The sequence below is a fragment of the Dendropsophus ebraccatus genome, chromosome 4 (assembly GCF_027789765.1).
Source record: "Dendropsophus ebraccatus isolate aDenEbr1 chromosome 4, aDenEbr1.pat, whole genome shotgun sequence".
Lineage (NCBI taxonomy): Eukaryota > Metazoa > Chordata > Amphibia > Anura > Hylidae > Dendropsophus > Dendropsophus ebraccatus.
In genome coordinates, this window is record NC_091457.1 from 117890501 (window position 1) to 117961023 (window position 70523).

General features: G+C 43.8%; 1 protein-coding gene across 2 annotated transcripts; it reads right to left on the reverse strand.

The window, feature by feature from the left end:
• Nucleotides 1-12189: 12189 nt before the first annotated feature.
• Nucleotides 12190-57002, reverse strand: GXYLT2 (glucoside xylosyltransferase 2). Of its 2 annotated transcripts, none has more exons than XM_069966867.1 (7): nucleotides 56603-57002; nucleotides 30508-30691; nucleotides 29100-29231; nucleotides 25048-25299; nucleotides 21471-21594; nucleotides 20352-20512; nucleotides 12190-19324 (listed from the first exon to the last, which is right to left on the reverse strand). In XM_069966867.1, exons 1-7 carry the CDS (start codon nucleotides 56860-56862, stop codon nucleotides 19142-19144), a joined length of 1296 nt encoding a protein of 431 aa, XP_069822968.1. In that variant the 5' UTR covers nucleotides 56863-57002; the 3' UTR covers nucleotides 12190-19141. The 2 variants fall into 2 exon arrangements, with proteins under 2 accessions (XP_069822968.1, XP_069822967.1); XM_069966866.1 differs by having other exon boundaries at nucleotides 20340-20512.
• Nucleotides 57003-70523: the final 13521 nt, after the last annotated feature.

Sequence of the window (70523 nt, forward strand, 5' to 3'; positions counted from 1 at the left end):
CTGGGGGGCTATATACAGGGGGAGAGAGCACAGGGGAGCTATATACTACAGGGGAGAGAGCACAAGGGGAGAAAGCACAGGTGGGGCTATATACAGGCGGAGAGAGCACAGGGGGGCTATATACAGGGGGAGAGAGCACAGGGGGGCTATATACAGGGGGAGAGAGCACAGGGGGGGCTATATACAGGGGGAGAGAGCACAGGGGGCTATATACAGGAAGAGAGAGCACAGGGGGGCTATATACTTGGAGAGAGCACAGGGGGGCTATATACTGTGAGAGAGCACATGGGGGCTATATACTGGGAGAGGGCACAGGGGGGCTATATACTGGGAGAGAGCACAGGGGGGCTATATACTGGGAGAGAGCACATGGGGGGCTATATACTGGGAGAGAGCACATGGGGGCTATATACTGGGAGAGAGCACATGGGGGGCTATATACTGGGAGAGAGCACAGGGGAGCTATATACTACAGGGGAGAGAGCACAGGGGGAGAAAGCACAGGTGGGGCTATATACAGGGGAAGAGAGCACAGGGGGAGAGAGCACAGGGGGGGCTATATACAGGGGGAGAGAGCACAGGGGGGCTATATACAGGGGGAGAGAGAGCACAGGGGGAGAAAGCACAGGTGGGGCTATATACAGGCGGAGAGAGCACAGGGGGGCTATATACAGGGGGAGAGAGCACAGGGGGGGCTATATACAGGAAGAGAGAGCACAGGGGGGCTATATACTGGGAGAGAGTACAGGGGGGCTATATACTAGGAGAGAGCACAGGGGGGCTATATACTGGGAGAGAGCACAGGGGGGCTATATACTGGGAAAAAGCAAAGGGGGGCCATATACAGTGAGAGAGCACAGGGGGGGGCTATATACTGGGAGAGAGCACAGGGGGGGGGCTATATACAGGGGGAGAGAGCACAGGGGGGCTATATACTGGGAGAGAGCACAGGGGGTTATATACTGGGAGAGAGCACATGGGGGCTATATACTGTGAGAGAGCACAGGGGGGGCTATATACTGGGAGAGAGCACATGGGGGCTATATACTGGGAGAGAGCACAGGGGGGGGCTATATACAGGGGGAGAGAGCACAGGGGGGCTATATACAGGGGGAGAGAGCACAGGTGGAGCTATATACAGGGGGAGAGAGCACTGGGGGGCTATATACAGGGGGAGAGAGCACAGGGGAGCTATATACTACAGGGGAGAGAGCACAAGGGGAGAAAGCACAGGTGGGGCTATATACAGGCGGAGAGAGCACAGGGGGGCTATATACAGGGGGAGAGAGCACAGGGGGGCTATATACAGGGGGAGAGAGCACCGGGGGGGCTATATACAGGGGGAGAGAGCACAGGGGGCTATATACAGGAAGAGAGAGCACAGGGGGGCTATATACTTGGAGAGAGCACAGGGGGGCTATATACTGTGAGAGAGCACATGGGGGCTATATACTGGGAGAGGGCACAGGGGGGCTATATACTGGGAGAGAGCACAGGGGGGCTATATACTGGGAGAGAGCACATGGGGGGCTATATACTGGGAGAGAGCACATGGGGGCTATATACTGGGAGAGAGCACATGGGGGGCTATATACTGGGAGAGAGCACAGGGGAGCTATATACTACAGGGGAGAGAGCACAGGGGGAGAAAGCACAGGTGGGGCTATATACAGGGGAAGAGAGCACAGGGGGAGAGAGCACAGGGGGGGCTATATACAGGGGGAGAGAGCACAGGGGGGCTATATACAGGGGGAGAGAGAGCACAGGGGGAGAAAGCACAGGTGGGGCTATATACAGGCGGAGAGAGCACAGGGGGGCTATATACAGGGGGAGAGAGCACAGGGGGGGCTATATACAGGAAGAGAGAGCACAGGGGGGCTATATACTGGGAGAGAGTACAGGGGGGCTATATACTAGGAGAGAGCACAGGGGGGCTATATACTGGGAGAGAGCACAGGGGGGCTATATACTGGGAAAAAGCAAAGGGGGGCCATATACAGTGAGAGAGCACAGGGGGGGCTATATACTGGGAGAGAGCACAGGGGGGGGGGCTATATACAGGGGGAGAGAGCACAGGGGGGCTATATACTGGGAGAGAGCACAGGGGGTTATATACTGGGAGAGAGCACATGGGGGCTATATACTGTGAGAGAGCACATGGGGGGCTATATACTGGGAGAGAGCACATGGGGGCTATATACTGGGAGAGAGCACAGGGGGGGGCTATATACAGGGGGAGAGAGCACAGGGGGGCTATATACAGGGGGAGAGAGCACAGGTGGAGCTATATACAGGGGGAGAGAGCACTGGGGGCTATATACAGGGGGAGAGAGCACAGGGGAGCTATATACTACAGGGGAGAGAGCACAAGGGGAGAAAGCACAGGTGGGGCTATATACAGGCGGAGAGAGCACAGGGGGGCTATATACAGGGGGAGAGAGCACAGGGGGGCTATATACAGGGGGAGAGAGCACAGGGGGGGCTATATACAGGGGGAGAGAGCACAGGGGGCTATATACAGGAAGAGAGAGCACAGGGGGGCTATATACTGGGAGAGAGCACAGGGGGGCTATATACTGTGAGAGAGCACATGGGGGCTATATACTGGGAGAGGGCACAGGGGGGCTATATACTGGGAGAGAGCACAGGGGGGCTATATACTGGGAGAGAGCACATGGGGGGCTATATACTGGGAGAGAGCACATGGGGGCTATATACTGGGAGAGAGCACATGGGGGGCTATATACTGGGAGAGAGCACAGGGGAGCTATATACAGGGGGAGAGAGCACAGGGGAGCTATATATTACAGGGGGAGAGTGCACAGGGGGGCTATATACTACAGGAGGAGAGTGCACAGCGGGGACTATATACTACTGGGGGAAAGCGCACAGGGGCTATATACTACAGGGGGAGAGCGCACAGGGGGCTATATACTACAGGGGAAGAGCGTACAGGGGAGCTATATACTACTGGGGGAGAGCCACAGGGGAGCTATATACTACTGGGGGAAAGCGCACAGGGGGCTATATACTACAGGGGGAGAGCGCACAGGGGGCTATATACTACTGGGGGAAAGCGCACAGGGGGGCTATATACTACAGGGGGAACTATATACTACTAAGGCAGTCACCCCCTGTGTACCTAATTTTAAAGGGCTGTTGAGAGAGAGAAAATGACAGTTTTTCCACCAATAAGCAGCAATTCTGTATGTAAATAGTTCAACAACGTTTGTGAAAAGTAACAAAACACGTTTCCTACTGATGTTCAGCTCGGACCTTCACCTGACAAAAGACCCCGGTAAGTGGAGCTTCACTAAAAGTTGTTGAGTACCCCTGTTCTAAACAATCCCCAATACCACCCTCTGACTAATATACGGATAATCCATCCAGTATAATTTCCCTGTTTTTAACTCATACTTACCTGCTCTGGAAGTCTAAGAGACAACGCTGCTCCCTCTCCACCTCCCACCCCCTTTCAAAGATAGAGTACACGTAATCTCCTCTCTGGGGGCTGACTTCGTAACTTGGCCCCCAGGAGAGTCATATGCATTAAGTGTGTAGACAACCCCCCCCCCTTCCCCAGCCAGCGTCACACTGCCTAGCATCCCTGCCAACCCCTCCCCCGATCAGCCTCAGCACCCAAACCACCTCTCGAACGCTGCTACCGAAGCATACCCCAAAAATGCTAGGCAGTGTGATGGATATAGCAATTTGGGGGTTTTGGTGGGAATGCTAGGCTGTGTGGTGCTAGCCAGTGGGGGTTTTGGTGCGGATGCTGGGCTTTCTGGATAATCCCTTTACTGTGGATTGCCAATTTCTAGAATAGACCATGAATATCAGAACAGTGGGTGATGAACCTTCACTGATCAGCTAATTGAAATCATGACTCTTTTGGCCGAGCCCTGCGGTCTCTTCATTACCAGACTCACATTTTCTATTCACATGAATGAATATGTGCTGCAATCCCAGGAGTCCTTCACCCTCTTTTTTCTGTGCTCACCTTTCACTTTCAGACCCTCAGAGATGCACATGTCTCCAGTGCATTATTGCACTATGGTGCATTATTACACCCAGCCAACAGGTGCACTGTCCCAGAACCCGTATGCCACTGCTGTGTGTGTGTGTGTGTGTGTGTGTGTGTCTGTATGTATGCATGTATATATGTATGTAAGTAAGCATTGATACTGTATATTACAGGGTAATCTTTAGATAGACGTGTTGTACACTGCTCAAAAAAATAAAGGGAACACTCAAATAACACATCCTAGATCTGAATGAAATATTCTCATTGAATACTTTGTTCTGTACAAAGTTGAATGCGCTGACAACAAAATCACACAAAAATCATCATTGGAAATCAAATTTATTAAACAATGGCGGCCTGGATTTGGAGTCACACAAAATTAAAATGACAAAACTCACTACAGGCTGATCCAACTTTGATGTAATGTCCTTAAAACAAGTCAAAATGAGGCTCAGTATTGTGTGTGGCCTCCACGTGCCTGTATGACCTCCCTACAATGCCTGGGCATGCTCCTGATGAGATGGCGGATAGTCTCCTAAGGGATCTCCTCCATGACCTGGACTAAAGCATCCGCCAACTCCTGGACAGTCTGTGGTGCCAGATGACATTGGTGGATGTGCTCAATCGGATTCAAGTCTGGGAAACAGGCAGACCAGTCCATAGTTTCAATGACTTCCTCTTGCAGGAACTTCTGACACACTCCAATCACATGAGGTCTAGCATTATCCTGCATTAGAAGGAACCCAGGACCAACTGCACCAGCATATGGTCTCACAAGGGGTCTGAGGATCTCATCTCAGTACCTAATGGCCCTCATACCATCCTCGATTTCTAACCGTTTGTGCAGACACATGCACGTTTGAGGCCTGCTGGAGGTCATTTTGCAGGGCTCTGGCAATGCTCCTCCTGTTCTTCCTTGCACAAAGGCAGAGGTAGTGGTCCTACTGCTGGGTTGTTGCCCTCCTACGGCCTCCTTCACGTCTCCTGGTAGTGACTCCAGCCTCTGGACACTACGCTGACAGACACAGCAAACCTTCTTGCCACAGCTCGCATTGAAGTGCCATTCTGGATTAGCTGCACTACCTGAGCCACTTGTGTGGGTTGTAGAGTCTGTCTCATGCTACCACGAGTGTGAAAGCACCAACATTCAAAAGTGACCAAAACATCAGCCAGAAAGCATAGGTATCGAGAAGTAAACAGTCTGTAGTGTGTTTTTCCATTTAAATTTTGTGTGGGACTCCAAATCCAGGCCTCCATTGGTTAATACATTTAATTTCCATTGATGATTTTTGTGTGATTTTGTTGTCAGCACATTCAAGTTTGTACAGAACAAAGTATTCAATGAAAATATTTCATTCATTCCTTCAGATCTGTGTTATGAGTGTTCCCTTTATTTTTTTGAGCAGTGTACTGTTTCAGTCACTAGGTGTCACTAACTGTTTTCTTCTATAGTGTGAATATGCTGAAAGGTTAAGTTTACATGTAACATCTGTATGTGCTTGAGAGGGAGTTCCCCAGCCCCCTCCTATCTGAATCTATCACAGTTCTGTAACAGTTTTCCTCCAGTTCTGCCATATCAGGTGCCTAGGTACCTCAGAGCCTACTCCACCTATAGGAAATAAGTCCTGGCCTTAGCCTATAAGTCTAGTGGAGGGGGCCATGTGCTCAATTCTAGCTTAGCTAAAGACTAGTTTTGGTTCCAGTGTAAAGAGCACAGCAGAACAGGGAGTACTGAGGGTGTCATTTCCAGGGCCTGGCCCTGTGGCCAGTGCCTAAAATAACTTAAGCTTATTTCTACAAGTTTCTGAAAGGCAAAGTGGGTTAACTACCACAGATTAGGTGAATACACCTGTCCACGTTGAGGGGCATTGTCGGACTCAAGTTTTCTCAAAATCCTACCAGCCTGAACAAGGACTTATTCAAAGTGGAGAAATTGCTATTCGCTGACATGCCGCGCTGTTCCCTGCTCAGCTTCTGCAGCTAATGTTGAGGGGCAATGTCCGCCTAGACGATTATTCCTGGGGCCCGTGCTACTGGGCTTGCCATTCTGTGTACTTAGCCAGCATTGACGTATCAGTCATAAGCATGAGGACGGCTAACCTTTTAAAGGGAACTTGTTTGCAAATTTACGTCTCAAGCAGTCATTGGAAAATACTGTATCTTAGGAGACTGCCAAGTAAACGCTACTGTTGTCTAAAAGAAACCAATAAGCACAATTGTGCTAATATGGTTCCCTGGAGCACAGTATAGAGCTCTTGGACATCTCACTGGGCATACCCCAACTTCTTTTTCACTTTTAGGGTGAGTTCACACGCACAGGATCCGCAGATTTGATGGCGCAAATATGAAGTCGCAGATTCAAAGCAAATCAAATCTGAACCATCAAATCTGCTGCAGATCCTGTACTGTAAGCACCCCCTTATAAATTTACTGCTGCAGTAGTGGCTGGTATGCTCCGCGAGCTCTATGCTCTGCTCCAGGGAACCATATCAGCACAATCGTGCTGATTGGTCCATTTAAATTATTCTGGAGTCTGTATTTTCCTATATGAACAAATAACACACGCCTCTCTCACTGGCGGGTTAGGGGTTACAAACTGATACAGAACACTAAACCCTCAGGCCAAGGCCCGGGGTACAAAACCCCTTTATACAACACCCCCCAATAAATAAAATTTAACTTTTAATCAATATATATATTAAAATAGTAGGTGAACTATTAAAATCACAAAACACCCAGGATGCTAGCTCAATGTCTATACTATTGGAGATATAATTATCCTCCTATCTATATCACGGACACAGTCTGCAGCACTATGCCACACAATTAGAGCTCATATTGGATGAGTGCTAGTTAAGAGTGTTTTAACTAGCACTCATCCAGTACAAGCTCTAATTGTGTGGCATAGTGCTGCAGACTGTGTCCGTAATATAGATAGTGATATAGAAGTGGTGTATTCTTTCCAGTCTGGAGAGCAGGAGAGGTTTTCTATGGTGATTTGCTACTTTTTTGGACAGTTTCTGACACCACTTCCTGCAGGACATACAGCAGTATGGCATTGGCTGTATCCCAGTATTTTCCAGGCGTTCCTTACGATGTATCCACCCGCTGCACGGAGCCGGCAGACAGCGGGAGTCAGCCGCCGAGATTACTGATTCATACGAACCAGAAATCCGTCTGGTTCGCTCATCTCTAGTCTCAGGGGCGGATGCGGCCCACGGGCCGGAGGTTCCCCAACACGGCATTAGATAGTCTAGATGGATTCTAACATATTTTAAAATCATTTAATTTACCCATAATGAACCCTTTTCCTGAGAAAAGCCCTAAAGACTAGGCAACTAGGTATCCCACTTCCCTTAAAACTGTCTTTTATTAGGGAATGCGTCATCAGAAAATGGCTTATTGTTTAAATAATGTTTTTATGTCAAACATTTGTTAAGAATTTTTGATGTTTTTCTAATATTCCACTTTTCCATCTATATTATAAAATAGTCCTGACATTTTGACAGTTTTCATTCTCACCACTGGGGCTAAAACTAAGCTGATATATCCTGTTGTGTCCGTGGTGATCAGAGGAGGCTGCAGAAAAGTGATCTGTACAGCATTGCAGTGACATGTGACACCAGTAGATAGAGGAGACAATAGCAGCTCCCTGTGGAATGGCATCTTCAAAAAGGGTACAGAGTGCGCTCAGTAATGTTACACATTCATCTCAAGGGGACAGACTTTGGCTATTGTCATCTATGTACATGAGTCTTGCTGTAAAGCATATCACTAAATGCTGTTAAGAACAACTCAAGTAAAAAAAAAAAAGGGAAAATAAAAAAAAATTACAGTCAGAAAATAGGGGTAAGTCTTATTTTCTGAGAAACACAATATGACCCTACAATGTATACATACTGTATGCCCCACTCTTGTTAGCCTCCTACACTAAGTTCTTCTTTAGTTAGGCCTCCATACTGTATACATCCCTCCCCCGTGTAGTCCCCCCCCCATACTGTAAACATCTCCCCCCTGCAATAAGGCCTCCCATACTGTATACACCCCTGTAAATGTTTCCCCATACTGTATACTTCCCTCTCCCCTCTGTAGTTGTTCCCCACAGCAGTGAACAGAAATATACAGAGACCTGATTGCAAGTGAGTGACTTTGCATGTGCACACCATTACACTAGGTGGATGTGTACATTGCTATACATTATAAAAGGCAGGTGGCACCATCCTATGGAAGTTAATGTCATACCTCTTCACTTGATAATTTTTAACACCATGTAAATAGCAAACATTGTTATTAAGGAGCCTCTTTATTGCATTGGGGGGGGGGGGGGGGGGAGAGGGTACTTAGCTGCCAAGTCCACTAATATACCAATAAAAAAAGAAAGTCACATGACAAAAAATAGTTAGTAAGTCACATTATGAATATGTCCTCTTTATTCTGGCTTCATTTCGTAAACATATTTCACTTTTTTAGGGTGTTGCGGGGCTTAGAAATGTATCAGCAAATTATGAAATTTTCATGAAATTTCCAAAACTGATTTTTTTTAGGCACCAGTCCATTTTTAAGTTGATTTAGGAGGCTTGTATATTGTAAACCCCCATAAGTGACCCCACTTTGGAAACTAGACACCTTAAAGAATTAATCTAGGGGTATAAAGAGCATTTTAACCCTACAGGGGCTGGAGGAAAGTATTCACAATTATGCCAGAAAAAAATGGAAAATAGAAATTTTCCAATAATATATTTGTTAAGATTAAAGTATCTCATTTTCATAAGCAACATGAGAGAAAATGCAATGCAAAATTTGTAACGCAGGTTCTCCTGAGTACAATGGTACCCCATATGTGGGCATAAACCACTGTATGGGCACACAGCAGGGCTCAGAAGGGATGGAGCGACAATTAGCATTTCCAGTTCAGATTTTGCTGAAGAATTTTCTGAGCGCCAGGTGCATTTGCAGCTCCCCTGTAGTGTCAGCAGAATAGAACCCCCCCAAAAGTCACCCCATTTTGGAAAGTACACCCCTCAAAGAATACATCTTGGGGTGTGGTGACCATTTTGACCCCATAGGTATTAGAGGAAAGTATTCAAAAGAAGACGGTAAAAATTAAAAAATAGAATTTTTCCAATAATATGTTTGTTTAGTTTGAAATTTCACGAGGAACAGAGGAGAAAACTAACCCCAATATATGTAACGCAGGTTCTTCTGAGTAGAACGGTACCCCATACGTGGGCATAAACCACTATATGGGCACACAGCAGGCCTCAGAATGAAGGGAGCGCCAATTAGCATTTTCAGTGCATGATTTTTCTGAAGAAGTTTCTGAGCGTCAGGTGCATTTGCAGAGCTCCTGTAGTGTCAGCAGAGTAACCCCCCCCCCCCTCCAAAAGTCACCCCATTTAGGAAAGCACACCCCTCAAAGAATTCATCTTGGGGTGTGGTGACCATTTTGACCCCACAGGTATTGGAGGAAAGTATTCAAAACTAAACCGTAAAAATGAAAAAATTAAAATTTTCCAATAACATGTTTGTTTAGTTTGAAATTTCTCAATTTCACGAGGAACAGGGGAGAAAACTCACCCCAATATATGTAACACAGGTTCTCCTGAGTAGAACGGTACCCCATACGTGGGCATAAACCACTGTATGGGCACACAGCAGGGCTCAGAAGGGAAGGAGTGTCATTTTAGTTACAGGCAATATGTGGGTGTTTACTGGCTATCTGGGGTGGTAATGGACAATCTCGGGGTGTTTACTGGCTATCTGAAGTTGCGAAAGGGAATCTGGTGTGGTTATGGGCAATCTGGGGTGGTTACGAGCAGTCTGTGCCAATCTGGGTAGGTTACGGGCAATCTGGGAGTGTTCACTGGCAATCTGGGGTGGTGACGGGCAATCTGGGGTGGCGACGGGCTGTCTGCGATGGTTACGGGCAATCTGTGGGTTACTCCGGGGCGGCTTTTGACTTTGGTGACAGGGGTAAAAAAGTGCCGGCACCATTTGGAACAAGCGATCAGCGGTATATAGTTATATACCGCTGATCGCTTGTACTGGGACCACACCGGGTGGTCCCCGATCATTGCCCCATCCTCTCCGCCACCTCCGGTGGTGGAGAGAATGAAGCTTTGATCATTTTTAGGAATCCATCACTGTGAACAGATTCTGTTCACAGTGATGGCGGCGGCCATCTTGGATCAGATGGCCGCCCAGTGAGGGGAGGGTCAGTGACCAGGTCACTAGGGTTAATTCTGGGGACGGGGGGGGGGGGGGGGGGGGGACATGTTTTCATCTCCTCTCACTGTGGATTCACTGTGAGAAGTGAATGCCCGTTACCGGTGGCCGCCGTTATACTGGTAATAACGGCGATCGCCGGTGAGGGGACTGGCCGGGACTGACCCCACATTCTGCCCCAACCCCTCAGCTACCCCCGATAGCTGAGAGGAGGGGGCTGCGCGCATTACCGGCGCCGCTGCACTATTCTGCGCCATCGCCATAAAGAGCTGATGGCAGTAGAATAGAGCCCATTAGTGATCGCCGTAAAAATCCGTATCGGCGGTCACTAATAACATAATACATGTATTCTCTGGGTCGCTACGGTTACGGTGATACCACATTTGTGTAGGTTTTTTTTAACTATTACCGCTTAGGCGCAATAGAAACTATCTTCCTAGCAAAAACTCACAAAAACTGTCGCCACATTGCAAGATCCATAGCGTTCTTATCTTTTGCGCGACAGAGCTGGTTTTGGGCTTATTTTTTGCGGGAAGATCTTTAGTTTCTATTGATACCAAGTTTTATATGTATATGACTTTTTGATCTCTTTTATAACGTATTTTCTAAATCAGATTGATAAAATACTGCTATTCTGGTACTGTTTTTTTTTTTTTTTTTTTTTTTTACAGCGTGTGTCGTGCGGTGTAGTTATTGATATAGTTTTATAGATTGGGTCGTTACGGACGTAACGATACCAAATATGTATAGGATTTGTATTTTTGATCACTTTTATGTCAACTTTTATTGTGTATGGGGAATGTAATGCATTTTTATTATTGGGGGGGGCTGTGTTGTGTTTGGTGCACACTTTTTTTTTTACTTTTACACTAGTGTACATTACTTTACACTAGTGTAAAATACTTAGATCACTGATACAATACACTGCAGTACCTGATGTACTGCAGTCTATTGTATCATGCCTCATGCTGACAGGCAATAGCCACGGCCATCTCCATCCATCTCCATGGTGACCCCGGGGGCCTTCATTAGGACCCCGGATCACCATGGAGACCACCAGGACACCGGACGGCGCAGCAGGACATCGCAATCGCGTAAGTTACCCGCGACGCCGACCGGTACACACCGGCACCCATTAGATGCCGCTGTCATGGTTTGACAGAGGCATTTAACGGGTTAAACTGCCCGGAGCGGAGAATCCTACGCTCCGGGCAGTGTGACCGCTGAGCACCCGCTCTGCTGCCGCCGTAATATGAGCACCCGCTCTGCTGCCGTAAATATATATGCGGCGGTCACTAAGGGGTTAAAGTGACTCTGACACCCCCCCCCCCCCCCCCCAAACCACTTGTACCTACGGATAGCTGCTTTTAATCCAAGATCTGTCCTGGGGTCCGTTCGGCAGGGGATACAGTTATTGTCATAAAAACAACTTTTAATCCGGCAGCGCTGTGTCTAACGGCCGGGGCTTACATTTGTATATGCATTAGGCTGGCACACCCTCTCCATCCTTCCTCCCCACCCTCCTCATCTTTAGGAATGATCCAGGAACATTTACTGCTGTTTGAGCTATGCACAGGTGTATTAATGATCCAGCCCATGTGCCGTGCTGCCACAGATGGGGAATAGGAAGCAATCTGCCTGGAGCATTGCTAATGATGAGGAGGGTGGGGAGGAACGACAGAGAGGATGTGCCAGCCTAATGCATATACAAATGTAAGCCCCAGCCGTTAGACACAGCGCTGCAAGATTAAAAGTTGTTTTTCTGACAATAACTGCATCCCCTGCTGAACGGACCCCAGGACAGATCTTGGATTAAAAGCAGCTATCCAAAGGTACAAGTGATTTGGGGGGTCATATTGTGGGTAGAGTCGTTTCAAGGACCATCAATCTAGTGATAGATTCCCTTTAAACCAGATAATAAGGAAGCACCAGACAACAGCTTAAGTTTTTTACCACTTTTATTCTCAACCTTATGTTACACGTGAGAAGTTAGAAAAATTAGCAAATAACAAAAGACAAAAATAAAACCAAAAACATTTAAAATATGAATAACTTGCACAAATTGTGAACAGTCATTTTGTGTCCGAATATTATTGTATTGTGCTAAATCCGTCCACAAAATAGCCTCCTCAGTTACATGTAGGAAACTGGTTCATTTACATCAGTGGTCTGCAACCTGGTGGTCGTCGTTATGACATCTCCCAGCATGCACTGTCCACCGGGAGCAGTAATGTCACAACTGCTAAAGATCTGCCAGGCCACAGACCACTGTTTTATATGGACAATCTGAATCGTAACACACCAGCCAGCAATGTGTTGGATCCAGAAGTCCCAGTACCTCTGTAAATGAGGAGAGTACATATTTTCTTCATGGTTGTCTCCTTGGGAGACATAAACAATCAATACAGCGTTACCTCAGGAAGTCACGACAAGGGTTTTACAGTTCCAGTATAATAGAATGGAGATAAATAGAAATGCAAAGCAAACAATAAAAACAGCAACATACTAATGTGTGTGATGCATCAAGCTGAAGTAACATGGAGCTGTGCTGGAGACGTGTACCCACATGGAGATGTACTAGAGACGTGTACCCGCATGGAGGTATGCTGGAGACATGTACCCACATAGAGGTGTACTGGGGATGTGTACCCACATATTTATCTACATAACTGAAGACCATAAAAACCCAAAAGGCACATTGTAACATTGACTCAAGTAGTTGTAGAGTAACAACAAAAGCAGGGTTCGATGGAGCTGAAGGGTATTGGACAAAGCAATAAAGGGTATAAAGCCATCTGTAAGCATAGCTTTATCACAGGGCCCTGAACTCAAATTTGAAACCTGGGAGTTGTTATTGTCCAAATGGTGTAAAAGTGGAAGTATGTATGCATTCTGCAATAAGAAAGGCCTCATTGCTGAATAGTGATGCTGACTGTATATACAGAATATTCCATTATGTTTTAAAGGCACCATAGTGTCCACCTAGTAATAACTGGTTTATAGTATCTATTATATGAAGCATTGAGGAAAGCAACAATGGTTACATACTGTGTTTTTTACCCAGTGAACCAGCCTTACTGTTGAGGTACCTGCTCACATTGGGAACCACTAATGTCTTAAAACCGCTCGCTTCCATGCTAGATATTATTTAGCAATTGCATACAACTGTATGGTTTAACTATCTAAGCACTGTATAGGGGTTTTCACTTAAAGGATTGTCTCATGTAGACAACAACTGTACATTTTACCCTAACACACTGTGTGGTACATACATGATGGGTGTTCTCCAACACGTACCAGGTATCCTCACTGTGCTTAGGGCCTCTGCAGTTGGAACTCAGTAGAAAAAGCTTTTCATTATACACAATGCCCTTGAAAAATTTATTATTGTCAGCCACTAGAGATGAGAGAACCTCAAGCACACTCAGGTTTATCCAAACCCACTGAATTTGATTACCGGTGGCTGAAATTGTTGGATGCAGCCCTAAGGAGTCCTGGAAAACATGGAAACAGCATATGGTTAAGTTCATACAATGTATAATTTCAATTAATCACAGCTTTTGTTGCAAATTGCAACACTGGCTGTGAAATATACATAGTATTTAAGTCTATGGAGTGTACTCCGGCCGGGATTCCTTGTGGCTGCACGAAAAACTGATATGTTAGTTTTGTGCGGCTGCTATTCATTAAATAGCGGCCGCACAAAGCTGACTGTGCAGACAATGCAAAGTGTGGCTCCAGCCGCACTTTACATTGTGTGCTATGTGTAATTGGAATGCGGGCACACCAAAATGCTCACGCATCCTATTTCTATGGAAATTAAGTTCATGAACTGCAGTACCGGCCGGGATGAACTTCACTGACAGCAGCCGTTCTGTGACACGGCTGTGTCACAGAACAGCCGATGTCTTATGTTGTGTAAACTCGGCCTATAGCTGTTTCCATGTTTTCCATGCAGCATCCAACTTCTGCAACTAACAGTAATCAAATGGCGCATGCTCAGGTTCAGATGGACCCGAGTGTGCTCAATATTTGTTTATTTCTAGTATCTATATAATACCATATCCGATATAGTTCCACCATAATGCTACACTCCAACTCCCCAGTAATACCATGATGATACACCGCTAAATCATTTTGCGTGGTTTTAGTTTGCTCTTAGGGAAAGGTAATTGCTCAGTTTGCAGCTCTCCTAAAGAGAACCAATCAGTATCACTGTGCTAATAAAGTTCCAAGCTGCACAGTATAGATTTACTACACGTGTCTGCGGTGGTAGGTTTACCTCAGGGAAAATTTAGTTTTATTCCACTAATGGGTGTCTCTGCCTGTCTATCATCCCCACACTGCGCGCTGACAGATAGAGAGCCGTGACTAGTCACCGGTGGCTTCCCGCCCAGATGCCATGTTCTCACCCCTCTCCGCGCCAAAATAAAACTACTTCTTCCCCAATGGAAAGCTACCACCGCAGACACGGTTGGTAGCCTCAGGGAACTGCACGGTAGATCTATACTGTGCAGCTGAGAACCATATCAGCACAATTGTGCTGTTTGGTTCCCTTTAAATCTTTGCTTAGTGTATACAAACTCTTTACGTATCAGTCAGCTCTATCACTTTATAATGTGCTTGATATAAGCCCCATGTAGGACATTCCTTCTGCACCACCCTAATACTGTCAATACATGGCTCCAGTAGGCATCTCAATGTCTGATGCCAACTCCCCATGAATCAATATCATGCTCCTTACTGCACTCGCACTGAATCATAACCTGTTTGACAACAAACATTTTAATCTACCCTCCTTCCAGCGCAACACAGTTCATCAGCATTACACAAAAGTCGGTTAAGTGCGAATGTATTGGATTTCCTGCTGTAGTCACAGTACTATCAATTACTGCATGCTGTGAAAAAGTGGAGACGATGGGCAGTAATGAAACTGTATGCGTAGAAACTGCCAGACTTCCAGCTTGGGTGATGAAGCCTGAATTACAATCTACTGTTCTTTCTCTTAAATAAATACCACATTTAGGCAAGTTTAAAGGAGTACTCCTGCAAGAAAAAAGGAGCAGCAGAATAGAGCAAAAGAGGACATGCTCATCCGCTGCTCCACTGAAACACTTTCTGGCCACTGTCTTGTAGCTGGGGAGGGCAGGATCAGGGTCTCCTATTCTAGCAATCAGTAGTGGCCTCAGTGGTTGGACTTTCATTAATCTAGCATTATCCAATGGATGCTTTTAGATAGAAAATCCCTTTAAGAATTGAATACAGTTTTAGCTGGACCCAATGCTGATTAAAACAAAACATACTCCAGAATTTTTATTATTTAAGGAAAACCATAGACATGTCCAAAAAACTAAAAAGATCCTCTTTAAAAAGTTTGCAAGGATCAGAAAATTTGTGCAGCTATGTTTTATTCTGGACAACCCTTTTATATTGATTGGGTTATATTTTCCTGTAAAAATCTAGTGGATTCCCCAAAATAATTAGTACCAGAGGTGTCTGGCAGCTGCATATCATACAAACAACATGGGGGAGATTTATCAAACATGGTGTAAAGTGAAACTGGCTCAGTTGCCCCTAGCAACCAATCAGATTCTACCTTTCATTCCACACAGACTCACCCTCCAAGTGTACATCTGGGCCAAGTATGGGGACAGTAGATGAAAGTTGGCAGGTAAAGATATTAACTGATAGCTAAAAATGTGTGGGTGATAAGTTCATTATACCATTATACACAATATCTATTTTTCTTCTTATTTAAAGCTTAAAAACACATTTAAAGCTCTTAAAACACAATGTAAAACCAGCACATTTGTATCCAACCAGAATGTCCCTTACTTTTTGCTAGTCCTAAAAAACAGACATCTGATTGGCTGCATAATAGTTATTACCTTAAAGGAGAAGTCAGGAGAAAACGATAATTTACAAACAGGCAGGGCCGGGGGGAACATAATAAAAAAGCACTACTTACCTCTCCCTGTGTCTCCGCAGCACCGCTTCACAGGCCCCAGGATCCCCACTGGAACTCACTTATAATGTAGTCACCACTCAGGGAAAATGCTTAACCTGGCTGATAGATTGCCCGCTCAGCCAATCAGTGACTGCACAGGTGTCCCGTCCCATCCCAGTCACTGGTTGGCTGAGCGGGCCATCCATCATCAGAGTCATGTCACTGGAGCAGAAGATCCCCGGGCCTGGCAGGAGTCCTAAAGCGGTTAAAAAGGTAAGTAGGGTTTGTTTATTATGTTCCTCCTAGCCCCGTATGCCTAAAAATTTTATTTACTCTGGACTTCTCCTTTAAGTCTATTTTCTCTTTCACCAGCATTTATTACTCCAATCCATAATGAAAAATAAAGCAATCTGGAGAAAGTGTTTATAGCTGTTAAGCAGATCTATCTGTATCTATGGTAACAGACTACAAACAAACCCTACGCAGTCTGATCTTGCAGTCACATTCTGTTCCATTTCACACCAAATTTTATTTATATATATATATATATATATATATATATATATATATATGTATGTATGTATGTGTGTGTGTTTGTGTGTGTGTGTGAGAGAGAGAGATAGGGAACAGATGGAGGCAGTATGACTAGGATTAGTGGGTTTGTTTATAGTCTGTTACTATGGAGACACATACAACCTGTAGAAAAGAAACTGTGGAATATTCTCAATCAAAAAAATTGCTTAATTTACCATTTTAATAACTAACTGGTCCTGGTGACAGCAGGATCATTCTGTGTTCTGGATTATCAGATGGCCACAGAAAATCTTATAAAAAGTTATTTCTGCTTTTATGAGATTCCAGATTATTAAGTAGTTCTGGACTGGAAATGGGTGCTGGATGGAAATAAGTGAACCAGAACGCTCAGCATTTGATTACTGGTGGCTGAAGAAGTTTGATGCAGCCCTAGGGAGTCCTGAAAAACATGGATAAAGCCTATGTTTTGCAGGCAGCCTTAGGGCTGCATTGAACGTGTTCAGCCACCGGTAATCAAATGCCAAGCATTCGGGTTCACTTATCTCTAATGCTGGATTATCAGATTTTTCAATCCCAGTTATAGCCCAGTTTTTAGTTTCCAGTCATTACTGACATTATTGATAAATACTCTTCACTATCAGGGAAATTCCTATAGTGATCACGTACAAAAATAAATGCTGTGGAAATAAGGTGAGAGGGTGTCCATGACAATAAGATGTCATCTGGACAACAAATTATTTGCACTACCTGCTATGCACGACCTATGGGTCTAGCAAATAAACAGTTCCCTTCCTGGGAATACCACAATTGTTCCTCACACAGGAGAATAAAAAAATTGTATAAAACATATATAAAAAATGACACAATTGGGCATAGTGTATGAAAACTGCTGTAGGCAAAATTGGAAATGTTGCCCACACATAAATAATTTTTTTCATTGTCTATAGCAGTGTTCTGCAACCCATGGCTCTCCTGGTAAAATCATAGACAATGGACAACTAAGGGCCCTATTACACAAAGCCCATGTAAGGCTGGGTTCACACTATGTTTTTGCAAAAAAAACGGATGGAAAATGGATGCATTTGTATGCATCCGTTTTGATCCGTTTTTCCATTGACTTCCATTCAAAATGCATCTTTTTGGAAGTCAAAGGAAAAACGGATAAAAACAGATGCACACATATACATTCGTTTTTTCATCCATTTTTTTTTTTTTTTTTTGCAAAGACATAGACGTTATAAAGCATCGGCCACTAACCACGCATCGCTTTGTGTAATAGCAATGTTCGGCTGATGGCTGAGGAATGGGTATAGTAGAATAATAAACTCCACACTGTGTTCTTCTCTCTTCTCCCCGCTCACCTCATCTCTGTGTAAAGAGATACCTATACCTCAGTGTATTGATGGCTTCTCAGCCAAACACTGGCTGCGGCACTACCCCTCTTGGCCAGTGATTGGTTAAGCAGCCTGTGACTTTAGAGATGGCTTCAGCTGTGCCAGCGGTGAGTGGGGAGAAGCTATAAAGACACTGTGGAGTGTAGGGAGGTATATACTTTATTATTTACTATATACAGCAAGGGCTGCACGGACATCGATAACAATGTCTTCTTTCACGATCATCAAGCCATCGAATAGGTTCCATAAGCGATCGCCTTCCATTCATTTTCAGGCCATGTAATATGGCCCTAAGAGTTTTAAGAGGAAGTTTTAGGAAAAGTAAAAATCGCAGCAAGGCGGGGCCAGCGCTGATGAATTGCCCATTCAGCCACTTAGTAACAGCAGTGGTGTCCCACCCCAGTCACTGAATGGCTGAGCGGACAATCCATCAACGGGGCCGTGACATTTCAGCATTTGGAGTTGCTGGAGTGGGACAGTGGGGAGGTAACAAGAAGGCACTACTAGGGGAGCACAGGCACCCCCTGCCTTCTGATGATTTTTACATTTCGGCAGACTACTTTTAATTTTGCAACAATTGGAGACCAACAGGTTTTAGAACACTGTTTAATACTAAAAAATGTACGCTGATCCCCGTTTGGCTATCACTGACAATGTCCATTCTTTAAAATTTATGCCAACCTATGAACACCACCAATTTTTTTCAGCATCAGTTTTTACATAAAGAAGCCCAATGTTTACAATAGTTCGTGTTTTCTTTTTCTGTCATGATATTTCAGTATAATTTATACTTCTCATTGACAGAATTTGTTATATTCTAAGAAATCGATAGTCGTTCCCCTTGAATTGATGATGCACTGAATACCTCGGTGTGTGTCTTTGAAGGGTTTCTCAATCATGTTGTCCAATCTGCTACTTTTGCATAGCTTTAAACTTCACAGATAAAAACTTTATCCATATGAAAAGATGTATTTTAAATAATTTCTTAAAGCAAAAATGCCATCACTGTCATAATCCTCAGCTTCGTACTCGAGATCCGGCATAGAAGATCACTCGCCTCTCATACACCTTCTTCATAGTATTCTCTATCTGCTTGAGAAACACCTGTGGGATCCTACCACATAATGTATGGACACTTTCCAGGAACTTCGACTGAAGGGGGTAATACATGGACTGAAAAAGATTTCCATCAAACGGGTACTGCAAGGAGGAGAAAAAAAAAATGTTATACAAAAATGTTGGCGGTAACTTTGGTAGGGCTGGTATGTTAGAGATCAACCTATACTTTCACTTATATGCAAACGTATAACCATCATTTGCAGGGCCATGATTTGCTTACTAAACCCAACAAACTACAGTAACAGATAATAATGTGGGCGGTTTGGCCAGGCCTGAGGCTCCTGGGGGGCCTATGGTTGTCCAAACTGCCCACTTAAAATAAATTTAAGTGGCATTGCACATGACTTAGGGATACCCGAATCCTCCAGTGGACCCGAGTGATGTGCCGCACTGCAGCGCCATCCTTACTGAGTGCACTATTCAACTGTGTGGGCACCTTTAAGATAAAGACACAATTGATGCTCTATGAATGCGGCCAGGACTTCTGGCGCAGGCAGTATCTGTAGCTTGCCAGTGTCAGAAGTCAAAAGAGCAGAGCTGTGTCCAGAGAGAAGAAACGTAGGGAGAGTGTTGGAAATTAGTTTGTTTTTGTTATTTTATTTTTATCATGGGGGATGGCCACCACAATCATCGGGGGACTACAAGCAGGGTGCCATGGAACTAGGGGGCCCATCTACCAGAAGGCAGCATCTACTAAGAGGCAGCAGCAGCACAGGAGACCATCTACTAAGGGGCAGCAGCACAGGGGACCATCGCGGCCAGTGATTGTCTGAGCAGCCTGTCAGCTCAGAGCCTGTTTTGAAGCTGTAGCGACTGGAAAGCAAGCAGAGGGAAGTAGAAGAATGGAAGTGTGGAGTGGTAATGTATAAGAGCGTAGTGATGCGTGTTCGGGGGCCGATGATTCAGCCGATTATCACTCCGTGTAATAGGGCACTAACTCACTGCTGCTCCACCCCGGGTGCCTGGAAAACTTAGATCCAGTTTTTCCCAGCAAGTCATTGCACTGTGTTTTTACATTTCACAGGATATCCCAACCTTTTTTAGAATTGGGGTTTGCAAATTACACATAAAGATATGGATTATTCATCACACATACATCACGAATTACTTCATAGAAAGCCTTGAACGCTGGTTGCTTGTCATCATGGTAGACGCCCCTGTTGCCATGGAGAATAGATACACCATCATCTTCTGCTGACTTACAGTTACTCCCATACATGCAGTGATCAGGTCGATAATTCCATTGACATGGAAATACAAACAGATTCTCTAAATAGAATAAACGAAAAAAGTTAAAAAATTTTCTTAACAACTTACTAAGTGTTAAACACAATCTCATGAGTGGCATATAAACATAGTGAAATATGTGATGCTAAAAAAACCCTCAAAATATGTAAAATTTGGAATTTAATGCATTTTATTAGTTAACCAGGCACTATTACGCGAAGTGATTATGTGCCAAATCATTTAAGCTGATCAGCTGATCTAAATCATTTAACCTGTCAAAAAAGCATCTCTCTCTCATCTCTGTAAAAGCTAATGCCCGACCAATGGATGAATAAAAGAAGAACTGAACGGACAGGTAATAGGCTCGGTAAGCGAGTGCTGATCTAGCAAGGTCGGCTCTCTAATATGGCCTTTACATTCATATAAACACACTAGTAGTATTTACAGTGAATAAGAAAACAATAATCATCCAGACGTCTTTTTTTCCTCCCGTGCACCCCAAGCACATGAGCCTTCAGCCATGCTATGTGTTCCCGAAGGAAGAGAGGTAAGCCACACTGCTCTTGCAGCAGTTTATCACTCCCAGAACAAGAGCTGAATGCTTAAAATCCATCATGCCCAACCCTTTTCTTCACCCATATCCTCTGTCAGTGGAGTGTTGTGGTGCCCCCATGCCAGTGAAGGCAAGTTCAACCTACTTTAGTATGAGGGTTAAGGGCACACAATTGAAGTATTGCTATATTTGGGTGCAAAGGCTACAATATGAAGCAAAATGTAGTATCTGATAATCTAGCAAATCTAAAAATCCTGTATATAACTAAAGTGAAACATGGATTTTTTTTTTAAATAGGAAAAGCAATTGGAAAATCCCTCTAATTAGGAGGGTTACCAGAATATTTTTACTGTACAAAGGGGCTCAGGCCCATTGATAGCAGATTACAGGAATTTTTAAATCTAAAGATCACTTGAACTTGTCTACACAGGGAGCTGTGACTCTTACCTGGGTTGAAATAAAAAATGATATTTAATAAGTCCTGGTCTCCCCATGTGATGTAGTTTTTGTATTTCTGATACAGCGGATGGAGCATTTCTTCCCATGTTAGACCAGCAGGAATCATGTTATTCTACAGAAGAAAAATCAAATATGATTATTAGACTTTGTTGGTTGCGAGTACAGAGCCAGGTGTGTGGACGTGTGCATATCAGCCGTCTACTGTGGCCTGACGTGGCATGGTTTCTTAGATACAGTGACTACATTTTTAGCCATCCTGTATGATGCTGATAACTTGGCATCAAATGGCATAATTATTAGTAACTTGTATAACACTATACCCATGTGAGACGTTCAGTAGTCCTTGATATTGATAAGCACTAACTCCCTTTGATTGGGAGTTGTCTGTCTATACTGTAAATATATACTGTGTAGAGCAGACAGAGGACAGAGTGGTGCGGCACAAAGCCCATTCTCCATATATTAGAATGGCTGAACAGAATGAAGTAAGTAAAACACTGTTCTGTTCGGCATTTGTCACTAGTTTATGCTGTCCTCATCAGATTCCCTTTAAGGGCTTATGAGTACAGGGAGCAGTCTCACTCAGTGATTGACAACCATTTCCATGATCATAGATGGAATGTTAATTACTCTGCCCCCTGGTCTCATAAGCTTTATATAGTATTTTATAAAGAGGCAAAATTAAGAGATCGCAGGGGGTCCATCTTCCGTACTCTCCGACTTCTTTGTTATGAACGGAGCCGCGGGCACGGCAGGTAACCCACGGCTCTTTTCATTCCTATGGAGGTGCCGGAAAGAACCGAGTAATTTTTCCTGGACAACCTCTTTATATTATATATTGAAACATTCGAAAATAACTCAGGTTTCAGTTTTTAAAGGGGTACTCCAGAGAAAAAAAATGTTTTGAAATCAACATGTGTCAGAAAGTTATACAGATTTGTAAATTACTTCTATTCAACATTTCCAGCACTTATCAGCTGCTGTATGCCCTGCAGAAAGTCCTGTATTCTTTCCAGTCTGACACAGTGCTCTCTGCTGCCACCTCTGTCTGTGACAGGAACTGTCCAGAACAGTTAGCAAATCCCCATAGAAAAGATTGAAACAGAAAACCTCTCCTGCTCTGGACAGTTCCCGTCATGGACAGAGGTGGCAGCAGAGAGCTCTGTGTCACTCTGAAAAGAATACACCACTTCCTGCAGGACACTTCATGTAACTAGCCCAGCACCTTGGATACAATCGGGGAGTTTTCAGCCTGTCAATATAAACAGAAAGGTTTCTTTTCAATGATGGGCAAGCAAAGACCTTTCAAAGAGTTGAGACAACATATATTAAAAACTTGCAAAGCTGTTCATTATATAGTAATTTTTATTAAAGATGCCTTTAATTGCACAGGGATATAAATGGTTATGTATTGTTACATTTAAAGAGGTCATAAATATCTGCAATTAAAAACCCATTAAATTCCATGACGGTTTCGCTGTAATTTCCTGCGCCAGGGTGGCACGGTGTGATTTAGTGATTTATTTACACTGTTATCTTCGCACAGGCCCTGCACATCCACTAAACTATCATCCTGTGCACTGCAGTAAATAACCAGGGCCAGAGTAGAATCGGCGCTGTAGATCTCCCCATTGTTCTCCGCTGACATCCATGTTTCAGATCAGTAAGGACGTGAACATTGCAGTTCACCTTGAGAGAGGACCCCACTGATCCGTAACACGGCTGTCACAATGTAGCACTGAGTGAGTGACTTAGAGCGGAGATTGGTTTGATTTACGGTAGAATGTTGGCAATTTATCAGCCCTCTAGTCTCATCCGCAGCTCCTGTGTACCTGTTTTATTGCGGCAGCACTTACAAAGCTCTTTATTTTGACACTGATGGGAACCAACCTATCAAAGAGCCGTTAGGGGGATGCAGGGTTGAAAATGGCTACTTATGGGATTTATCGTGATTTTTCTGCCTTTAATATGAAGCTCCTAAGCCCATTGCGGAATCTTAACAGGACGGACAACTATAAAGATATAGAGCATTGATCACTGCATATAAGACCGGAGGACCTTGGGGCCCTCCCAGGCTTGGGAGCAATACATATTAGGAGGAATTTACAATGAAGGGACCACAAAACCAGTGGCAGCCTTAGAAGTCTACATCAGATCAGACCTGTATTGATATCTGCCTGCTGGTAGGCATAAGTTGTAGTAAATGTTGTGTGTGAAGCCACACCCCCTCAGCAAGCCCCGCCTACTAGGTGAGCACACTGCAAGTCGGCAAAAATTTGCTACATTTTGGAAAAATCGGTTTGCACAAAAAATTATGACTTTTGGCCATCTTCACCAGGTGAAGACATTCGTATAGTTTACCCTTTGTCTATCCCTCCTTCTCCTTCCACCAGTGCTAGAGTATAAGAAATAGAAGGAGATCAAAGCAAAGATTTTTAATAACGTGCATAGTTTTGTTGTGACATGATAAATTTGTCTCATAGATGTTACTGAGCCCATGAGAGCTTCAGGCATAGGGCTGGACCATTAGCCAGTAGTACACATGCAGGTTCTTCCTTTTCCTTACTTCTCTGCCCATTCACAGCACAGCGCATACTCCTCATCACCATGCTATGACACAGTGCAATACACTGTGCTGGGGGATGGTTTATACAGTACACTGCTCTAGATGGCATGTGAAAAAAGAAGGAGGTTACCAATGCACTGGCTTTGCAGGGGGAGCAGAAAGGAAGGAAACAGCAGCAGCACAACAATGAATGGGTTATACCAAGCACTGACTGCTCCTGACAAGCTAAATGGGGTGGAGATTACTCTATACTGCAGCACTGTTGGCATATAGTAAAAGGTACACAAACATTTACACAAAGGACAGCTCCTCTGAGCTATGTGGGTGGTGAGAGATGAGAATATAATCCTTCCTACCCTGAAGAGGTGGCTTATCTCCCAAAGAACTTAACTGGGCATATTGAACTTAAACATGCCCAATCATTCTCTTCTCCCAAACATCTGCTGTTAGAGTCCATATGCACAAAATGGTTGGCCAACGCTGCCAAAATTGATGGGTTTGACTAAATTTAATGTGTTTGGGCAGCTTTTGGCTGTGGCGCTGCTTTCTGTAATGGAGACCAGGTAAATGACAATACATCTCCTTGGGAAGTCTGTGGCCTGTGTATAAAAAATGTTACTAAACAAATGTTCTGTGCCATACATTATTATTGCAAAAATGGACTATAAATGTATAGGAAGAAAATGTAATAAGTCAATCATGTCCCTTTAAGGCTGTGCTCTGAGGGAGTCAAGGAGACTTTCTAATATTGAGGATATTTTTTTTTTATGAACAGTCCTCGTATGACAAATTTCATTCCATTATCTTAATTCCCTTGAAGAAGCGTCTTCCCCCTCCTGCTGTACAGACTATTAATATGTCACAGATTCTCTTCCCCTCTACGTCGGGCACATTAAGCTCACTCATCCATCCAGATAAATTTTATCCAGCAAATCATCAAGCGATATTGCGGGATCTGATTTATTTTCTCTGTAGTCAGGAGTTATTAACCCCTTTTACCTTGAACTGCTGCTTCCTGATACGTGTCAGATTCATCAGCATGACCCCAGAGTTGACACCTGTCGTGCCGTAGAATGGGTGCCGGGCAAAGCGACTGTACCAGCCAATCTTGGGTACCTCGTGTTCGGGAGCCATTGCTGCCAGCTGGGTGTCATTGAAGTGCTTGAGGAAGGCCCAGATGTCATCCAGAGGCCTCAAGAAAAGAACGTCTGTGTCTACGTACAGCAAGGAGTCCACGTCCTGCAGTATCATCTTTCCACAAAAGCAAAGCAAAAGATTTTAACACCAGTAACCCTAGCTGCAGGGAAATGTCACATCCGTCACCTTATATTGACCCCCCTTACTAAAATTAAGTTCACGCCCATCTGATGCCCAACAGCATTTAATGACATGCTTTACAGCAATCCCCATGGACATAGACACCAATAGACAGGACCTGTCCCCTTTCAGATGATAAACAATACTGTGCCTGCTGTGACCTTTGGAGAGGCATTCCACAGGGAGCTGCTATTGTCTTAAACTAACTGGTGCTACAGTATCTATCTCCTGGTGTCACCTGTCTCTGTATTGTTTGATTTAAACAATAGATAATTTTCTGATTAGATATTACCTTTATGGGGGTTTTCCAATCCCATCCCACACAGCAAGAGACTGCAGGGGTCCACCTGCTGGGGCCATCCACACACGAGTATGGATCAAAGAACCCCAAAATCCCAGCTAAACGGAGCTGCTGGTCACCCCCACCATCCCATTCATTCTCTACAGAACTGCCAATGTGGGCTGAATGCAACTTTCCTCTCTGAATGGAGAAGAAGCATGCATATAGGGCATAGCTACCCTAGTGGAAATACTTATTTAAAAAACAGATAATTTTTTTGATAAAACATTTATTAAATCTCTTCTGGTTTTGTGAAATGTCACATTATTATCACAGGTCAATTAAAGAAATTTTCACTACTGGAAACCAGAAAGCTTGTTCTCTTAGAAGCCATTCTAACAATAAGAGACCATAAGGAGATTAGTCATGCCCCCCCTTCCCCTCAATATTACCTGTAAAGATGTCTCAACATTCACAAAATTACATGCAGAACACAACAAAATAAGTGATAATAGGTAGCGACCATAATCCATCCAAATGATTCCCCATCAATGACCCGAGCAGTGATACAGGCAGCGTACAACTTCACCAAGTAACAATTATCATCAGTAAAGGTGACAATGATAATTAAATACCAGGAGTCCCAAATTAAATTGTTGCCGAAGCGCGTTAGCTCCTTGCTATTTAGCGAGGGGAGAAGTGAGAACTGGTAACACACTTCTGTACCTTACAATGAAGGTAGATAAAAGGGTGCAATATCACTGGGGAAAACACTGTAATTAACCTCCGTGCACTCAACCTAACAGCTGCTGCGCACAGTGAATCACTTCAACGCGCTTGGTAATTATCTGTAACTCGCCACAAGATATAATCTCACCCAGCAATCCCAGGATGAGAGATGAATACTTAACATTTAATACACCCCAAAGCATGGAAGCACTCCCTACATCCTACTCAAGAGGTCATTTAAGGCTAAGCAATTTCATTTGTAATTCGTAGCTGGTACTTTTTTCACCTAAAGCTTTTTAAATTGTATTTTTACAGTGAGATATCAATGGTACTTTGTGCACTTCAAACTAAAAAAATTAAACCTAGATTCAGTGGTACGTAAAGGGATATTTCAGTAAAAGAGTTATCACTTATCCACGGATATTCAAGTGATAACTGCTAGATAAGTAGGGGTCAGACCTCAGAGACCCTCATTTATTGTAATTAGAAATGAGCGAACCTCAAGCACACAAGTTTGAAACCTGAACGCTCTGCATTTGATTACCAGTGGCTGAGGAAGTTGGATGCAGCTCTAAGGCTGCCTGAAAAATTTGGATACATAGGCCATAGTCTGTATTCATGTTTTCCAGGAATCCCTAGGGCTTCATCCAACTCCTTTAGCCACTTGAGGTTCGCTCATGTCTAAACAGTCTCAAAACACAGGACTAGCCAGATAGCCCTCCAGAAAGGGCCCAGCCAAGGGATGGCTCTTGTAGGGAAACTATCAAAACCAGGGAGCAATGCACCTAAGATTTTACTGTATTGAGCGCTTTAGCGGCAGCTGACAGTATTATCTTTGGCTTGTCTCCCTGAGATCAGTGATCTGTTTCCCGTATGTCGCTACTAGGCACTGCTCCCACCTAGCCAGAATCCTGCTCCATGCCGATGAGGGGCAACACCCCAAAACAGCTGTATGTGGATGGATGCCTGGCCTTGGTTTTTCCCTTGTCATTACATTGACTTATAGGGACACTTAGAATGGTGGTTTCCCTACAGGAGCTACCCCATGGTTGAGCCCTTCCCAGAGGGATATCTGGCTAGATTGAAACATATTTAGTACTGGATTTTCTGGTGGGTTCAGAAAGGAGTGACCTCAGGTCCTATAAACATGTTTATAAACATGACCTATATACAAATAGGAGTATGCAGACCTGCCATATCACTGGACACTGGTAACTGGGACTCAAGAGCTTTGGCACTAGTATGTGTGAGCAGTATTTGTATGTGTACACGTGCCTAAAGTCACATCACATCTACAGTGACTATTAGCTCCAGTCTGTTATTGAGGCTTTCATATTTCTTATGGAGATAACTTGGGAATGAGTAAAGCTCAACTAAATGCAATTTTGCCCACAAAGCGTGGACAACATGGTGGTGGTGGTGGCACATACAGTAAAAACGTGGGGTCCTCCCATGCCATAAGAATCCAGTCCTGCCAGTATAAGGTAAAATGCAAGTATGCAATGAAGGAAGACTAAATTGAGCTCATTGCTTAAGAAGTACATTGGATTCCAAATGCCAGGATGTTTTAGTCAAACTAAAAGAACAGGTGCTCCAGCTAACTCCCCACCCCATCCCCCCTAAAGTCACACACAGCTCTGGCGCTACGGGGTCTGGAGTGTTTCCTTCCATCAGGGGATTAAACTGTGAAATAATATACATATAACACTGAATAATGAAATCAAACAGCATTTGTTCCTATGGACACAATCTTACTTAACCAAGACATCTGTAAAAACAAAGAACTGGGAAGTGACATCCCCACTGTAGTTCTGCTAGATCTATGTCTGAACACTGATCTAAAAAAGTTCTAAACACTATGTAGATTACTATCTTAACGTATCCTTATAATGGTCAAAGCTGTGTTTTCTCTAAAACAGTCTCTTGTATAGACATAAAATGTAAAATTGCAGTCACCATTAGGAGGCGCCAAAGAGTTTACTGCATACTATCACAGTCAATTTTTTGACCTATCACAGACATGCCAAAAGTTTTGATCAGTAAGGGTTGGGGAGTTTAGGAAATCATACTCCCTGTCTCACCGCAGGAAACAGGCTCACTGCAATTTGGAAACTAGTAAAAGCCAATTCCCTTTTACTAAGGCCCATCCTTCAGTCAGTCTTAAGCGAATATTCATTACTATAAGTTTATTTTCTAAATTTGAAGACTATCTTGTGGAATAATCACTGTATAAAAGTCTTTGCTTTCTGTTCATCTCATTTTTAGGGTTACTGTCCCTTTAAGCAAAACAACAGTTTCCCATAAAGGCGCCATTGAAATGTAGTGCACCTTTCAAAGGCCAGCCCAACCTTGTTCATTCATCACAACCCTTTAAATGGTCCCATTGTTCCTCCCTTGTCTCTCTCACGGGGACACCCTTTCCTCTTCTAGCAGATTGGCTAATTTTACTAGAGGAAGAATACGGGCATCAGAATCAGTATTCTATGCCGTGGCACACTCTGCTTTCCTGGCAGGATGACTAAACCTGTGACCGGGTCTTCAAAAGAGCAAATCACACAGTGAAAAGATCAGAAGTAGGAAAACATATGCTGGCCAGGAGCGTCTTAAGAAGCCATAAAAAATCCCTGCTGGAGGGAGAAAGTAAAAGTTGCACATAATCCAGCCGAGATGACCAGATGTAGAATGAGGAGATGAATAAATCTGAATCCAATCGTAAAGAACTTACCGGAAGAAAGAGTCTCTGAGCGGCACAGGGCTTGAATAATTTTTTCCATTCCTGAGCATTTCCAACAGAAAAAGTAATTGGGTATATTTTGTAGTCAAACTTTTTGGATAGTTGATGTGGCCATTCTTTAAGCTGTACGAGAAGAGGACAGTTGTTATTACTACTAATCATTATAAATATTATTTCAGCTTTCTTGTAATTGATAGAAATCATGAGAAGGGTTGGCATTGCTAGTTCCCTAATGGTACGTTTACATAGCCAGATTTTTGAAGCCAAAGCCAGGATGAGACTATAAACAGAGAACAGGTCATAAAGGACTTTGGCTTCAAAAATCTGTCAGATAATCTGTCTACGTAAAACACACTATAAAACATGATCAGTCAACTAATAAGCATGGTCTGATCGATGGGCCTTGTGTACATGGGCTAGTAATTGCCCCATATAATGGAAGCCTAAAAGACACAAAATAGACAGGTACTGAGAGGTCAGAATGTGTGCAGGTGGGTGGATAAAGACAGTTCTCTAGAATTCCAAAGCTGCTAACGTGCTGGGAACCACCAATAGCTAGAATGAAGTGGATAGGGCTGAGCTGCAGTACCAGACACAACCACATAGACAAAAGTGGCACTTTCCAACTTGTAGTCTTTGACGGATTTTGAGCTCTGTAGCCCATTTGCATTGTATAGAGGCTTCTACACTTAGGCTATGTTCACACTACGTAAAAGTACATTGGCATTGACGGCCGTACTTTATGCAGTGTGGATATAGCCTTATCTTCTGTGGGATCCCGGCCGGAGCGTATACACTTCGTATACGCTCTGGCCGGGATCCCATAGGGGGCCGCAAATAACTGACATGTCAGTTTTCTGCGGCCACAATTCAATGAATTGCGGCCGTAGGAAACCCTGTCAGATAACACAATGAAGCGAGCGGCTCCGGCCGCTTGCTTCATTGTGTGCTGTGGGAGGTTCTGATGCAGGCGCGCGCTGATGCTCCCACATCAGAACCCTGCGGCCAAAAGATCATCACGTTGTGTGAACATAGCCTTAAAGGGGTTATCCAGTGCTACAACAACATGACCACTTTCTTCCAGAAACAGCACCACTCTTGTCTCCAGTTCAGATGTGGTTTGCAATTAAGCTGTATTCATTTCAAAACTACGCCCGAACTGAAGACAAGAGTGGAGCTGTTTCTGGAAGTTAGTGGTCATGTTCTTGTAGCACTGGATAACCCCTTTAAGCAGGTCAAATATTGAAGGCCTGCGGCTCCCTTACCTGCTGCTCATGTAACTAATATGGGTGTTAGCTCTGTTGGGATGTCTCTCTTACAATACGGTTATGGTATTGCTGGTAGGGTGTATAGTCACAGTGGTTTCACACCACTACTGTACATTGTCCCATTCACTTACCTTTCGATCAAATTCAGGTTTTAATGCGTCCTCGGCAAATATGTGGAAAGTGATTTTTTTCACACTGAAGAGCACGGCAGATTTCACCATAGTCACAGTCTCCTCTACACGATCTCCACAAGCCACCACTGCCAGGTGCATCCGCTCCTCGGGGACCAAGGTTTTTTGCTTTTGTTCTGGTACTCTGTGGAAAGATTGAGGAAACATTATAATTCCAATCTGAATACAAAACCTGGGTCTTGGTGCAATTTCACTACACCCAAAGTGCAACCGTCATGTGGCAGTCTCTTTTTTTAGACATTTATTGCCATACTTATTGGTTATCACATAGTGATCCTATAAAATACAATTTTATAGGGATGCTTTCATCAAGTTACAGCGCCCTACACAGGCTTTATCTGGTATTGCAGCTCTCACCTATTCAACTGTCATACTGAAGTCGCTGTACGGCCGATTCCCGACTCCCCAGCAACACTAAGGAGAAAACAGGATGTCTGTAGACGATCACGAGCAGTGTCCAGCGACAACGAGCAGAGTCCAAGACGCTGTAACCACTTGCAGCGTATCTTAAGCAAATCTGTCTGACCACTTTGAGCAATCATATACACAGTGGCAGAACGTGAGACACATAACTGCTCCCAGCATAATTTAAAGGGGTTGGCAACTTTCTAGTAGAATTGCTCAGTGTATAGTATCAGTCAGTGTACTCACAGCCCTTACTGACAGCAGCTCCCTGTGTACCCCATAGAGCTAAGATCAGACTCTCTCCTCCAGGCTGGGCTGCCCTGCTCTGTGGTGTTTCTGTCAATAAGATGTCCGACATGGAGAAGCATGTGACCAGGCCCTGCCCCCCAGTGTCCACCATAGGCATATACAAGCCCAGTGGAGGACACTGGGGGGTGGGGCATGGTCACATGGTCCCTCATGTCAGCCATATTATGGACAGGACCTCCACAGAGCAGGACAGTACAGCCTGGTGGAGGGAGTCTGATTTTAGCTCTATGAGGTACACAGGTACACTGACATACTGTACACTGAGCAATTTTACTATAAAGTGGCCAACCCCTTTAATGAAACTCGGCCTGTCACTTTGGATGGACATACAAACAGCGGTAGAACGGGAGATATTGCCACCACTGCATTGTGGACCGATTCACAAATCGTTATATAATTCATTTCCTATGTGTGAAGTAAAGACTTTTTACTATCGAAAACTTTCACTACTCCTTTACAATTGATACAGGCAAGGATTGAACCCTTTAAGACTACAACATATTAGGCTCATGCTGCCATAAGTACATATCTACTGAGGAGTTAACTTATGAGATGTGAACAATCTATATATTGATACTAATTTTAAGTGTTACCTTTTAGTAATTTATCACAAGTGCCCCATTTGCTCATTTTAGCCATACAGCTAAAGTTGCTTAATACAAGTAACCATCCTGGTGTAACCTTAAGGTCCCCATACAGCTTAGACTTCAGTTGGCCGTACCTACCTCTTGCATCACTTTCGGCCATCAACCTAAGGGCCCAACCCCGCACTGTAAGCGTGCGCCAATCTCCCTTACTGAGCCTATTACACGGCAGGGCTGCACAGACATAGTTAGTGATGGCCGTGCAGCCCTGGCTGTAATCAGTCGTCGGCCACGCATCTGCTATTACATGGGGAGATGTATGGGAGGGAGGATGATTTTAAAACATGTTTATGATGGTTGGCTCCTTTGCTGATTGCTGTCTCTATTACACGGGACAATATCTGATTTGTCAGATAATTGCTCTGTATAATAGGGCCCTTAGATGTATAGAGCTCTTCCAACAGTCTACCAACAGACCATCACCTGACCCCTTTGTCCTGGAACAGATAAGCCACAACCACAGCTCTTATGCAGTTTGTTGGCTCAGCAACGCTGAACGTTCCAGTGTACAGAGGATGGGCAGCGGCTGGGAGAGGTGACTGTTATTAAAGTGACTGTACCACCAGGCCCAGGCTGAAGCACTGGAGGCGGTCCAACCCACCCCCAGTGGGAAGAAACCCCAGCCCCTCCATGACGTGACTCTATTACAATCAATGTAACCCTATCATAGAGGGGCTAGGGTTTCCTCCCACTAAGGGTAGATCGGCCCGCCTCCAGTGCTTCAGCCTGGGCCTGGTGATATAGTCACTTTAAAGGTGTATGGCCACCTTAAAGGTCAGTATTATTTCCACACTGTATGCACGGCCACTCTGGTACCTCCAGAGCCATCATACCGCACCAATATCATGCACAGATCTTATGTCCACAATACCTACAAAGCACCCACGCAGCACCACACCCCATTAAAGACCCATCGGTTTCCTACACATCTTTTTCTCGACTTGAAAACTTTCAACATACTATGTTTTTATTTGCAAAGATCAACAATAGAGGCACAACTTCCTCTTCAACTTGGCACACGCTCACTACTACGCTATTGTTGTATCAGTTAGCGAAGGGTTTTAGCTCCAAACAGGAAGAGGTCAACTGAAAAACAAAGCTGTGAGGAAGGTATCACCACTCCGGCCTAGTCTTGAAGATTAACACAATGGTGGAAGGGGCTCCCTTCTCTATAGTTAGAAGCTTTAATGAAAATACTGTGGACCCCATTGATGTTTGTGCAAACAGGTCATCCTATATGCGGCCCTTAAAATCTGCTCCCAGGGACCATATTAATATTTTATTCTCAGGACAGGGGTGGCGTTGTTTATAGAAGAAAGCCGCTTTTTTTCCAATCCAGGATAAGCCTTTTAAACCTGGTATTGGAAAAAGCACACCTTCTTCCTTGCAAAAACAATGCCACAGTTATCTTCAGGTTGTGTGTGGTATTACAAATCTGTACCTATCCTCCCCATACACAGAAACATTCAGCACGGCTAAGTGTTCATGTGTTCTCCATGGGAAGGGGTAAGCTCTGGCTGCCACTTATTTTTCTCAGAAGAAGGGAGAGAAGAGGAAAAAGCCGGGCAGCAGCGCCTCGTGTGAGACTGTACAAACAGGTTAAAGTATAGTGCAAGGTACTGATGTGGTACTTACTTTCAAGCCCCTTGGGCTTTGTGCATATCACCCAAAAGGGTACCATGTCTTCAGGAGTAACCAGGATACAGGGCTTTAGTGGAAAGTCCAGGGCTGCAAGCCAACTAGGATAGTCTAAATGGTATTCTCCCAGGTAGGGGACCATGAGAATAAGCTAGATAACAAGGGGGTGGTAATTTTGTTTTATGTCTGATCCTCATCCACATCACCTGTCGGTAGTCGTTCTGGAGAGCCCCATACACCTTATACTGGTGGCCAAACCCACCAAGGGCGACAGGTACAGCCAACAAAAGTATAACGTTTATGGGGAACGGTCACTTCCTTGCCCTAGCAATTACATCAAGGACCCATACCATATATGACACATGGTAGTTATGGGCCCTGTTACAGATTCTGTACCCAGAAGCTCTCTACTCTGCTCTATAGGACATACAAAGTGCAATACTCAGTAGGGGGCAGCGTTGAGCACAGCAGAATTACACTGGCTTACAAAGTTATTACTTTTACAAAGTGTAATTTACATAAATATGAGAGTCTGAGAAATACCAAGCGAGATCCATGAATAAAATGTCACAATGATAGCTTTACTGCTGGATTTAAAAGAGTTACTACTGTGCAATGATCACGCAATGCGAGTATCAATAAGACTGGAGAAGGCTTAGGTCTTAATTAAATTCTACTTTCAGAGGGGCATAAATATTGAATGAACTCATTTATGTGAATTAGTATTTACCTTCCAGCTTTTAATGTAACACCGTGAATTATTAAAGGGAGCTGCTGCGTGTTAAAACCCATAATCTCAGCTGCTGGATTCATGATTTACACATAATATACTTTATCTTCAAGTATTTTGTCATCCATAACTAAAAAAGGACAACCACAAGCAAAATACCAATGGCATTCGTACTAGAAAACATATGGCGGTGCGTATGGAAAACTACAGAAGTTTGGAACTAGAACTGTAGGAGACCAAATGTCATGGACATCCTCAGATAAAGGGAGTGTCCATGCAAGACGCTTACCACATATCCACAGGTTAGGTGACAAGTGTTTAACCAATGGGACTCCAACCAAATAGGAGGGTCTTGTGTCCCCCGCTGGAACGGCTATCACCCTATTCAACTTTACAGATGAGGTAAGGTAATTGTACACCTCTATCTTATTTGGCCCACAGTGTTAAATGGAGAATGCACGTCCGAACTCTAAGTTATTGAAAAGCTCCATTCAGTACAGCACTTAGCTATATTTGTCTAGTCCAGGGATAGGGAACTTTGGCCCTCCAGCTGTTGCTTAACTACAATTCCCATCATGCCTGGACAGCCAAAGCTAAACCTTTGGCTTTCCAGGCATGATGGGAATTGTAGTTCTGCAACAGCTGGAATGCCAAAGGTTCCCCATCCCTGGTCTAGTCCATAGAATTAAAAGGAGAAATAGCACAAAATGAGAAAATTGTGAACCCCAGTCTGACCCCCACAAAGGAGACACTCATCCTGTATTCTGCAGATAAGAGACAAGTGTCTTTAATGGGAAACTCCCTTTAAGTTGTCCAGATATTGTGGCTCAGACCATTTCACATGAATGAGAGTTCTCTGCAGTACCAGACATAGCCAATGGGCAAACATGGCGCTGTTTCTGGAAAAAAAGGATTGGTTTCTGGGGAAAAAAGTGATAATCTGGATCTATCCCTACGAACAGTGGAATCTAATAATAGAGCAACAGGAAATGCTGTCCTGCAAGGCATTATCCGCACACTGGTTGCTGTATATAGCAGTCTATATGCTACCTATGACACTGCAATAACCATGGCTACAGGGTATATTAGAGAACTGCTTCATACAGTATGCATGGTAAGAAGAAGAGTGGATTTATTGGAATCACTCAAGAGTGATGAAAATCTACTACAAACTTCACAGCAAGTTCCACACTTAGAGGTTGTAAATCAGTCTCTAGTGCGGACACCATCTGTAGATTTTATGCTGGTTTAGAAAGTAACAAGCGCAATGGATGAAATATAGAAGGGTCCCTCCTATGGTGACCTCTCTCAGGGGTACAGTCAGAAACAAAGGAGAAGACGAAACTGCCCAGAAACAAGAATACTGTAATAGGTGAACAGGGCTACAATCTCTACTAAGAACAGAACAACTTGGCTCTACTGCCTAATAGAAAACGTGATGCCAGATAGAACTTTCAAGGGGTTATCCAGTGCTACAAAAACACGGCCACTTTCTTTCAGAGACAACACGACTCTTGTCTCCAGTTCAGGTGAGGTTTGCAATTAAGCTCCATTCACTTCAATGGCACTGAGCAGCAAAACCCAACCCAATCTGGAGACAAGAGTGGGGCTGTCTTTGGAGAAAAATTGGCCATGTTTTTGCAGCGCTGGCTAACCCCTTTAAAGTGCTGCTTGTCCTAGAGACAGCAATATACTCAACACATCCATATGCCAGGCTGTTGAATGCAATCCTATTGATGTTGGTCTAAAACAGACTATAATCTCCAGTAGGATCACGGTCACAGTTAAGAGAAATCCCTATTGCCCATGTCACTACTTTATCCCATAACTTCAGTTCTGATAACACCAACATGCAACTTTGTACATATGTCAACTACTGTATATTGGCAGTTTAGATTGTAACTGTCTACTTTTATATGTTTGGATTTTAGGTTAACGCCCCTTTAAAGGGGTAGTGCGGCGCTAAGAAATCATTCACAGAATAACACACATTACAAAGTTATACAACTTTGTAATGTATGTTATTTCTGTGAATCGCCCCCTTCCCGTGTCCCACCACCCTCGCCCGTGTACCCGGAAGTGTTGGTGCATTATACATTACCTGATCCGTGTCGCGCATGTCCGCCATCTTGTGCCAAACGTCATCTTTGGACGGACGGCCGAACCGCTCCGACAGTCCCTAGTCATCAGCTGCTCAGCCGCGATTGGCTGAGCATAACTGTGCTCAGCCAATCGCGGCTGCATGGCTGATGATGCGGCCGCGTCATCAGCTGCTCAGCCGCGATTGGCTGAGCATAACTGTGCTCAGCCAATCACGGCTGAGCACAGTTATGACGCGGCAGAGGGGGGACGGCACCAGGGACGGCGGCAGCGATTCGGCCGTCTGTCCGAAGATGACGTTTGGCACAAGATAGCGGACATGCGCGACACGGATCAGGTAATGTATAATGTACCAACACTTCCAGGTACATGTGCGGGGGTGGTGGGACACGGGGAAGGAGGCGATTCACAGACATAACATACATTACAAAGTTGTACAACTTTGTAATGTGTGTTATTCTGTGAATAATTTCTTAGCGCCGCACTACCCCTTTAAGGCTTAGGAATAAAAAAAACCACACAAAACGTTATGAAAGCATATAAGCACATAAAAGCACATTCCGCTGACAGATTAGCCATCTAGAAAGCCGGCCCGCAGAGCCTTTTGTGTGCATGTAACAGCTATTTCTTGTTAATACAAAAAGTTCTATGGCATTTACATGACAATGGAAGAACAATCCGAAACTCTTATGTTCTTCTCAGATCTTTTAGATTAGTAAGGATTAAATGAACGGTCTTAAAACCCTCCAAGTGCAGAGCAGCCTCTTATCCCGCACATTTACACTCAGATATAATTTACCTCTACGGAAAAATTAAGAATCCCTGACACTGGCACAATACCACCTGGAGGGGCCATTACAAAGAACCTTCAAAAAGCAATAATAGTGAATAGTCACCTGACCACAAATGGGGAGCATTCATTATAATGGTTCTATCAGGGCCGGGCTAGGAGACTATCCCAATCTACAGGCCGAATGGCGGTTGCTGACCAGTACATAGAGATTGCCAACCCCCATTATGCTCAAATGTCACTACCTTAGGACCCTTTTAGACAGGCTGACACGTCATTAAGTCATCATCTGGTAGATAGGTGCTTGTTTAGTAACTGATTCATGCAGCCCTTCACTTTCATCCTTGTCAGCCACACATCCCCACACACATTAAAGGGGTACTCCAGCAAAAATCATTTTCTTTCAAATCAACTAGTTTTAGAAAGTTATATAGATTAGTAATTTACTTCTATTTAAAATTCTCAAGTCTTGCCCTACTTATTAGCTGCTGTATGTCCTGCAGGTAATGTTGTTTTCTTTTCAGTCTGACACAGTGCTCTCTGCTGCCACCTTTGTCCAAGACAGGAACTGTCCAGAGGAGTAGCAAATCCTCATAGAAAACCTTTCCTGCTCTTGACAATTCCTGTCCAGGCAGAAATGTCAGCAGAGAGCACTGTGTCAGACTGAAAAGAAAACACCACTTCCTGCAGGACATACAGCAGCTGATAAGTATGGGAAGACTTGAGATTTTTTAAATAGAAGTTAATTACAAATCTATATAACTTTCTGAGACCAATTGATTTGAAAGAAAAAGATTGTCGCTGGAAAACTCCTTTTAGGGTGTGTTCACACATACAGGATCCACAGTAGATCTGCAGCAGATTTGATGGTGCAGATTTAATGCTGTGTTCAGTTATTTAAATGAAATCTGCTGCGGATCTGCAGCAAAAAATCAGCTGCGGATGCGGTAAGTGTGAACGTACCCTTAAGGGGGCAATTAAATATAGTTCCATGGTTATGGTCTGTAAATACTGAAGATATGCCATGGACCGGAATAAAGCAAACCGTTTTAAACTTTGTGCTGCTGTACTGACACATCTTCCATGCACGGAACATGTGGATGCCCCCTTACACCTGCACAAATGATACGATCAGCTGGCCATTTTACAAATGGGTCAGGTAAATTACACGGAATGAACACATACTTATTAACACGAGTGGCGCTGTTTAAACAGACTCCTATAAAGAATCTCATAAGACCCCTTTAACATGCACATTGACAGGACATCTGGGTTCTGATCAGAAGGAAGCAGCTGTCAGTTCTACCAGATTGTTGAACTCCTTGCTAAGTATGGGATCGGGTTGCCCTGAGAAAACAGGAGAGAGCTCCAAGATACACTGCCTGCTGTTGGGTTTGACTGGTTCACAGGTTTCATGTTTGGCACTGTATACACATCCAGCTCTCCTCCTCCAGTTTAGGTTCACACACTATAGTCTGCACTGTTTAAAGAGCTGTTTTTTTTTTGTTTTGTTTTTTATTTTTTGATTTTATTTTTATTTATTTATTTATTTATTTTAAACTGAGCTCAAGAACAAGAGGACACAGTGAGATGTTAGTTGGGGGGAGAACATATTATTTTACTGAAAGAGTAGTAGATACCTGGAATAAACTTCCAGCAGATGTGGTTGGTAAATCTACAATAACAGAATTTAAACACGCCTGGGATAAACATTCATCTATCCTAAGATAAGAATGGAAATACTAAAAGGGCAGACTAGATGGACCCGGTGGTCTTTTTCTGCCAACAATCTTCTATGTTTCTATTGCCTCACATGTCTAATACCTATACAGTGGTACCTTGGTTTAAGAGTAACTTGGTTTAGGAGAGTTTTGGTTTAGGAGCGCACAGTTTTTCAAAACTTGGTTTAAGAGCATTGCTTTGGTTTAAGAGCTCCCTGTACTGGGTGGGAGGGGGAGTGGGTGAGGGGCACGGTCTGCATAGCGGAGTCTACAGCCCTGTACTCTGACCCAGGAAGTCTCCCTTACCTTCCAAATCATAGCATACACTTCAGGCTGGGGCTCACATCAGGAGACAGGACTGTGGAGGTAATCTCTTCATAGCTGTAACCCCTCTCTCCCAGTCAGAGAGTGCTGCATGTATGTGCCCACATATTCACACTCATTCCTTCATGCTCCCTGCAGTCTCTGTCAGTCCTGATTGGTCCATGCTGAACACACACCCCTTCCCCATTGCTGTCATGTGACCACACAGACCTCCGACAGCAGCCCTGCTTCTCTATTCTAGCCTGTTGTACTAGGCTACTGCATTATGGGGATCTGCATTTCCATCCTGTATCTACAAACTGCTGCTGTATTTTCAGGTTTATGCAGTTACTATACATTATACACCACATGCTGATTGCTATACTGTACAGTAACTTATAATGTCACATATTCTGCTGTTTATAAATGTCTGTTTCATTTGTTTAACATGTTATTCAGAATATAAAATCATTATTTTTAGGGTGTGGAACCAGTTGTCTGCATTTCAATGATTTTTTATGGGAAAATTTGCTTTGGTTTAAGAATGGATTTGGATTACAAGCATGGTTCTGGAACGAGCCTGCTTGTTGATAGTCCCCTTCCCCTATACAATGTTCCTGAGATATAGGGATTTTACTTTTTAGTTGACTATTTGCACACGTCCCTGGTAGTCATGTTGGTATGAATGTTACGTCAAAAATGGATGCAAGCCTTATTCACACCTCTCAGCCTCTTAAAGGGGAACCCCGGTAAAACCCTTTTTCTTTTTCAAATCAACTGATTTCAGAAAGTTATATAGATTTGCAATTTACAATTCACTAAAAATCTTCAGCCTTCCAGTACTTATCAGCTGCTGTATGTCCTTCAGAAAGTGGTATATTTTTTCCAGTCTGACAGTGCTCACTGCTGACACCTCTGTCCGTGACAGGAACTGTCCAGAGCAGCAGCAAATTCCCATTAAAAAAACCTGTCCTGCTCTGGACAGTTCCTGTCTTGGACAGGATTGGAATAAAGGTATCCAAGACTACAAAAAGTCTATGGGAAAAAAAAAAAAGAACAAACCTCAATATTTCAACATAATCCATGCTATCTTACATGATGGGTGCAGCCATCTTGCCTTTGCAGTTTTAATCAGCGTTCAGGTAAATGCTTTAGAGCAAATGCCATGAAAACATACAAAAATAGTCTAGAGCTGACTGATTTGAAAGAATGGGAAAGGTTTCCGGGCATGCTCTGTGACCTGTGCAGAGGTCATTTTACAATGTTGGGGAGGCTGAGAACAGGAAGTTTCAGATTAGCAGATGGGTTTCATAGACTAAAGGCCCCATTCCACCAAGAGATCTGACGACAGATTATCTGCCAAAGAGTTGAAGCCAAACCCAGGATTGGATTTGAAAAGAGGAGAAATCCAGTCTTTCCTTTATGACCTTCTTCTCTGATTATAGTCTGTTCCTGGGTTTGGCTTCAAATCTTTGGCAAATAATGTGTTGTCAGATCTGTTGGTGGAATAGGGCCTTAACTCTAGTATCTCCTGCAGAAATACAGGGGAGAACAGCTCAGCTGCATGCTTTTCCTGGCTCACTGTAATGATCAGTGAGGGCCCGAAAACCCAGACTCCTTGACTTTAAAAACTTTTGAAATGTCAAACTTTTTTTTTTTTTTTTTTTTAAGTAAAAGGGACAGTTTAAAGGGGTATTCCCCCCAAGAGGTAAAAAAAATGAAATGCTCCCAAACCTAGCTGGCCTTACTCACCAAGTCCCCCTGAGTATTTTGAGACGTCTCCCATCTTTCTAGCTGCTGCCGTTCCTGAGTTACAACTTTTTCTAAAACATGGTCTATATCCAAGATAGGAAACTACATTTCCCATCATGCAATGCTACTGCCTGAGGATGGTGAAGTAGCAGAGCTGAGACAATGAAGGAGATGATGACAGTGTAGCAGAGCTGAGATGGCTGTGTCGGTGTAGCAGAGCTGAGTTGGAAGTGACGGTGTAGCAGAGCTGCGTTGGCGGTGACGTCGTAGCAGAGCCGAGTTGGCGGGGACGGTGTAGCAGAGCTGAGTTGGCGGGGACGCCGGTGTAGCAGAGCTGAGTTGGCGGGGACGCCGGCGTAGCAGAGCTGAGTTGGTGGGGAAGCCGGGGTAGCAGAGCTGAGTTGGGGGGGCGCCGGTGTAGCAAAGCTGAGTTGGGGACGCCGGTGTAGCAGAGCTGAGTTGGCAATGATGCGGGCGATTGCGAGGGGCGGAGCTTGTCGCGGGGGGGGGGGGGGGGGCGGAGCTAGTCGCGGGCGATAGCGGGGGCGGAGCTAGTCGCAGGCGATAGCGGGGGGCAGAGCTAATTGCGGGCCATTGCGGGGGCGGAGCTAGTCGCGGGCAATTGTGGGGGGGCGGTGCTTGACGTGGGTGATCGCGCGGGTGAGTGCGGAGGCTATGCTGCGGGTGAGTGAGGGATGCCACGGGTGATGGCAGCAGCCACCGCATCAGTGTTCTCAGTCACTTCACTGTGCTGGGACTGAGGACACGTGATGCCGACACGGATGGTGGGGGCCAGGAGCAGGAAGCGTGTCGGTGTGGACTGCGGTCTGATGATTCTATGCAATCCATGGAGGTGAATGCAGCTGGATAACAGCAAAACTGTGCAGAATCCGTAAAAAACTTTATATTGGAAAGATGGAAAGCTACGGGTGGGCAACGTATTAATGCAAAAATAATTTTGGGGGGGAATACCCCTTTAAGATGGCCGTTCTCATTAGCTTAATGTTGACAAAACGGAAACATGTCTATTGAGGCACATTGGCTTCTTTATAAAAAAAAAAAAAATAAAATAGAGTGGAGAAAACCCCTTTAAATCTTGATAAAACCCCATGCTTTCCATTTATTCCGGAGCCTCTCTCAAAGCTCCACAGCCACCGACCGCACTGCTACATGTAAATGGAGGTCACGATAACTACTTTTACCTGCAGAGTAAAAAGTTCTGCCAAAAAAGAATAAAAAGAAGGCCCCTGCCATCCACTACAATAGCGAGCTGTGTCTTTTATTCCGAGCGCTACCAGGAGGGAATACGAAAATCAAAAAGCGCATTTGTATCCATTTTCCCTGTGGCAGATCAATCAATTACGGCTTTATAAAGAGTTGCTTGCCTCACATCTGCTTAGACAAGCTGTTTATCAGGTGTCATTCTCTGAAGAGACGCAACGCTGCAAAATCATTGATTCCAGCTCGGATAAAAAGGGTTCGCTGTTGATTTTTATTTTATGGATTCGACAACTAGGAGACAATTATCTTCAAAGTTAATAAATGATAGTTGCCGTAGCCGCTCCGCGCTGAGCAGAACAAGAACCTCATGACATGGGATCGTGTGATGTTCTCTAGTAGATTGATTGGTCTCACTGAGCTCCTGTCAATTATGGACTGGTACTAAATGGTCTTCCAGTTTGTAAGCTCTGGGAACAGAAGCATTATGGGACAGGATATAGAGATATATTACTAGTTTTTCTGTGAGTACAATGCATGATCCATTACACTTGCGCCATAGTTCACATTGTGAATTCTTTTCAGGATTTTAATCATTTTGTAGGAAAGCTGACTTTCTGGTGAGCTTGTGCTAATACACAGCAGCCAATCTGAACAGGCAGAGCTGCAGCATGGTGACAAATCAGCAATAAGGGCCTATTTAAAGGGGTTATCCAGTGCTACATAAACATGGCCACTTTCTTTCAGAGACAACACGACTCTGGTCTCCAGTTCAGGTGCGGTTTGCAATTAGGCTCCATTCACTTCAATGGAACTAAGCAGCAAAACCTCGCCCAAGCTGGAGACAAGAGTGGTGGTGTCTCTGGAAGAAGGTGGCCATGTTTTTGTAGCGCTGGATAACCCCTTTAATTACTACAAGAATTAAGCTTTTTTTTTGTTCTAAACACAGTCCCCTAAGTATTGCATAGTACTCATGTGGGGCATGGCCTCAGCTCTCTCTTTCTTAATCTCACTTGACTTTTTAACGCGAAGATTGTGGAAAACTATAATAACAATGAAGCTAGAACCAAGGAAATTGCCTCTTTGCATATACAAAAGCCTGACCTGTCAACAATGTATGGAACCCTTCTGTCTATGTGTAAGAAGAACAGCGACCTTAACAAGACTAGGTCACATGACTGATTCGGGGTTTGCGTCCAAGCGTCTGCCAGGAAGCCAAATGGAATATTTCTGAGATTACAAAAAGCTGTTTTAATTGTATTGCTGGAAACATAGAACAGAAACTTGATCCAGCAGAGCGGAGGGAATGTATACACACATCAGTCCCAAGCTAAATAATGTACAAAAGTACAAGCTGGAAACATGGTTCACGGAGTTAATTAAATCTGATCACAATAACTTTCTGAGGAAAAAAAAAAAAAAAAAGTTTTTACAAACCCAGTATGAGCTGCACTCAGATTACCCTGATTCAGTTTAGGTCCAAAATTCTCTAATGGTTAATTCCCTAATATATTTTGAATGTGCTTAGAGCCCCATTGCTAAAATTTTGCCTACCAGCAGCCAACACTAGGGGGAGATTACTGAAGATGGATTTATATTACTCCCACCTAAAAAAAAAAAAAAAAGAATTGGGTCTACAATAAGCTCCCTCTAGTGGTGGCTGAAGGCAGTCGCAATTTTATCAGTTATCTCTACCTGTATGCAGGGGATTTGGAGCTCTGTGACAAATGCAAGGGTCTCACACCTCTATAAATTACTGCTTTACTCTGCACAGAAAAGTAAATAAAAAAGGGAAATCCAGCATTACAGCCATACACTTTTAGCATTTTTCCAGGTTCACTGGATCAGATAAAAGTGATCCAACATATTTCAGTAAAAACTTACTCAAAGCATTGCGCAAGGTTTTTTTTTTTATTGAGGTATGTTAAGCTATGTGGATTTGGTTTCCAGTGTTGGATCCTCTTTATATGCGATTCAACAAAGCTGGAAAAAAAATGTGAAAGCGTTCCACAGTGACACTGGGTTTCCTAGTTTTCTTGCTTTGTGGACTTTCCTACTGAAGTCTGTCTGAGCGCCACATGAATCAGAGACAGGGAGCAAACCTGATCATTTTTTTATTTCTGCTACTAAATTGATGTACAGTTCTCTAACTCGACGTATACTATAGGGAGAATCTGCCTGGGACCTAATAATAGGCTAATATAGGGTTGGACATACCCATCAATCCAGATATTGAAGAGGTGCATTGGGTTATATAGATAAATGTCGCCATCTCTACCTGAACCTTTTTGGGCAATCATAGGTTGGCTGTGATGAAACTGTCTGGCTAACTCCACCTGCTTTAAATGAGTCTATGGGGCAGATATGTGGTCATTCTTCGCATCATGCCAAGAAGCAGGACATGCCCTATATTCACTTCAATGGAACTGAGCTGAGCAAAACCACACCCAAACCAAGGACAAGAGTGCTGCTGTTTCTGGAAGAAAGTTGCCTTGTCTTTTTTTTAAGCAGTCCTAATAATCACCAACACAAACATGATTACAATGAACATAAAACCTTAGATAAGATTAAATCAGATAAATATCAATAGATAGTCAGAATCTACATGCAGAGATCACAGTGCATGCCTAGAAAACTCTCTTACATAAGTCAATAGGGTACCCCCTAGCTCAGTGGTAGGGAACCTTGGCTCTCCAACTATAGCAAAAGTACAACTCCCAACATGCCTGGACAGCCAAAGCTAAAGCTATGGTTGTCCAGGCATGATGGGAGTTGTAGTTTTGCAACAGCTGGAGAGCCAAGGTTCCATACCACTGAGCTAGCTTGTTGTCTCAATGTTCATGGGGCTGTTGTAAAACATATCTAAAGGGTGGGCAGAAAGTTCAGACAATATGGCTGATGTGCTGGCACAATACAAAAAGGAAAAAAAAAATCTATACTGAAGCATGAAAAAAGAAGTGTGCCCAAGTTTATTCTACTGGCATATGAGGGTTAAGAACCTACTCTCTTTTTATAATAGAAGTCAGTTGTAAAAAAGGATCAAAACAGATGGAAAAAAAAAAAAAAAAGGACTACAAGAAACGTAGTGTGGCCCTGGCCTAAGTCCTTATTACACGGGGCGATAGAGAAGAGCAAATGAGCGCTGTCAGCGCTTGCTTGCTTCTCGTTCCCTGCTCGTTGCCAGCACTATTACACACCTCGGCAGCGAACGGGTAAGAGAAGGGGGGGGGGGCCACCTGGGTGATCACTAGATTGTCCGGGCAGCCCATAGCAGATAGCAATGGTCTGCTGCTGACGCTCCTATTCCACAGAGCAACGGCAGCAGATCGTTGCTATCTTAGGGCCCTATTCCACCGGACGATTATCGTTCGCATAATCGTTAACGATTAACGATCTCAAACGACCGCTATTGCAAAAGACCTGAAAACGTTCACTCATTTCCATGGAACGATAATCGTTACTTACGATCGTAATTGCGAACGTTTTTTCTTCGCTATTGCGTTCGTATCTACTGCGAACGACCGAATGACGTCTTATTCAATGCGAACGATTTGCGAACGTTAAACAAGTGGCGATAAAAATAGGTCCAGGTCTTGTAAAGCGATCAACGATTTCTCGTTCGGTTGTTAATCGTTAACTGCTATTCAAAGGAACGATTATCGTTTAGATTCCAACGATTTAGCGATAATCTGAACGATAATCGTCTGGTGGAATAGGGCCCTTAGTCGTTTGTCTTTCAACATCATGAAAGTAAATGACAGACAACAATCAGCCTTGATCGTTGTCTTTTATCACACCAGATGATTATGGGCTGTAATGCTGCGTTTACACGGAGCGATAAATTACCCAATTATTAACATTAACGATTTTGAAGTAACAATTAGCGTTTAGACGGAACGATATATTGTTTGGAAAAATCATTATTGCGATCGTTTTAATATCGCTTAAGCCCATCTCACACATCGGTGAAATCGGTGAAAGACTGTTTACACAAAGCGATCTGCGAGTTTTCAGTGAACAACCAACGACGATTTAAGAACTTAAAAGATCACGATGAACGATTTATTGCTCGCCGCCTGATCGTTCGCTGTGTTTACACGAGCTGATTATCAGTCAAATGCGATCGTTATTGTGAAAATTTGAACGATATTCGTTCCGTGTAAATGCACCATAACGGCCGATAATTGTTTTGTGTAATGGGCCTTTAGAAAAGCTAGGCCAAAGAGCAGATAGGTAATGGCAAGTTTCTAGGGCTAGGTGCAGAATTAGTACCAGCTCCCCATCTCCCATAGTGCTAGGTTCCTCTTATCAGGATGCCATTGCTTCCCCTCAGACACCATGGTCTAGACACAGCTGAAATCTCTGCATTTCCTATAATTATACCCCTGGTTCTAAAGATGTCTAGTGGCCGCTTGTCTCCTCCCTTAGGGAGGACAGCTTTTGGCGGACCGATCATTAGTCTGCCAGCTATCATAAGTCTATAGCCTACTTTAGAGGCAGCAGAGGCAATTCACATCACATCAGCCTGTCTGGCGTACTCAGTGAATTTGATGACTGACAATTCGCACTCCTATGATCTCCAGCTTCTGCTGCTACAACAAACCCCCACTGAATACGGGACAGATAACTTATTCTACCAGAGATGGGGGAATCTGTGTCACGTCTACTGATGTAACACTCCAGAGAGCGCAACGCATTAACAAGACAAGCACAAGAGGCCAACAGAGAATAGAATCTTGGAATGCTGATATGTTATATTCATCAGAACTGGTTTTGTGCCTTGAAATCTCGACTGTAAAATCTGCGTTTCTCAACTTTACTTATAAAGCTATCAAAACTCACAAATCCCTTTTAAACAGCACATTAAATGAAACGTGGAGAGGTGTACAGTTCAGCATTATATCGCTTGCCAAACCCAACAGAGACATGGCACACGCTGCCAGCTCAGTAACAATGTATAATTGAAACTTAAAAGTATCTGAACAGTAACAAGGCAGGAAATTCCCATTTATTTTCTCCCAGCCGTCTAGTATCACCCGCCGGAATGTATACATTTCACACTTGTAGGAGATTTTAACTTCCACCCAATATCTAACCTATATGATATGAAGTTTTGTTTTTAATGGAATGATATATAAAGTCGCTATACAAAAGATATAATAATACTTATAAAATGTCAAATGTCTAAATCTCATATTAGTGACTCCTACACCATAACATATTAATGCATGGAGCATAGTCAGCAATATCACAAACTAGAATAATGGGTTATGACTCTTGAGAGGCCTAACGATTTAAGGTTACAATGTGAGGCTGGGAACACCCTAGCAAAATATGAACACATTCTTGTCTCCGTATTACGGCCGGTCTAAAAGCTGGTATTCAGGTATACAGTCAAGATGGGACTTGCAGCCATAATAAACTAATGTGAATGTAGCATTACAGTTCTGCCACTGGGACTTCTCCTGTGCTGCACCCATCCACTAGAACAGGGGTAGGGAACTTTGGCTCCCCAGCTGTTGCAAAACTACAACTTCGATGGAACTGATAGTAAAACCTACACACCAAAATGGAGACTAGACGTGTGCTTTTTCTGGAAGGACAGAGGAAGTGGCCACGTTTTTCTAATGCTGGATAACCCCTTTAGGGTACAAACCCACTTGACGTATTTGCTGCGTGAATCAGTCTTAAAAATAAGCAGGCAAAACGCAGGTTGGCTTTATACGATTGTTCTGCGTTAAAATACGCAGTTGCGTATTTTTGAAGCGTGAAGCTTGTTGTTAGCAAAGCATCAGTTGTTAACCTGTGCGAAAAACGCATGTAGCTTCACACTTCAAAAATACGCAATTGCGTATTTTAACGCAGAACAATTGTATAAAGCCAACCTGCATTTTGCCTGCTTATTTTTAAGACTGATTCACGCAGCAAATACGTCAAGTGGGTTTGTACCCTTAAGAATTTTTGTTGGTCCATTTACTTGTTGTAAAGCATCTCTCTAAATGCTGTTAACAGCAGAGTCAAGATGACTGCCTTCATCATCATCATCATCATGTACATAAAATAAAATAAAACACAATCAGAAAATAAAGGAAGACAGAAATATGTATCACTATCTAGTTTTAACTGGTAAAAATTGGGCAATATGTTCCCTTTATCGTGTCTTTTCAGGACTACTAAATTAATGGCCTACCCCTATCAGATTGGTGGGGCCTGAGTAACTGAATGAGCTAATTATATTATGTAAGGGACTGACATCTTGCATAACAGGCACAATAAGAGCCTAATTACAGTATGGGGACACACACAGGACCTAGCTACTATGTGGAGGCACAAGGGGAACCGAATGCCTGTATGGGGAGGCAAAAAGGGGAATAACTACATTGTGGGGCACAAGTGGGAGATAACTACTATGTGGGATTATACAGGTTATAAGTTTTTTGTTATTTTATGTTATATGTTATTTTTTGTTATGCTTAAGGCCCTATTCCACGGAATGATTATCGTTCATAACCTTGCTCCAACGAACGCTCGTTGGAGCAATAATCCATAATCATAACCATAATCGCTTCGTGGAATTGGTGTAAACGAGCGAACCAATTCCACGTTTGGTTTTTCAGCATGTCGAAAAAAATCGTTGGTCTTTGAAAGATAATTCGCTAATCGGTTTGTAAAATTAGAAATCTTTCAGTCGTTCGTAAAAAGGTTTAAAAAAAAGTAGGTGGTCATGATCACCCCGGCGAACGTTTTAAACGACCATGTAACGACCACAAAATAATCGTTAAACTACATATATCGTTCACGTTCCCACGTGTGTTATGTGTTATCGTTTGCTAAAAAAAAAGGTTTAGTGATTGTTAAAGAGCGATGGTGGAATAGGGCCTTTACTAGAGGGGTGGATAAGATAAGATAAGCTTTTTAAAGAGTTACTGTCACTTAGGAAAAACTTAGGTTGCGGTCTCTGTGCTGAGATTTCCGCCGATCTAGATATAGTTGAGAAAAGTACACGTCGGCCCGATTCACTTCCTGGGTAACTTGTTGTAGGAGATGGCTCTATTTTAAGTCTATGGACCCAATCTCTTAGGTCGGACTAAGCTGTGAGGGGGGAAGTGATGCATGCAGACACACAATTCGTCTATCTATATCCAGTAAACAGTGCGATTTGGACTTCATATGGCATTCGACACTTAATGTGAACACACCCTTACCTGCAGAGAATCCTAAATTCCACCGAATTTTCCTAACCTACTGTTTTACGCTTTAAGCTGAAAGATGAATAAGGTAAAGCGAATGCCCTTAGACACATGTAAGGCACATTTTGCTGTGTCGTATAGGGATGCAGTTCATATGTGCAAACAGAGCAGCAGCTGGAAATAATTATCAGTCAGCAGATGAAAAAAGTGGCACCAATATCCTAACTCTGCGCCAATGAACCTTTGTGCCATTGAGCCCTGGTGTAGGAGTATACGTGTACATATAATAATACATTGTTATAATAACCACAGAATAAAACCTGATAAACGAGCACAGAGCGCCGGCCAAATGTCTATTACGCAACAGAGAAGTCTGGATAACAGACTACAGATTAGAATATGAAACCATTCCCAGCACAGCACAAAGCTGGAGCAAAAATGAAATCAGAGCTTGACCCTTCCACCAAAGCTTTGTGTGTATGCATCACATCTGCCAAACTCTCAATGCTCTTTGTTACTCATCTTTATTGGGCCAAATCTGCAAAGTCCTGCTGAGAAGCCTGGCCACAAACCCAGCGGGGCTCATGTATAAGACATTGGGCTCTGTTACTATACGCAATAAGAGGCAAATGGAGATAAGTGAAGGCCTTAAGGCCACCAACTATCCCTGTGGACCCACACTCCACTTGCCTCCCTTGGCAATTACATGTAGGGCAAGTGGCCAGCACCAGGGAGAATGGGCATCGAGGTTTGCTCTATAAAGGTTGTGTTCACATGTCGTAAGAGACCGGCTGTTCCGTGACCCATCTGGGAAAAGATCATCCCGGCCGGATGATCTTTCCTGCCGCAGAGTTCTGATACGGGCGCATTCATGCGCGCCCGCATCAGAACTCCCTACTGCGCACTATTGAGCGTGCGACCCCAACCGCATGGTTTTCTGCGGCCGCTATTCACTGAATGTCAATTCTTTGCAGTGCCGCTAGGGATACCGGCCAGAGTATATACTATGTGTATACGCTACGGCCGGGATCCTATAGAAGATAAGGCAGCGTGTCTTTTTGTACAAAGTACGGCCTTAGGCTGGGGCTACACAGCAATTTTAACAATGGCGATCATGTAATGAAAATTGCTGTATCATACTAGATCCCACTGTCTTGCACCTAAGGTATGTAAATGGGATCACACTGTGACCCGCAAAGTAGTGGTGAGCTGAGAATCACAAGAAACCCCTGCCAGGTCATGGTTGCTGCTACTTGTCAAGACCCTAAGTCTTGTGCTAATATGCAAAATTAACACAGCTTATCAAAATGATGCGGTTGTGGTTTCCATCACCATAATATTGTGCACGTCCGAGCCTCCAATATGGATCTGAACACAGCCTTAGATGCATCTCTCTTCCTTATACCACCTCAGGCTCCAGTACACATCAATATTTTATGCCAAAAATTAAGCACATCTTCAGCATATTTGGCATATTTTAAAGCTTTTTAACCACATCCCCTTCACTCAACACAATACAAAAGCAATACACATGGAACCCCCCAGAGCAAGTTAGAACAGTCAGTAAGATTAACAAAACTGATGCAAAGAAAAACAGAGCAGATGCCCAAAGCAACCAACCAGCTTCTAACCCTTCCAGGCTCCTTTAAAATGGGCTGTGACTGCTCAAATTGTCCTCGGCTTTGCTTTCTATATATCTCACCTATCAGGCATTATTTATCCTAACTAGTCTTGATGCCTATTGCAACCAATCACTTTACATTTTTCTAAGGGCTAATGAGTCCAGGGGGCGGTGCCTCTGAAAGCTTGACAGCCTTCCCAGCATGCACTCAAAAATAAGGAAGAAGTAGGCTTTAATGTATCTACTTGAAGCTGTAATGGATGATATTGATACCAGTTGGAGCCCTTGGTATGGGTCACACAGCTATATGTCTCATTGCCTATAGCTATGACCACAGTTCGGCACATTGTTTGGTTAACCAGTCCCTGAGATTCCCAGTGTAGGGACATCTGTGTTGGTTTCTCAGCACAGATGTGGATGTTGCCGCCCTGGCTCAGCATTCTGGATAATATCACAGTACTTTATGCCAGAACCCAACTTTTTACCATGGCGCAAATTAAAACTTGTGCTTCTATTAAAATGATGGCACTGCTGAGACATATAAACTAATACATTACCGCGTAGATCAAGCGAATCACTCGCTAAATGCAGCAGTAATCATTCTCTGTACAGCAATTTAACATCAAGAGTATCAAGTACACTTTATGGCTCTGGCGGCTGGCAGGAGGCATATATTAACTAAATGTTATACATTCTGCTGAGATACGGGGATCTTCAAATCTGAGGATAACTTTAAGCCTCGGAAGGCCTGGAAGTCAATGCTGCCACCTGTAATATCATCCAGTGTACAAGGTTATAACACTATAAAACTAATATATTGTACTGTGCCTAGTGCAGGGCACAAAGGGAAGGGGCCTAACACAGTCCCTGCCATCTGCATACAGTATATGATTGGTGGGGGTCTGACCTTTGGAACCTGATCATGAGAATGAACAGGATGCAGTGGTGGTATAGAGCTGCATCCCCTTCTGAGTTTTGCTTGCAGAATGGTGCTCTAAGCCACCCAGCTGTGCCAGGAACTGCAGCCAGTCCCATTCAACTGAATGGAGCTGTGCTGCACTACTTTGAACAGCCAGGAGTCTTCAAGCTGCTGTATAGGGTGGAAACAGTACAGGGAACACAACACTACACCACTGCTATATCCTCATGATCAGTGGAGGTCCCAGTGGTTAGACCTCCACCAGTCATACAGTGTTGGCATTTCCTAGCAATCTGCAATCACTTTATGAAATGGGAACCTGTCAGCTGAGACTCACAACACCACAATGAATTATGATGCAGTGAGCTCCAGAATGGCCGGAGCACTACATATGGGCAGGGTAGTGCTGAGGCCAACTGGGAACTCAGTGCACCATAATTCAATGTGATGTTGCGGCCCATGTGTATATAGGGAGAGACTTGTCAGTCAAGCCTACAAGCCTAAAGAGGTGAGGAATATGTCCCATTGGTCCCATTGTTTAAAGCGACTCTGAACCCACAATCTGACAAATTCCCTTAACAAACCATCAGGGCTACACTGACATCACTAAAACCTCAAGTACAGGATATAATTTTTGAACCATTCGAGTCTTAACATTTCTACTCCTGAACTGCATAGGACTGAATGTGCCTAGAGTAGTCACCGACAACTGTGGTGTTGTTATACCAGATGGTTAACACTGGCAACTCAATCTAAATACTGTGTTCAAAACAAAGTGGCTTGTTGGCATTTCTGGCATGAAGCACCCGCAGGCACATACCTCAGTAGGCCCACAACTATGCCCATCATTGGTTTCAATGGCATTTTACTAATCTTGGCTTATACAACAGCAATTAAATAAGAAATATAATATTAAATACAAGGTGGGCATGAACAAATACTACAGTTCTAAGAATTTCCAGGAGTGTCCGATCATATTAGACATATTGACATATTAGAACACTGTTACACAGCAAAAAAAAAAAAAAAAAAAAAAAAGCTCAGTAAAAAATAAAATAAATAAAAATTTCAAAATAAATACAAATTTCAAAATGTTACATTCTTACATTAGAGTTTACATAATACAGATATGAAGCTCCACATGGCATATATACATGGCTTACATACAGTATGCATACAGTAGTCTGCCCCCCCCACTTATACACAGTATACATACAGTAGTTGACCCCTTATATGCAATATACATAGAGTCTGCCCCTTATATACAGTACGCACACAGTAGTCTGACCCCCTTATATATAGTATACATACAGTAGTCTGCTCCCTTCCCTTAAAGTATACATACAGTATTCTGTCACCTTATATACAGTGTACATACAGTATGCATAAAGTAGTCTTCCCCCTTATATACATTATGCATAGTCTGCCCCCTTCCCTTATGTAAAGTATACATACAGTAGTCTGCCCCTTATATACAGTATGCATACAACAGTCTGTTCCCATCCCTTTTATACAGTAGTCTGCCCCACTCCCCCTTATATATGGTCTACATACAGTAGTGTCTGACCTCCTTATATACAGTATGCATACAGTAGTCTGTCCCCTTCCCTTGTATAAAGTAGTCTGTCCCACTCCCCCTTATATATGGTCTACATCAGTAGTCTGCCCCCTCATATATACAGTAGTCTGTCCCCTCCCCTTGTATACAGTAGTCTGCCCCACTCCACCTTATATATGGTATACAGTAGTCTTGTATACAATAGTATGCCCCCTCCCTTATATACAGTATACATACAGTAGTCTGCCCCCCATTATATACAGTATACATGTAGTCTGTCCTCCCTTATATACAGTATACATACAGTAGTCTGCCCCCCATTATATACAGTATACATGTAGTCTGTCCTCCCTTATATACAGTATACATACAGTAGTCTGCCCCCTTATATACAGTATACATACAGTAGTCTGCCCCCCTTATATACAGTATACATACTGTAGTCTGCCCCTCCCCTTTATATACAGTATACATACAGTAGTCTGTCCCCCCTTATATACAGTATACATACTGTAGTCTGCCCCTCCCCTTTACTGTATGTATACTGTATATAGTCTGCCCCCATTATATACAGTATACATGTAGTCTGTCCTCCCTTATATACAGTATACATACAGTAGTCTGCCCCCCTTATATACAGTATACATACTGTAGTCTGCCCCTCTCCTTTATATACAGTATACATACAGTAGTCTGCCCCCCATTATATACAGTATACATACAGTAGTCTGCCCCCTTATATACAGTATACATACAGTAGTCTGCCCCCCTTATATACAGTAGACATACTGTTGTCTGCCCCTCCCCTTTATATACAGTATACATACAGTAGTCTGCCCCCCCTTTTATACAGTATACATACTGTAGTCTGCCCCTCCCCTTTATATACAGTATACATACAGTAGTTTGCACCCTCCTTATATATAGTAGTCTGTCCCTTATATACAGTATGCATACAGTAATCTGCCCCTCCAATATATATATATATATATATATATATATATATATATATATATACACATACACACATACATACATATACATATATATATATATATATATATATATATATATATATATATATATAGTATACATACATTAGTCTGTCCTCCTTATATACTATAGTGTGCCTGTGGCCCCCTTATATACAGTAGTCTGTCCTCCTTGTATACAGTAAAGTAGTCTGCCCCTTCTCCTTGTATACAGTATACATACAGTAGTCCGTCCCCCTTATATACAGTATACATGTAGTCTGTCCCCCTTTTATACAGTATACATACAGTAGTCTGCCCCGCCTCCTTATATACAGTATACATACAGTAGTCTGTCCCGCTTATATACAGTATACATGTAGTCTGTCCCCCCTTATATACAGTACACATACAGTATACATACAGTAGTCTGTCCCCCTTATATACAGTATACATGTAGTCTTCCCCCCTTACATACAGTATACATGTAGTCTGTCCCCCCTTACATACAGTATACATGTAGTCTGTCCCCCTTATATACAGTACACATACAGTAGTCTGCCCCGCCTCCTTATATACAGTATACATGTAGTCTGTCCCCCCTTACATACAGTATACATGTAGTCTGTCCCCCCTTATATACAGTACACATACAGTAGTCTGCCCCGCCTCCTTATATACAGTATACATGTAGTCTTCCCCCCTTACATACAGTATACATGTAGTCTGTCCCCCCTTATATACAGTACACATACAGTAGTTGCCCCGCCTCCTTATATACAGTATACATACAGTAGTCTGTCCCCCTTACATAAAGTATACATGTAGTCTGTCCCCCCTTACATACAGTATACATGTAGTCTTCCCCCTTACATACAGTATACATGTAGTCTTCCCCCTTACATACAGTATACATGTAGTCTGTCCCCCTTATATACAGTACACATACAGTAGTCTGCCCCTCCTCCTTTTATACAGTATACATACAGTAGTCTTTCCCCCCTTATATACAGTATACATGTAGTCTTCCCCCCTTATATACAGTATACATGTAGTCTTCCCCCCTTATATACAGTAATCTGTCCCTCCTTATATATAGTAGTCTGCCCCTATATACAGTAATCTGTCCCTTCCTTATATATAGTAGTCTGCCTCGCCTCCTTATATACAGTATACATACAGTAGTCTGTCCCCCTTACATACAGTATACATGTAGTCTGTCCCCCCTTATATACAGTACACATACAGTAGTCTGCCCCTCCCCTTTATATACAGTATACATACAGTAATCTGTCCCTCCTTATATATAGTAGTCTGCCCCTTACATACAGTAATCTGTCCCTCCTTATATATAGTAGTCTGCCCCTTACATACAGTAATCTGTCCCTCCTTATATATAGTAGTCTGCCCCTTATATACAGTAGTCTGCCCCCCTTATATACAGTATACATACAGTAATCTGTCCCCTCCTTATATACAGTAGTCTGCCCCTCCTCCTTATATATAGTATATATACAGTAATCTGTCCCCCCTTATATATAGTAGTCTGCCCCTTATATACAGTACTATGCCCCTCTATATATATATATATATATATATATATATATATATATATAGTAGTCTGCCCCTTATATACAGTAATCTGTCCCCCCTTATATATAGTAGTCTGCCCCTTATATACAGTACTATGCCCCTCCTTATATACAATATACAGTACTATGCCCCTCCTTATATACAGTAATCTGTCCCTCCTTATATATATATATATAGTAGTCTGCCCCTTATATACAGTACTATGCCCCCCCCCCCCCCCCCAAGTGTACTGGCCATAGACACACTGTATGTCAGGTATATGAATGACAAACAGTAAGCAGTAACAGTAAATCCCCATCATCAGGAATAGGCAGGACTTCCACAGCAGTCATTATAGTAATAATAATTTTTATTTATATAGCGCCAACAGATTCCGCAGCACTTTACAATTCTGGGGGTACATACATGGACAAAAAATCGACATTACAGAGATATACATCTAATAATCCATACATGAGGAGTGAGGTCCCTGCTCGCATGCATGAGCTTACACACTATCAGTCATTATAGTAAGTGTAATGTGCCAAGCAGTTGTGCAGCAGCTGTGCCCTGCTCTCTGCAGCCTCCTCTTACCTCCCTTTCGCTGCCCTTGCCTTGGAGGTGCTCGCCTTCTTCCTCCCCCGGGGCTCTCTTTTTGGCTTGTGCTCCTCTATGGCTCGGAAGTGCCCAGGGGTAGTGGTGGGCTGCTCCTTGCCATGTCCAGGGGGGGCTGGAAGTTTGCTTCTCCTGGTTCCTGTAGCAGGGTGCTCCTCTGTATTCCCCAGGAAGAGATAGAGGATGAGAAGCCCCCCCAGGCACAGCAGGCTAGCCAGGAGCTTGCAATGGATCCTCATGGTGCCGGCTCACTCGGGGTCCTCCTTGCAGATCATACTTGCGGAGGGGTCACCCCTTAGGGATCGGCATTGCAGGCAGCATTGTGAGAAGCTTCCACAGGGAGCTCCGGGGCTGCAGGCACCACGTATCCGATTGTCAGGGCAGGGGGAGGGGGCAGAAGAGACACAGAGGTGGGAGGGATCCTACCGTAATGTGTGGAGCTCAAGCTCCCTCTCCTCATTATCACACATTCTACACATGCTGAGGAGCGGCTGTTCCCGCTCTGACCTGCAGAGGGCGCTCTTACAGACTGATCCTGTCATTCACAGGACTAGTGTTCTGTAATACCATGAATGTTCCTGATAATAAATACCATTTCCGCCTCATTATTTATGTCACCAAATCATCAGTTCTGGTTTGTGACAACAAAATAATTAGTAGTGCCAGTCCTACCTGGTGGCAGTAACTCTTTGGTAAGTTAGGGAAAGGTCACATGTTGCAGATATGCTACAACAAGAGGTTATCCAGAAAAACATTGCTGCTTCCATCCAGAAACAGCGCCACTGTTGTTCTCAGTTTGTATATGGTATTGCAGCTCAGCTTCACTGTAGTGAATGCAGCCAACTGTAACAACCTGAGTACAGGTGTGGCGCTCTTTTGGAATAAAGCTGCGTTGTTTTTCTGATCCTAAATAACCCCCTTAAAGTGAATGTATGTTTTAATAAATGGTACCGCTGCACTGGACTTGATAAAAGTATTGTCGCCATACCTGTCAATTGTGCAACTCTTGTTTTATTCTGAAAATAAATTTTTTTAATGCGGCTGAAAAAATGTTATTGGGCCCCTATAGCTAGGGCTACAAAGTGACTTTGGTCACATGACATGAAAATAGCAATGATGTGACCCAACTGTTGCAAAAACATCACAGCATCAACATCAATGTAAATTTTGTGTTACTGTGACCAGAGGTGAGCAAACTTACAATAAGTTTGGGTTTGCATTTAAATGAACACTTAGGGGGGGGGGGACATTTATTAAAGAAGCAGTTCACAAAAAATTATTATTGCTTTCCCCCCATGTAGGCGCTGGCACATTTACTCACCTCATCTGATCGGTGTCCCGTGGCGCGGCTTCGTTCCAGTCCCGCAGCGCCGTTCAAATCCGGCGCACACTCACTTCAGCTTCTGCAGTGACTCCTCTTCTCTGTCTTGAATGCATTGAAGTGCGTGAGTTCTGGCGTATAATCACAGGACAGAGAAGAGGAGTCACAGCAGAGGCGGATGTAAGCGCGCGCCGGATTTGAATGGCTCTGCAGGACCGGAATGAAGCCGTGCCACGGGACACGCATCAGCTGCGGTGAGTATACGTGCCAGTGCCTACAGGGGGGCCAATAATAATTTTTTGTGAACTGCTTCTTTATGTACAACGTTTTTAGTGGTGGGCCTAAAAATGTCCCTGCAGCACCAAGGCTCCCCGGATTTATGTACAGGCGCAGTGCCTCTACATGGCCAAAGGGTGCACTGTGGTTCAGGAGGGCCCTCACTGTATTATCCACAGCAGGTGCTCTGGTCTTCTAAGAAGTCACAGGAGCAGAAGAACACAATACTTTACTAAAACATGTCTTCCTGACTACAAGCAGTACAGATATTGTAAAATGTGACTCAGATACATAATATTAGATCCCCCCAGCTCCTCTCTTCCTGATCTGGCAATCCTCACCCCCTGTAACGGCCCCCAATGCATAGTTAAAGGGGTTATCCAGCGCTACAAAAACATGGCCACTTTCTTCCAGAGACAGCACCACTTTTGTTCAGGCGAGTTTGTAATTAAAGGGGAACTCAAGATAAGGAAAACTTTTTTTCTATTAAAAGTACATCAAAAGTTATCTAGATTTGTCTATACAATGTATTACCATATCTGCATGGTTCTGCCACACTGGTAGCTGATAGAAATCCAGGAAGTAAAGAAAAATGGCCCCTGTGCCAATCCACATTGTCTCCTGCTCCCACTGCTCTCCCACCGTAGGAGACAAATATTCATGTCCCTGTCTCACATGAGACACTGTATGTGTTTGCTGAGCGCAGGCTGATGATGCAGACAGGGGGCAGGGTGTGATGTCACAGGAGGCTTGGCTGGATCCCCCAAACCCCTGTGTGATTCACCATCTCTGACCAGCCAGAAGCAGCTGCTGCAACTTCGCTGATTGTACAAATGTCTGCAGTGAAATTAGGGCTATGTTCACACATGTTGAATCATCATTGCAGTACTGCAGAGTCTTCACAAAAATGATGCAGTAACACAATTAAATGATGCTAAATGGCACAGAGGATAAGAGCCGGCACTGCCAATCCCGCCTGGACAAAAAACGAGGTATAAACAGTATATCCCATGTAAGAAAATATCAGATAAAGTCCTTATTGTGGAGGTCAACCTCAAAGATAAAAGATGCTTGATCATAATATGTGCGTGGAGATTAAAAGAAAAAATAAATTAATTAAATTAAAAAAGTTCTTTACTTTATTCCAATATTGGCCTTATAGGTAGTAACAGAGCACTGTGTGGTGTTAAAGGTAGTAACTGTGTGCTGTGTGGTGTTACAGGTAGAGAATACAGCGTGCTGTGTGGTGTTACAGGTAGAGAATACAGCGTGCTGTGTGGTGTTACAGGTAGAGAATACAGGGTGCTGTGTGGTGTTACAGGTAGAAAATACAGTTTGCTGTGTGGTGTTACAGGTAGAGAATACAGTCTGCTGTGTGGTGTTACAGGTAGAGAATACAGTGCTGTGTAGTGTTACAGGTAGAGAATACAGTGTGCTGTGTGGTGTTACAGGTAGAGAATATAGCGTGCTGTGTGGTGTTACAGGTAGAGAATATAGCGTGCTGTGTGGTGTTACAGGTAGAGAATACAGCGTGCTGTGTGGTGTTACAAGTAGAGAATACAGTGCTGTGTGGTGTTACAGGTAGAGAATACAGCGTGCTGTGTGGTGTTACGGGTAGAGAATACAGTGCTGTGTGGTGTTACAGGTAGAGAATACAGTGTGCTGTGTGGTGTTACAGGTAGAGAATACAGCGTGCTGTGTGGTGTTACAGGTAGAGAATACAGTGTGCTGTGTGGTGTTACAGATAGAGAATACAGTGCTGTGTGGTGTTACAGGTAGAGAATACAGTGTGCTGTGTGGTGTTACAGGTAGAGAATAAAGTGTGCTGCGTGGTGTTACAGGTAGAGAATACAGTGTGCTGTGTGGTGTTACAGGTAGAGAATACAGTGCTGCGTGGTGTTACAGGTAGAGAATACAGCGTGGTGTGTGGTGTTACAGGTAGAGAATACAGCGTGCTGTGTGGTATTACAGGTAGAGAATACAGGGTGCTGCGTGATGTTACAGGTAAAGAATACAGTGCTGTGTGGCGTTACAGGTAGAGAATACAGCGTGCTGTGTGGTGTTACAGGTAGAGAATACAGCGTGCTGTGTGGTGTTACAGGTAGAGAATACAGTGCTGTGTGGTATTACAGGTAGAGAATACAGGGTGCTGCGTGGTGTTACAGGTAGAGAATACAGTGCTGTGTGGTGTTACAGGTAGAGAATACAGCGTACTGTGTGGTGTTACAGGTAGAGAATACAGTGCTGTGTAGTATTACAGGTAGAGAATACAGCGTGCTGTGTGATGTTACAGGTAGAGAATACAGGGTGCTGTGTGGTGTTACAGGTAGAGAATACAGGGTGCTGCGTGGTGTTACAGGTAGAGAATACAGTGCTGTGTGATGTTACAGGTAGAGAATACAGGGTGCTGTGTGGTGTTACAGGTAGAGAATACAGTGTGCTGTGTGGTGTTACAGGTAGAGAATACAGTGCTGTGTGATGTTACAGGTAGAGAATACAGGGTGCTGTGCGGTGTTACAGGTAGAGAATACAGTGTGCTGTGTGGTGTTACAGGTAGAGAATACAGTGCTGTGTGATGTTACAGGTAGAGAATACAGGGTGCTGTGTGGTGTTACAGGTAGAGAATACAGTGTGCTGTGTGGTGTTAGAGGTAGAGAATACAGTGTGCTGTGTGGTGTTACAGGTAGAGAATACAGCGTGCTGTGTGGTGTTACAGGTAGAGAATACAATGTGCTGCGTGATGTTACAGGTAGAGAATACAGTGTGCTGTGTGATGTTACAGGTAGAGAATACAGTGTGCTGCGTGGTGTTACAGGTACAGAATACAGTGCTGTGTGGTGTTACAGGTAGAGAATACAGGGTGCTGTGTGGTGTTACAGGCAGGGCCGTTTTAATACATTGGTGGGCCCAGTGCACAGCCCTCAAGAGTGGGCCCCCAACCCAGCGTTATCAGAATCGGAGCTCCACACACAGTATAATGCCCTGAATGCCCCCACACTGTATTAGGAGCCCCAATACATACAGTAGTTACCTTATAACCTTATAAAGATATCACCAATGATACCATTACACAATACCGCCACACCATGACCACTATCACTACAGCCCTATAACAGTTACATCCATTTACTCACAGGGGGCGTCTTCTCTCAGAGTCTTTCACCTTTTCTTTCACTCCTTCCAGCCTGGGCCACCTTTAAGTCTTCCCCGGCTGTGAATCTTCTCTCCAGAATCTGCCAGAGAAACATTTTAGGCTCCAACACATACAGTAGTAAGGTCCCCTGTACCCCTATACAGTAGTCACCCCCCCTCTGTGCCCCTATATAGTAGTTACACCCCTCTGTGCTCCTATATAGTAGTTACACCCCTCTGTGCCCCTAAATAATAGTTACACCCCTCTGTGCCCCTATATAGTAGTTACACCCCTCTTTGCCCCTATATAATAGTTACACCCCTCTGTACCTCTATATAGTAGTTACCCCCCTCTGTGCCCCTATTTAGTAGTTACACCCCTCTGTGCTCCCACTTAATAATTAGGTATGCTCTGTGCCCCAATATAGTAGTAAGGTCCCTATATAGTATAGGCCCCTCTGTGCAGCCCTAATGTTAGTATAGACCCGTGTGCTGCCCCCAGTAGTATAGAAAGCTGTGTGCTGCCCCCAGTAGTATATAGAGCTTTGTGCTGCCCCCAGTAGTATATAGACCCCATTGTACTGCCCCCAGTAGTATATAGACCACTAGGTGCTGCCCCCAGTAATATATAGACCCCTTGTGTGTTGCCCCTAGTACTATAGACCACTAGGTGCTGCCCCCATTAGTATATAGCCCCTTCTGTGCATCCCCCAGTAGTATATAGACCCCTTATGCACTGCCCCCAGTAGTATATAGACCACTAGGTGCTGCCCCCAGTAGTATATAGACCCCTTGTGTGCTGCCCCTAGTGCTATAGACCACTAGGTGCTGCTCCCATTAGTATATAGCCCCCTCTGTGCTCCCCCAGTTATATATACCCACCACTGTGCATCCCCCAGTAGTATATATACCCCCTTGTGCTCCCCCAAGTAGTATATAGTCCCCCTGTGCACCCCACAGTAGTATATATCCCCTGTGCTCCCCCAAGTAGTATATAGTCCCCCTGTGCACCCCACAGAAGTATATATCCCCTGTGCTCCTCCAAGTAGTATATAGTCCCCCTGTGCACCCCACAGTAGTATTAATATCCCCTGTGCGCCCCTATATAGCCCCCTGTGTGCTCCCCGACTTATATATACCCCCCTGTGCACCCCCCTTTTATATAATCCCCCTGTGCACCCCTGTTATATATATGCCCTGTGTGGCCCCACTTATATATATACCCCCTGTGTGCCCCCCCAGTTATATATATATACCCCCTGTGTGCTCCCCAAGTTATATATATATATATATATATATATATATATATATACCCCCCCTGTGTGCCATCCAAGTTATATATACCCCCCTGTGTGCTCCCCAAGTTATATATACCCCCTTTATATAATTCCCCTGTGCATCCCCCAGTTATATATATACACCCCCTGTGTGCCCCCAGTTATATATATATAAACCCCCTGTGTACCCCCAGTTATATATACACCCCCTGTGTGCCCCCAGATATACATATACCCCCTGTGTGCCCCCAGATATACATATACCCCCTGTGTGCCCCCATATATATATATATACCCCCTGTGTGCCCCTAGTTATATATATACCCCCTGTGTACCCCCAGATATATATACCCCCTGTGCCCCCAGGTATATATACCCCCTGTGCACCCCCTTTTATATAATCCCCCGTCACTTTGCGCTCCCCCAGTTTAAATATACCTCCTGTGTGGCCCCCCAATTATATATACCCCCCTGTGCACCCCATCTCCCCCCAGTAGTATATAGACCCCCGCTGTGTGCTGCCCCCCTTTGGGCTTCCCCCTCCCATATAGCAAGTAACAAAAAAAAACAAACACCTTATACTCACCTGGGTCCGCGCGTTCCTCTTCTCTTCACCTCACTCTTATGGCCGCAGGCAGTGCTTTGCCTGCGGTCACAAGAGGCCGCTCTCCCCTCTCGCGGTGTCGTTTGAGCGCTCATAGCTAAAGTACAGAGCGCTGCAGGGGGCGCCATGGACGGGTAACCTTACCCATCCCGATGGCGCCCTCCTGGCAGGCTGGTGGCCGGAGCCCTGTGCGACCGCAATGGTCGCACAGAGCAAAGGCCGGCCCTGCTCAGGGTGGGCCCCTTTAACCAGTGGGCCCGGTGCACGTGCACCATGGGCCCTCTGGTTAAAGCGGCCCTGGTTACAGGTACAGAATACAGTGTGCTGTGTGGTGTTACAGGTAGAGAATACAGCGTGCTGTGTGGTATTACAGGTAGAGAATACAGTGTGCTGTGTGGTGTTACAGGTAGAGAATACAGTGCTGCGTGGTGTTACAGGTAGAGAATACAGTGTGCTGTGTGGTGTTACAGGTAGAGAATACAGGGTGCTGTGTGGTGTTACAGGTAGAGAATACAGTGTGCTGTGTGGTGTTACAGGTAGAGAATACAGTGCTGCGTGGTGTTACAGGTAGAGAATACAGCGTGGTGTGTGGTGTTACAGGTAGAGAATACAGCGTGCTGTGTGGTATTACAGGTAGAGAATACAGGGTGCTGCGTGATGTTACAGGTAAAGAATACAGTGCTGTGTGGCGTTACAGGTAGAGAATACAGCGTGCTGTGTGGTGTTACAGGTAGAGAATACAGCGTGCTGTGTGGTGTTACAGGTAGAGAATACAGTGCTGTGTGGTGTTACAGGTAGAGAATACAGTATGCTGTGTGATGTGACAGGTAGAGAATACAGGGTGCTGTGTGGTGTTACAGGTAAAGAATACAGTGGTGTTACAGGTAGTAACTGTGTGCTGTGTGGTGTAACAGGTAGTAACTGTGTGCTGTGTGGTGTAACAGGTAGTAACTGTGTGCTGTGTGGTGTTACAGGTAGTAACTGTGTGCTGTGTGGTGTTACAGGTAGTAAATGTGTGCTGTGTGGGTGGGACCCTAATGAAATGATAAAGTACTGCAAATAATTCAGTAACACAATGAAACACAATGAAATTCTGGAACTTGTAGTACTGTGTACAACTGCTTAACCAGGAAGTACAGCTACATAATACAGAACCAAAAAAACCCAAAGCAAATGGATTTTTCGTAGTTTCAAAACTGGGTTAGACAGGTAAGCAATTCTATATGCTTCTGCAGCATTTTTTTTTTTTTTTACCTCTACCTGGAGTCCCCCTTCAAAGGGGTTGTCCAGCGAAAATCTTTCAAATCAACTGGTTTCAGAAAGATATATAGATTTGTAATTTACTTCTATTTAAAAAGCTCTTCCCATACTTATCAGCTGCTGTATGTCCTGCAGGTAATTGGGTTTTCTCTTCAGTCTAACACAGTGCTCTCTGATCCCACCTCTGTCCCCAACAGGAACTGACCAGAGCAGAAGCAAATTCTTAAATTCTCGGAAAGAGATGTCAGCAGAGAGCACTGAGTCAGAGTAAAAAGAATACTCCCCTTCCTGCAGAGCATACAGCAGCTGATAAATATGGTAAGACTTGAGATTAAAAATCTATATAACTTTCTGAAACCAGTTGATTTGAACGAAAAAGATTTTCGCTGGATAAACCCTTTAACCCCTTAGCGACCCATGACGTACCTGGTACGTCATGGTGCCGCAGGGGGTGTTCAGAGCGGGATCCCGCCGGGACCCCGCTCTGAACGGCACCGATCCCGGCTGCAATCTGCAGCCAGGCAGTGCCTCTGTTGGCCGGCGCGGGTCCCGTTGCCGCGCCGGCTAATTAAGCACTTCAATGCAGCTGTCAAACCTGACAGCTGCATTCTAAGTGCTTTACACACAACGTCCCTGGTGTCTAGTGGCACGGATCTCCCCCCCGCGATGCGATCGCGGGGGGGGGGGGGAGATCCGTTCTTCTGCCCGTGCCGGGCCTCAGCGTCGGAATGACGCTGATCCCGGCTCGGCAATAGATTGCTATGGCCTGCAGCAGGCCATAGTAATCTATGACCGATCGAATCAATCTTTGCTGTGTATATACACAGCATTGATCTCTATGAGAGATCAGTGCTGTCTATATACAAGTCCCCCAGGGGGGCTTCTAGTTACAGTAAAAAAAAAAGTAAAAAAGTGTTTTTATTAATAAAAAATCCCCTCCCCTAATAAAAGTCCAAATCACCCCCCTTTTCCCATTTTATAAATATAAATTAATAAATAAATAAATAAACATATTTAGTATCGCCGTGCGCGTAATCCCCCGAACTATTAATTAATCACATTCCTGATCTCACACGGTGAATGGCGTCAGCGCAAAAAAATTCCAAAGTGCAAAATTGCGCATTTTTGGTCGCATCAAATCCAGAAAAAATGTAATAAAAAGCGAACAAAAAGTCGTATATGCGCAATCAAGGTACAGATAGAAAGAACACGTCATGGCGCAAAAAATGACACCTCACACAGCCCCATAGACCAAAGGATAAAAGCGTTATAAGCCTGGGAAGGGAGCGATTTTAAGGAACATATATTTGTTAACAATGGTTTGAATTTTTTAAAAGCCATCAGATAATATAAAAGTTATACATGTTACATATCGTTGTAATCGTAACAACTTGAGGAACATGTATAACAAGTCAGTTTTACCATAGGACGGACGGCGTAAATGCTAAACTCCCTGAAATCAAAACAAATTCGTTTTTTTTCCAATTTGACAGCGCAAATTATTGTTTTCCGGTTTCGCAGCATATTTTATGGAAGAATAATGCCTGTCACTGCAAAGTACAATTGGTTTCGGAAAAAATATGCGCTCATATAAGTCTCTAGGTGAAAAAATGCAAGCGCTAAGGACTTTTAAACATAAAATGGAATAAGCAAAAGCGCAAAAACGAAAATTGGCTTTGACCTTAAGGGGTTAAGGGTATTATGAATAAAAGGAATCATGTGCTCACTGTTCACTATACATGAGAACTTTAAACATTGTATGGAGTTTGCTGATTTTGAATAAGGGGCGTATTACACGGCCCGATTGTAAACTGTAAACGAGTGCTAGGTCGTCACTTGTTTAAGGAACAATTAGACGGGCTGACTATCGGGCAACAGGAACTGAACGGACATCGTTAGCTACATATACCAGTATACTGTATGCAGTATATGTGAAGGGAAAAATCCAGCACCAGTGTAGCGGATAAATAAGCGTCCTTCTTTATTTAAGCAAACTTCACATACAGGAAACAAACATGCGATATGTTGACGCGTTTCGGCGTCTCTCACGCCAAGGCGTGAGAGACGCCGAAACGCGTCAACATATCGCATGTTTGTTTCCTGTATGTGAAGTTTGCTTAAATAAAGAAGGACGCTTTTTTATCCGCTACACTGGTGCTGGATTTTTCCCTTCACATGTGTTGCCCTGGCTCCGGGCTTTGCCGTGCACCGAGAGTGGATGTAGCAGGTGAGCTGACCCCAAATGAGCATTTGTCTGTATGCAGTATATGTACACATCATTCATAACTGAGCAGCACAGGAAAGCATAAAGGCTGCATTTCTGTGCATGTATGCAGGCTCGAACTGGCCCACAGGGGCAGGGAAATCCCTCGGTGGGCCCTACCCTTTGGTGGGCCCCTAAACAGCAGGTGGGCCTCTTTGTCTTGCAGCTCCAGGATCACATGTAATCCCCTAACACTGCTGCACATGCATTTCATCTGTTGGGGCTATACAAATAAATTTTATTATAATTATTATTATTATATTATTATTATTACTTTCTGCCTCTATCTAGTAACCTGGGGTTTCATCATATTGTATAGAGGCAGGGAGTAACTGGAGTGACAAACAGCAGCATGTAGTGTGCAGATTTAGCGCAGCCCCTCTCCTCTCCCCTGGGACCCTCCGCCACCTTCTCCTCTCAGGCTGCCTCTATCTTCTCTACGTGCTGCTGCTGGCAGTCGGGACACAGGAGGAGAGGAGGGAGAGGGGCTGCAGCCTGCCCAGTGTGGCCCTGGGACTGAAAGTTTGACAGCATGTGAGCTGTACCTGGGGCCAGTACCAGAGGTAAATATATGTGTGTGGACATGAAGTATGTATATTGTGTGAGTCTGTGTGTATGGTGCATGTGTGTATTATCTATGCATATATGTAATGTGCATTTGTTTAGTTGTGTAGATGTATGTATTCTGCATGTGTGTGTGTGTGTGTGTGTGTGTACTATATATGCATATAGGTAATTTCTTTATATCTGTCTATGGTGTGTGTACTATGTATGGATATAGGTAATGTGCATTTCTTTATATCTTTGTATTTATTGTGCATATTTGTATATAATATGTATGTACATGTTATGTGCACTCACTTGTACTTCCCCCTCCCACACCTAAACCTGCTGAGGACTCAGCTTCCAGGTGTCAATTAAGCAGAGAGGGAGAAGAGAGGAGACTCTCTAGGCTTGTAGCTATCCAGGAGCTTGGAGAAGCCTTTTTCACTCTTTGTATCAGAGAATAAAAACATTTTCTATGCTATAGAAGCACAGACAAATATATAAGGTACCATGTGTCTTCTGGACCTAACAGCATCTAACAGTGTCAGCAGTTGGGAACACGCATTACATCTGATAGATTCCCTTGAAGTCTTGAAAAACTTACAAATGACGGGCAGGCAGGGGGTGGAGGAAAATAATAAAGAAACTATACTCACCAGTCCCCATACCCCTGTGCTGCTCTTTCTCCCACAGCCAGTGGAAGTAATTTTCAGTCATTTTTGAACGGGTTCTTTGTATATCACGGCCCCAGCTCCTTTAGCTGCAATGTCCTATACTCAGCTGATGGATTGCCTGCTCAGCCAGTCAATGACTACAGCGGTGTCCATCCCCAGTCAGTGATTGGCTGAGCAGGCGATCCATCAGCCAAGTATGTGACGTTGCAGCCTCAGGAGTTGCAAGAGGCGGTGGCTATTGGATATAATTAAAGAAGAGCTACCCTATAGACAGGAGTGGAGCTGTTTCTGGGAGAAGGTTGTGTTCACACAATGCGAATATCTGTTGCATTTTTAACATGAATATCGATTGGTGAACTTATTGAGAGACTTGACTTCACTTGGAGTTCACAGAGAAAACAGAGGGGGTCATTGATGGAACATATTCAGATTGGGTTTTAGTTACTAGTGGGGTACCACAGGGGTCAGTAATGGGTCCACTGCTTTTTAATATTTTTATTAATGATCTTTTAGAGGGGCTACAGAGTAGAATCTCCATTTTTGCAGATGATACTAAACTGGGTAGAGCAATCAGCACAGAGGAGGATAATATCATATTACAGAGGGATGTGGAGAAGCTAGAGGCTTGGGCGGTAAAATGGCAAATGAAGTTTAATGTGGATAAATGTAAGGTTATGCACTTGGGCCGTAGAAATAATAAGTACAGTTATGTGCTAAATAATAAAACATTGGGTAAAACTACTTCTGAAAAGGACCCGGGGTTATTGGTGGACCGTAAACTCAACTTTAGTGATCAGTGCCAGACAGCAGCTGCCAAGGCTAATAAAATAATGGGATGCATCAAAAGAGGTATAGATGCTAAAGATGAGAACATAGTTTTGCCTCTTTATAAATCACTGGTCAGACCACACATGGAATACTGTTCAATTTTGGGCACCGGTATATAAAAAGGACACAGCTGAACTGGAGCGAGTGCAGAGGAGGGTAACAAAGGTCATTAAGGGAATGGGTTCGTTACAGTACCAAGGTTATCAAGCTTGGGGTTATTTACGCTAGAAAAAAGACGTCTTAGGGGCGATCTGATCACAATGTATAAATATATGAATGGACAGTACAGAGATCTTTGTAGTGGTCTTTTTACTCCTAGGTCTGTAACCATGGCAAGGGAGAATACTCTACGTCTAGAGGAAAGAAGATTTCACCATCAGCATCGACGCCGGTTCTTTACTGTGCGAGCGGTAAGACTGTGGAACTCTCTGCCACATGATGTTGTCATGGCCGATTCATTAAATAAGTCTGCCTCGTGGGGGGTTTTGCATTCCCTGGATCAACACAGTAGGGTTTCCCTAGGTTGAACCTGATGCACTCTTGTCTTCTTTCAACCTTATTACTATGTTACTATGTATGTTACCAACCAAATCACATCATAAACTTCCAGGTAGGGATCCTCATTTCAACAGCTTTATTAATAATACTCTTTTTCAGCCCTTCAACATACAATTACATAAGTATATAACCATATATAACCATATACCAGTGGATTCTAAACTGAGTGACCGGAAATGCTGGAAATTGTAGTGTATAGAAATGTCTGTGAACCACAAGTGTCGCTCAATAAAGCTGGGAGGGATGGAGGAAGGGCTGACTGCAAAGCATTATGGGGAAGCTTGATTTCATGTGTTTTCAGTCATCATCATCATCATCATAAGCTTTACAGCAATGGAGCAGCTTTATCAATCTGCCAGAGACAAAACACAGTCTGATTTGCCCATAGCAACCAATCACAGCTCATCTTTCATATGTTAACAAGCTCTTATAAAATTAAAGCTGAGATTTGATTGGTTGCTATGGGCAAGTTAGACTGTCTATGTTGTGCATGGCAACCAATCACAGTTCAGCTTTTATTTTACCTGAGTAATTTATGGGTTAATGCTTCAGATGTGTTTGCCTATAGTAACCATGGCAACCGTGCACTGTGATGACAAGCGCTTATGTCATAAATAAGGTTCCATAAAGCAATGCACCGCACGCTGATCAGTGCCATCTTGGATGCGCCAGAGGACCTTGAGCCTGACCACTTTACTCCCTCTATCCTTGATGTAATTTGGAGGTTCTAGCAGGGGAAAAGGGGTGGTCTGCTTTAGACTACTCCTTCATCGAGTATACACCTTTTTAAGAAGTGGACCTGGATCTGTGAGAAGAGATACATCCACCTAACCATCAATAAGGTGACAGATATTGCAGCCAGATCTCTCTCACATCCAGTTTATTATATTTATAGTATGGTATTACCCTCTAAGCCCAGGGGAGGGGCAGCTCTCCAGCCATGGCTCCCTCGAGGTTTCCCCCACAGGGGGGGTTTCCTCGCCTGAGTGCTGGAGGGTGACTCTTCATGAGTGCAGGTAGGATGGAGCGGTGGATAGAAGAACTCCTGCATGTATGTGCGTATCCCTGGATTAAAGGGACGCTCAAATCTTGAAGAAAAAAAATATGCATGGCAAGGTTTATACCTACATCAGCAAGGTTTGTCGAAAGTTTTTTTCAAGT

What these genes read in the sequence shown, in the direction of transcription:
- GXYLT2 (XM_069966866.1), bottom strand. Translation starts at nt 56,862, where the DNA reads ATGAGGATCCATTGCAAGCTCCTGGCTAGCCTGCTGTGCCTGGGGGGG. An exon ending in AACCTGAATTTGATCGAAAG is followed by an intron (nt 29,232 to 30,507) that starts GTAAGTGAATGG and finishes CTTCTCGTACAG; the next exon opens with CTTAAAGAATGGCCACATCA. An exon ending in TCTATGAAGTAATTCGTGAT is followed by an intron (nt 19,325 to 20,339) that starts GTATGTGTGATG and finishes TCCTCCTTGCAG; the next exon opens with TACCCGTTTGATGGAAATCT.